The sequence below is a fragment of the Adiantum capillus-veneris genome, chromosome 6 (genome assembly GCF_014529385.1).
Source record: "Adiantum capillus-veneris isolate H3 chromosome 6, ASM1452938v2, whole genome shotgun sequence".
NCBI lineage: Eukaryota > Viridiplantae > Streptophyta > Polypodiopsida > Polypodiales > Pteridaceae > Adiantum > Adiantum capillus-veneris.
This window is the reverse complement of record NC_140936.1, coordinates 72238384-72310472: the sequence shown is the minus strand read 5'-3', so window position 1 is coordinate 72310472 and position 72089 is coordinate 72238384. Positions and strand designations below refer to the sequence as shown.

At 41.1% G+C, this 72089-nt stretch overlaps 1 pseudogene; it reads left to right on the top strand.

The window, feature by feature from the left end:
* The first annotated feature begins 56446 nt into the window (after positions 1-56446).
* On the top strand, positions 56447-56768 carry LOC147455678 (uncharacterized; annotated as a pseudogene).
* Positions 56769-72089: the final 15321 nt, after the last annotated feature.

Here is a 72089-nt window from a genome sequence, read left to right as displayed (position 1 = left end):
CCCTTCTCTTTCTCCTACTTTCATGGTTCTCCTCTGTGCCGGCTGTGTGGAAGTGTGTACCCCCCCGGACCGACGGTGTGTTGTGTTGAGTGAGAGAGTGAGATTGAGTGGTTGTGTGCGTGTGTAAGGGTGGAGACAGGCAGTGGTAGTAGGTGCACCTTGTATGGTGGTTCTATACAGTGTGTGAGTTGTGGCAATTGAGGAGGCGGTGGTCTGCTAGTGTTAAGTGTTTCTTTGAAGGTGTTTTCTGAGAGGATAGGGGTGCTGTGAATACCCTGAGCTATAGAGAGGCCCTTTTTTTTGTGATGGGTGTGTTCCCCCATTCCCCCTCTGCAACGTAAGACACTATCCATGAGTGTTATAAATGTAGCTGGAGCATTGGTTAGACCAAAAGGCATAACAAAAAATTGAAAATACCCGAACCGTGTTTTAAAGGTAGTTTTGGAGATATCTTGCAGTAGGATACATACTTGGTGGTATCCTGAACGAAGATATATCTTTGTATAGTATCTTGCCCCGTGGAGTTGATCAAACAACTCATCCACTCGAGACAGAGGATACTTGTTCTTGATGGTTATCACATTTAATCCGTGATAATCTACACACATGCACATAGTACCATCTTTCTTTTTTACGAATAGAATTGGTGATACCCAAGGCAAAGTGCTAGGTGTAATGAAACCACGAGCAAGGTAGTCATCCAACTGACTCTCAACCTCCTTGGCTTCTTTAGCACTCATACAAAAAGGTGGTTTACTCACCTGTTTAGTGTCTGGCAAGTTATCTATGCCATGATGCACATCACGTGTAGGGGGTAAAACCAGTGGTAAATCACTTGAGAACACATCACTATACTCCGTGAGTAAGTGAGTCAGATTTTTCCGTGCACAAGGAGAAAGTAAACTAGAGTTATGCTAGGATGGAGAATCTTGTAATTCCTGTAATGTTTGTTTTACAACAGTTGCATGTTGCTCTATAGAATTAAAACTGAGAGCACTTTGCTTGTTAGATTTGTTAACACTTTGTTTATGTCAGTAGAATTCATTGCACTTTGCATACCATTACTAGAATTCATTGCACTTTTCATACCATTATTAGAATTCACCGCACTTTGCTCTTGAGAATTCACAAGACTTGGAGACAAGCAGTAACACAAAAAGACTTCATCTATTAGATTTTCTTTCTGCAAAATAGAAAGCTCGACTGTAGATATAAGAGGTGAAGATGGTATATTTTTCTGACCAAGCAAAAGCACATGTTTACCATTGGCCATAAATGATAAGGAGTTGTGTTCATAACTAGTGTGCAATGTGTTTCCTAAACCATGCAGCCACTCTTGTCCTAAAACTACATCAACACGGTCCATGTTCATAACTTGGAAGTCAAGGGTCATCGTATGATCTTGAACAATAATCTCAACCCCTTGAACTACCGTGTCCCATACTTCTTTATTATTCGCAGACATCTGCTCCACCACATACTTGTGAGAGTAGGGAGTTTGTGTAAGCTTCAATTTCTTGACTAGCTTATAGTTCAAGAAGTTATGAGTTGCACCATCATCCAATAAAATACGAACATGTTGTCCGTTAATAGTGCCATGCATGCGAATCAAATCATGGGGGCCAAAGGTGGGCGGCCACATTGAAGCAGTCACACAACACTTGTGCTTTTCTTCCATATGAAGAACCTCTATAGCACAATATTTAGGAGATGAATATAATGCGAGGTGTTGCACCGTGTGCATGGCCTTTTCTTTGCCTTGCAAAAGATGACAATCTTTCTTGCTATGTTGGTCCAAAAGACATCTAAAACACAAATTGTGTTTCTTTGCATGCTTAAAATCAGCAGTGCTGAGAGACCCACGCGGAGTATCTTGTGATTGCTTAGGCTTCTTAGCCTCTTGTGGGCGTGGAGAGGTAGATTGTCTCTTATTCCTCTTGGAACATGTGGGAGATCTACCTTGCCATTGGCTCTTAGCCACATTGCTCTTAGCAAAAGTATTCTTAGAGTAGGGAACATTTCCTTTCCTCTCTTAGTCATCATCATATCTTTGCGCATGACTAATGGCGTCTTCTAAAGTTTTTGGATGTTGGATCTTGACATGAAGACGGTAGTCTTTGTCAAGACCCCTATTAAAACCCCGTTGCTTTTGGAATTTTTCTAGACCTTCTAGTTTTAATATGATTTCTCGATACTTCCAAAGGTATTGTGTGAGAGAGAGGCTAGACATGTGGCATGCATCCCATACTAACCAATTCTTATCTTCTTCATTGGAGTCCAAAAATTGCCTTTAAAAGATAGACTTGTTTCCAGATCCGTCTTTATATCCGGGGTGTGTCTCAATCTATGAATATCACTCCATTTGTGTAAGAACGTATTGACGGCATCCTTGTTGCGATCACTCTCTTCCCTGTGAAACTCAGGAATGGGGATATTCTCAAGTAATGCATTGCTACCTTCTGCATCTTCTGCAGCACGTATCTCTTGGACTCCTTGTGTCGTGCGAGCTTGGTTCCCTTGAACCGTGAGTGGAATTTTGAGTCGTCTGTGTATTCATATATTTCACAAGTAACTCCGTAAGATTGGTAACATTTACATTGAGTGTAGAGAGGTTGCTTTCAAGTATGCTTTGGTGATGTTCCAAAGTCTTGAAAGAAGTCATATCTACAACGCCATGATCTCCTAGATTATCATCATCATGCGTATTAGTGTCAGCAGCCCTGGTGCCCGGATTTTGATCTACGTGCTCAAAATCAAACGTATGTGTAGGTGGGATATCTTCACTGGCCATGGTAAACACACACTAATGCAAAGAGAGAAAAAAAAATGACAACTTATACCTTGATAAATTGAAGTCTTTGTGTTTTGTATGCTACGCAATTTGCGTTGCATGCGAACTTCACCTTGCAAGAATTTGAGCGCTTCAGTTGTCATTTGTTGTAAGAACACCTTTGATGAGTCTTCACAAAAACTCATCATTTTTGTGAAGGCTTTTCTTCACTTTGAAGCCACCTCCTTGAGGAAAAAAGAATTTTTGGAGGAAAACTTACCTTCCTCCAAGGAGTGAAAAGGAAGGGTGAAGCTACTTCCTTGAAGTTTGAAGCTTTCCCTTTCCTTCTAGTTTTCCTTTCAACACGTAGACTATCTTTCCTTGTTATACACAACAAGGGCCAATAGTTTGATGATAAAGTATTGGCCTCTTACCCTCATGGGGTGGGTTCAACCGTTCTTCATGCAAGGGTTAAGCAGGCCTTCCTATGCGTGTAGCCAACAGCGCCAACGAAAGCCTTCAAAGCCTCGGTGCCGTCAAGTTTTCGATCGAGTTTGCCTTGGTCGCCCGCCTTAGTCGCTCGATATGGAGGGCATAGGTGGGGCGGCCGCGGTCGGTTGTCGTTGTCTATCTACGCACTACTCACACAGAAAACTATGCCTACCGTCTTTGTTGCACAACGGAGACGTCACTGTCTGCGGAACATGGGAGAGAAGTAGGACGTCGCACGCACATGCAAACCGCTTTTAGCCTCCTCGCAAAAATAGCTCAGATACCAGTGAAAGGGCGGTGGTAGTGCGTGTGCTAGTCTCCACCCATCCGTGCTATCTTATGGCCTCCCCCTAACGTACACACTGTCCGGTAGCCTTGCCCATAGGACCCATGTCCTTACATGACTGATGGCTTCTTTCAAAGTTTTTGGATGTGGGTCTTGACATGAATAAGATAGTCTTTGTCAAGACCCCTATTAAAACCCTATTTCGTTTGAAATTCATCTAGACCTTCTAGTTTTAATATGATTTCTTGATACTTCCAATGGTACTTTGTGAGAGAGAGGCCATACATGCGGCATGCATCCCATGCTAACCAATTCTTATCTTCTTCGTTGAATTCCAAAAACCTTTTGGACAAAGAAGCTTGATACACAACCAAAGACGGAGGATGAGCATCTATTGGAAATGTTATCCACCACTTATAGGCCTTGCCTTTAAGACATAGACTTGTTTCCACAGCCGTCTTTATATTCGGGGTGTGTCTCAATCTATGAATATCACTCCATTTGTGTAAGAACGTATTGACCGCATCCTTGTTGCCATCACGCTCTTCCCCATGAAACTTAGGAATGGTGATATTCTTAAGTAATGCATTGCTACCTTTTTCATCTTCTGCAACACTTGTCTCTTGGACTCCTTGTGTCGTGCAAGCTTGGTTTCCTTGAACCGTGCGTGGCTCCTTGAGTCGTCTGTGTATTCATAAATTTCACAAGTAACTCTGTAAGATTGGTAACATTTGAATTGAGTGTAGAGAGGTTGCGTTTAAGTAAGCTTTGGTGACGTTCCAAAGTCTTGAAAGCATCCATGCCTACAAGCCCATGATCTCTTATATCATCATTGTCATGCATATTAATGTCAGCAGCACCAGTGGTGCCTTGATTTTGATCTATGTGCTCAAAATCAAAAGTGTGTGTAGGTGGGATATCCTCACTGGCCATGGTAAACACACACTAATGTAAAGAGAGAAAAATATCAACTTGTACCTTGTGAAATTAAAGTCTTTGTGTTTTGTATGCTTTGCAATTTGCGTTGCATGCCAACCTCGCCTTGCGGGAATTGTAGCACTTCACGTATCGTTCATCGTAAGAACACCTTTGTTGAATCTTCACAAAAACTTGTTGTTTTTGTGAAGGCTTTTGTTCACTTTGAAGCTACCTCCTTGAGGAAAAAAGAAATTTTGGAGGAAAAACTTGCCTTCCTCCAAGAAGTGAAAAGAAAGGGTACTTCCTTGAAGTTTGCAGCTTTCCCTTTCCTTCTAGCTTTCCTTTCAACACAAGCATGCTATCTTTCCTTGTTATACACAACAAGGGTCAATAGATTGATGGTAAAGTGTTGGCATCTTACCCTCATGGGGTGGGTTCAACCCTCCTTCATGCAAGGGTTAAGCAGGCCTTCCTACGCATACAACCAACGGTGCCAACGGAAGCCTTCGGAGCCTCGGTGGTATCAAGTTGCTGGTCAAGTTTGCATTGGTCACCCATTGTGGAGGGCATAGGTGAGGTGGCCACGGTCGGTTGTCGGTCCACCCACATGAAACTATGCTTGCCTTCTTTTGCTACATAACGGAGACGTCGCTGTCTACAAAACGTGGGAGAGAAGTAGCGCGTTGCATGCACATGTAACCCGCTTTTCCCCGCCTCCCAAAAATAGCTCGGATACCAATGAAATGGCGGTGGTAATGCGTGTGTTAGTCTCCACCCAATCGTGCTATCTTATAGCCTCCCCATAGCATACACACTGTCCAACCTTGCCCGTATGACCCATGTCCTTACAGATTCAACCTGTTCCAATGAACAAAGTCAAAGAATACTACGAAGGGGAAGAAGGAAACAAAACCATTTTTGTGAGATATAATGATATAGAAACCATGGCAATACTGGATAGTAGGGCAGGCATGGCCATAGCCACAAAAGTAGTATGGGAATCCTGTGGATAACCAGCCAATACACAAACTCAAATGGAATTGTAATTAGCTGATGGACACATCAAAAGACCCTTAGGACTGCTTGAAAAAGTGATAGTTAATTCCTATGGGATTGATATCAACACACTTTTTCCATAGTAGACTTTGGAAAGAAACTTAATTACGAAATCATCTTGGGAAGACCTTTCATGCAACAAGTACAACTCATCCATGATTGGGGAAACAATTATCTGTGCTTGAAGCAAGTGGGATCAATAACAATGGTTAATCTAAAAGATCACACTTATAGAGATGTCATGAAAACACCCATACAACAATTCAATTCACTCTCAAGGATGTTGATCCAAAAAAATTTCAACGTATCATATCCCCGAGAGATGATGCGAAACCAAGTAGACAAAGACCATACACATATAATGAGACATTTGCTAGGAAGATCAAAGAAGAGATTGAAAAGCTAAAGGAAGACGAATTCATTTATGAAATTGAACACACAGATTGGGTGTCTCCAATTGTGGTAGTACCCAAAAAATAGAAAATTAAGAGTGTCTGTCAATCTCAAGAAAGTGAATGCCACTACCATTAGAGAAAACTTTTCTCTTCCAATCAATGAGCATGTTTTAGAATAAGTTGCAAAAAAAGAAGCTTACAACTTTTTAGATGGATTTTTGGGATACAATCAACTTTTTGTTGACCCCAAGGATCAGCATCAAACTGCCTTTGCAACTGAATGGGGTATTCTTGCCTATCGGGTTATGCCTTTTGGGTTAACTAATGCTCCTGCCACCTTTCAAAGACTGATGAGTCATTCTTTTAAAGAATATCTTCTAAAACTCTTGAAAGTATATATGGATGATCTATGTGTATATTCATCAATCTGAGCTGACCATTTTGAACACCTCAAAAGGGCATTTGAAAAATGTAGACTTTATAAGATTTTCTTAAATCCTCAAAAATGCACATTTATGGATAGAGAAAGAAAAATTCTTGGACATATAGTGTCTAAAAATGGCATAGCTACTGATATGGATAAAATCCATGTCATTGATGATTTGCCTAGATCAAAAATAGTCAAAGGGGTTCAAACCTTCATGAGACATTGTGGATATTACAGACGATTCCTTTACATGTACGCTATAATTACAAAACCCATGTACAACTTGATTACACACTTTGAATGGACTAATGAGTGTGAAGAATCCTTCATGAAGCTTAAGCAAGCTCTCACTTCAACTCCAATATTGAAAGCACTAGATTGTAATAAGATATTCCACATACATATAGATGCTTCTAATTTCACCATTGGGTGGATACTAGCTCAACCAGGAGATGGGAAAATTAATTTTCCTATTTCTTATGCTAGCCGACAGTTGAATATGGCAGAGAAAAAATATACCACTATTGAAAGGGAAGGACTAGGAATGATCTATGCCATCAAAAAGTATAGACATTACCTATTAGCAAACAAATTTGTGTTCTTTGTGGACCACGAAGCCTTATTGTACTTGGTCAACAATCCATGCAACAATGGAAGAATAGTGAGATGGTTTATCATTCTTTTGAAATTTGATTTCACTGTCGTTGTGAAAAAGGGCACCACTCATCAAAGAGCAGATCATTTGTCAAGGATTGTTTTAGGAGAACCACCTAAAGGAATAGACAATGATCTACCAAATGCATACTTGTTCTCCATGGAAATGATACCTCGATGGTCGAAAAACATGGTTCCCTTAATTAACACTAGAATGGTAACCTAACAAGACATAAAAGTGTCCTTTCAGGGTTTTGGAAAAAAAATCCAAAACCATATTAGATCCACTCATTTTGAAAAATCCTTTCATGAGCTTATAGTTCAATAACTACTACATATGGAAAAAATGAGAAACTTGTAATTTTTCTCATCCCTTAGTCACTACAACCCTCCATAGTTGATGAACCAGTGCATTTTGCCCAAAACAACAATTTCTTACGGTTGATTGCATATAAATCATAGTGGAGATTTTTGTAGGACATGAGATAAAATGCCCCGTTAACTTCAATGGGTTGGTGACCAAAACATATGGTTGCTTTTACCTCACTAATTTTTTTTTGGGCAAAAAAAAAGGTACAAAAAAGTTGCATTTTTTCCATTCTGCGGATCAGCAGGATTTTCTGTGATGTGAACTTTGACAAGCTGAAGTTGCTTATCCTCGAGCATTTCCCTGATGAAATGATACTTCACATCCACATGCTTTGTCTTTGAGTGATAAACTAGATTGCGAGCCAATTGTATAGCACTTTGACTATCACAATATAACACAGGCATCTCTTCTTTGATTCCCAAATCTGTTACTAGTCGATTAAGCCAAATTGATTCTTTGCATGCCTCTGATGCTGCAACATATTCAGCCTCTGTAGTAGACTGAGTAACAAAATCTTGTAATCTAGAACGCCATGATACTGCTCCACCAGCCAATGTAAAGACATATCCTAACGTAGACCTTCGGTTGTCTAAGTCGCCTGCATAATCTGAGTCTGTTAAACCCTTTACACTTAGCTCCTGACTCCCATAGCATATACGCATACTCTTTGTAGCTTTCAGGTATCTCAATATTCCTTTCACTGCCTCCCAATGTTTCTTGCCTGGGTTTGACATGTACCGACTTACTACTCCCACTGCAAATGCAATGTCTGGGCGAGTAGCAATCATTGCATACATCAAACTACCCACTGCAGATGCATATGGAATCTTATCCAATTCAGCCTGTTCTTCCTCAGACACAGGACAATCTTGTTTGCTAAGTTTCACATATGGTGGCAATGGAACACTTAGTGCCTTTCCCTTCTCCATATTGAAACGTCGCAAAACCTTGTCAATATACTCTGTTTGAGATAACCAAATCAACTTCTTTGATCTGTCTCTCTCAATGCGCATACCAAGTATTTGACTTACCTCACCCATGTCTTTCATGTCAACGATTTTGCCATCTTTGACTTCAAAGCTGAAATTTCTTCCAAGTGCTTGCTAGCAATCAACATGTCATCCACATACAAAATAAGGATTAGCCAACTACCACCCTTAGCCTTCTTTGTATATAGACAGTGATCGAACTCACTACGTTTGTAGCCTTGAGAAAGCATAAACTTGTGGAATTTATGGTACCATGCCCTCGGTGATTGTTTTAAGCCATAAAGACTCTTTAACAACTGGCATACCCAATCTTCCTTGCCTTTCTCAACAAACCCTTCTGGCTGCTGCATGTAAATTTCCACATCTAAATCACCATGCAGGAACGCTGTTTTGACATCCATTTGGTGCAACACCAAATCTAATATGGCAACCAATGCAAGAAAGTATCTCAATGTAGTCATCTTGACCACCTGAGAGAAGACTTCATCAAAGTCAATGCCTTGTTCTTGCTTAAAGCCCTTGGCAACAAGCCTTGATTTGTACTTTGGCTGACTATCATGAACGGTGATCTTATACCTATAAACCCATTTACAAGGTAGAGCCTTTTTTCCCTGTGGTAATTTAACTAGCTTCCATGTCTTGTTTTTATGCAGAGCTGTCATCTCTGACTGCATGGCGAATTGCCAATTCCCGGAGTCCTTCATTTGCACTGCTTCCTTGTAACATCAAGGCTCATTGCAATCAGTCAACATGACATAGTTCATAGATGGAACAAACCTATCAGGAGGTCGCGTGACACGTCCAGATCTACGCACAATAGGTGGCTCAGGCTCAGCCACAACCTGTGGTTCCACTTTGTCCTGTCCTTGCTCCTCTTGAGCCCTGACATTTTGTCTTGCAGGTGCAGGTCCATCTTCTTGGAAGACAACTCTTCTAATCTCCTCAACCCTCTCTGGTTTAGAATGATATTTGGATTCATTAAAGTGAACATCATTGGTGCGGACAACCTTTCTGGATTTGGGATCCCAAAGTTTGTACCCCATCTCACCAGAATTACCATAGCCTAGAAAGATGCACTTTCTACTCTTTGGCTCAAGTTTGTTCCTAAATTCCTTTGGAACGTGAGTATATGCCTCATAGCGAAAGACTCTGAGATGCTTGTATGAGGGCATTTTGCCTGACCATACCATCTCTGGCACTGAATCCTTCTGCAAAACCTTGCTAGGAGATCTATTTACAAGATGAACAGCTGATGATACAGCTTTAGCCCAAAACCCATTTGGCAGCTGTGCATTAGAAAACATACTTCTGACCTTCTCTTGTATGGTCCTATTCATCCTCTCAGCAACACCATTTTGAGGAGGATTGTAAGGAGCAGTAAGTTCACGTTTTATACCTTTTGACTCACAAAAGTCCTGAAAGGCCTTTGAAACATACTCTCCACCATTGTCAGTGCGTAAGCATTTAAGCTTCTTGCCACTCTGATTCTCCACAAGTGTCACAAACGTTTTGAAACACTAAACGCTTCATCCTTGTGCTTGAGAAAGTAAACCCATACTTTCCTCGAGTAATCATCTATAAATGCCATAAAGTAAGAAGCTCCCCCTAGAGATAGGTTAGGCATAGGTCCACACAAATCACTATGAGCAAGTGCCAACTGTGTATCTCTTCTACTGCTTCTATGCTTATGTGACTGCTGTGTTTGCTTACCATACAGACAATGTTCACAGAATTCAAAATCATTAAATGAAAAGCCAGGCAAATAACCAGAACGAGACAATATTTCCATTCAATTCTTGGACATATGTCCTAACCGGCTATGCCACAAAAAAAAGTTCGGCTGCTCGGTTACATTGATTACATTTTTAGAGACATTTGATACATAAATCATGTAAAGTCCTCCGGACGTTACTCCATGTGCTACTGTCATAGAACCCTTGGATATCTTCCACATGTTCTGTCCAAAAGTGGTGATGTAGCCAACATCATCAAGTAAACCTGTGATGATCAAGCTCTTTGTAATTGCGAGAACATGTCTCACATTCTTCAGCGTGAAAGAAGAGCCATTCTAAAACTTCAATTGAACATCTCCAACACCTAAGATCTCACATGTCTGCCCATTGCCTAGCCGAACATGATCTTTAGTGGTCACATAAGAGGTAAACCACTCCTTGTTTGGAGAAACATATTGAAGTGATGCCCCTGAGTCTATAATCCAGTCACTCAGTGCATTTCCATCAGATGCTGTAAGAAGAGCTGAGTCCATTGTATTCTTCAAGAAGTAGATGTCTCCTGACACTATACTGTCATCCTCTCCAACAGTGTTTGTCACATTTATTTCTTGAATCTTCACTGAGGACTTGTTCTTCTCACCATGGTCTTCAGCTTTCTCTTTGCCTTTTTCTGCTTTCCATTCTCTGCAGTCTCTTTTCATGTGACCCTTCTTGCCACAATGGTAGCATTCTATGTCACTCTTGCCTTTAGCACTGCGGGACTTGCTACGAGACTGATTCCTCTTTCCACCTTTGTAATTTTCTTTGGTCCTTCCTCTGAAAACTAAGGCTGTTCTTTGCCTTTGTCCATTGTCTTTCTATTGGTTCCTTCTACACATGCTATGTTCAAACCATCTGGAGATGCAGAATTAATCAAAGCTGTGCGAAAAGTGTCCCAACTTTCCGGCAATGTGATTAACAGGAACATAGCTCTAACAGGTTCATCAAACTTGACACCTTGAGCTGACAACTGACTATAGATTGTGTTGAATTCATTCAGATGATTGGACATAGGTGTCCCTTCTTTCATCTTCAAGTCAACAAGCTTTTTAAGCCAGTATACCTGTGAAGCTGCACTCTGCTTCTCATAAAGATCACTTAGCTTTAACCATGCTTGATAAGCTAACATCTCCTCTGCTACATTGAAGTAAACGCTTTCTGCCAAAGTCAGCATAATGGTAGAAAGTGCCAATTCATCCATTTCGCTTCATTCATCTTCGTCCATGTCTTCTGGTTTTATCCCCTTGAGCTTTATAGGTTTTATCTGCTTCTTTTGTACCAACACGTGCCAAATCTGCTGCTTCCACAATGGGAAATTGGTTCCATCCAGCTTCTTGATATTGTAAAGAGCAGTGTCCTGTGATCCATCCATAGCTACGCTTCACAGTGGTTTACTTTCCTGGGAAAAATTCGGCAGAGTTTCCCCTGTAAACTGACCTCTGAACCAATATCAACCTGTCAAATGAACCAAGAAAGCTTCAGATTTTGCATAAATTTCTGTAGAGTCTCCTTTGTAAAATGGCTATGGTGTACTCAAAAACAGACCAAAAAACAGCTCAAAAAACACTGTCTCTCTGACACTGTAAGCTTCGGGTAAACCTATCCTGCACCTGTACTATCTCTGACTGTCCTGTCACTGTCCTGTAAGCATAGACTGCGAAAATGCCTCAACGGCAGTAAAGCAAAGATGCAATCCCAACTGTCTAACTCACAGTCAATACATCCTAGCTGCCTATCTAAGGGTGCTCGAGGGATCGCTCCAAGACCTGTATCACCGAAAGGATCTCAACATTCAAGAATCCCCCAGCTCAATAAAACCTCACTCGACCCTCAACAAAGGCTGCAGTAGATCTGACAGTACATAGACTTCCCATAAAGTCATACATCCACAAATTTCCCACTGTATGTTGTAACCGCTGCGGCGGTTGTTTGTTGCGTGACTCACAGCCAGCAAACCCTCAACAGACATACATCATCTCTGACAATACATCCCATGTGGAAGTACCTGCAATGTCAGGATGAAATTTGGAATATCAAGCAACAAACACAAGCTACCTGATGAACTAGTGGATGTCGCCTACAGTCTGTGTGTAGATACGCCCGTGTCGTATGTGACACGCCTCCAAGAACTGTGAGCCGTCCTTCGATGTGTAGGCAGCCACAAATCAACACTCTGGGAGTGTCGATATCCTCAGCACCTGCAGTCGTAGGACGAAAACCCCAAATTTGCAGAGTCGGATCTGCACCCGTCGAGACCACGTAGTCGAAAATGGCCTGCGCGAACCTTTGTCGAAGCCGAACGATGGCCGAGATGACCTCAGAATGAAATTCTGACAACACCAAGACCTTTGGGCTTGCCCACGAGATTTGGGGCCGTGTCTTCGCCTGTCGAATTTCACTCCAATCTGAGCTGGTGACTCTAGCCTCCTACAGTGCTGCCCTGAGTCTCGATCTGAGCTCTGATACCAGTTGAAGGAGTACGAGCGGAAGTGCGATGCGAGAGAGAGTGCGAAAAGAAGAGCACGACGATATGGTGAACTCGCTCTACTGTAATGTGTAGAGCATAGTGAGTTCTTATTAGGTTTTTACAAAAGAATATGTGTACATACCTGGCGGCCCGCCCACTTACCTGGGCGACCACATTGGGCTTTATACCCCAACACATATTAGGTCCCCCAAAACTCAAGGAAGATTAGCTTTATGTTATATATTACACTTACACAATCAAAATTGAATTTGGATATCAAGAAAGCCCCCAAAAAAATCATAAAAGTACTAATTTTGGCCAAAAAAACAAGATTATACAATTCTTGTAAACTGGTCATAACTTTCAATTTTAACACTTAGCTCTCCCTACAAGCATCAAAACATGTTGAGAACTATGAAGGCCTAACCTCTAGCCATATAAACCTCACAAACATGAAGTTTAGAGTGGTATAGTTGCCAAAAATTGAAAAAAAAGCCAAAAACAAGACCCGTTTTTTCACACAGTTAGGTTCAAAAATGTTGTGCAAGAGTAAGGTTAATGGTGATATCGATAGTCCAAAAAAAATGCGTAGTTTTTTTCAGCTCATAAGGCAACTTTGTGGATATATATAGCACCTAGAAATCCATTCTCATACTCTTCAAATAATTCAAGCAAAATGGTCACTTAGCAGGACACAAAAGTGTCCAAGGACATAAAAGTGTCTTGTTACCATTCTAGTGTTAATGACCACAACTCAAGAGGATTTGTAAATAGCACTTCCTATTACAATTGGATTAACTGAGCAATTGGCTATGTATCAATTACTATTTGGAAGGTTGTACAAAAGAAATCAAGATGGAATATTGCTCTTGTGCATTAACCCTGAGGAGAAAACCCAATACCTAAGTCAAGCACATGTTACCATAGTAGGACTTCACTTTGCAGAAGACCAAACTATGCGGAAAATCTTGAGACTTGGAGTATTTTGGTCAACTATGAGGAGAGATGTTCATTCATTTGTAAAAAATTGTCCTCAATGTCAAAAACAAACACCCATACCTCATGTGACATTGTTCCAAATATCACTTGTTCCTAAGTGGAGTAACTATCTAGTTACTTACTTATCAAGCCGAACATTTCCTAAGGATATGAGTAAATGCCATCAGAGAGAAATTGAAACGGAAGCAAAAGACTATGCTCTTATTGGAAACCAATTGTATCGGAGAGGTAAGGATCAACATTTGCGTCTTTGTGCAAATGAAGAAGACGAATATATTCCCATTATAGAACAAGCACATGCTGGATTAGCTGGACGTCACTTTTCTAGTGAGACCACCGCAAGAGAAATCTTAATGGCAGGCATATGTTGGCCAACACTTTTTGCTGATGCCAAAGAATATGTTCAAAGATGTAATGCATGTCAGCACGCAAAAGCCAACCCGTGTAGGGAGCATGCCCTTAAGAGCAATGATGGGGGCAAGAGCTTTTGAAAAATGGGGTATAGATTTTGTTGGGCCAATACAACCACCTGCTTATAGAACCCAAGCTCAATATCTCATTGTAGCTACAGACTATTTGACCAAGTGGGCCGAGGCTAAAGCAACTAAAAGAATGATGCCACAACCACAGCCACATTCTTGTATGAGTATGTGTTCACAAGATATAGACTCCAATAGAAATTGTCAATGATAGGGGAACCCATTTCCCCAATGAGGTAATTGAGTATATGCTTAATGAATTTATGGTCATCCATAACAAATTAGCTCCCTATCACCCACAAGCAAATGGACAAGTTGAGCAGATGAATAAAATTCTGAGCTCGGTATTGACTAAAGCGGTTAGTTCAGGAAGGACAAATTGGACAATGAATCTCCATGCTGCTCTATGGGCTTATAGAGTTTCATTCAAAACAGCTTTAAATGCTACACCCTTTAACACTAGAATGGTAACCTAACAGGACATAAAAGTGTCCTTTTAGGGTTTTGGGAAAAAATTCCAAAACCATAGTAGATCCACTCATTTTGAAAAATCCTTTCATGAGCTTATAGTTCAATAACTACTACATATGGAAAAAATGAGAAACTTGTAATTTTTCTCATCCTTTGGTCACTACAAGCCTCCAAAGTTGATGGACCAGTTCATTTTGCCCAAAACAGCAATTTCTTACGGTTGATTGCATATAAATAAGAGTGGGGATTTTTGTAGGACATGAGATAAAATGCTCCGTTAACTTCAATGGGTTGGTGACCAAAAAATATGGTTGCTTTTACCTCACTAATTTTTTTTGGGTTAAAAAAAAAAGGTACAAAAAAGTTGTATTTTTGCCATTCTGCAGACCTATCATCAAAGTTTCTATAGTCACGCTCAACACAGATACTATATACATGTTTTCTTAGTTCCCTTTGGGCATTTGGATTCAAAAGGAGCCATGGAGCATGTCAAAAGGTGTAAGGTCTCTGACCCGATCACACGAGCACCCTTGTACCATGAAATGAATACAATGGAATAAGTTACTAGCAGTTTTCCAGATTCTGTCAATGCCATGATGTTTAGAATGTTATAAAGCTTCAAAATGTGAATTAAAATAATTTTTGTGAAAAATTTCCAAAAATAGTAAGTTTTTGGTCACTCGAACCGTCCAGTCTCGACTGTCTCGAAAATCTGCACCCGTACCCCGAATTTGAAAAAAATACATTTTCGGACCCTGGGGGCTGCTAAATATGGCAGGTGGGCCAATACGCCTTAGTTAGAGCTTCGTATGGCAATTTACAGCATCAAAATCCGATTTGTATGACCCGTTTTAGCCTAGAACCAAATTTCCTAAAAATTGTCCGGGGAGGCACCGGGGGCGCGGGACTGTGGGAACAGGTCCCAGGCCACTCCAGATCAGCTTTAGTAGCTAGGGGGCGCCCTCTTGCTTTGTGGGAGTCTTGGGAAAGCTTCCAAGCCTGCAACTCAGTCTCAGAACCAGTTAACCAAGCCAACCTGACACTCGGTGGGCAGAGAACTGGACTTGCCATGCTTAACTGGAGAAGCTCCCAGATGCATTTAGCAACCCAGATCGATTTTCAGCCTGTAGGAGCCTATTTAAAGACCTGCATACACACACACACACACACACACACACTTATGATCACACACACACACAGTGCATACACACACACCCACATACATTGGGGAGGTGCTGCCGAATCACACACCTATTGAAGAAGAAGCTAGGAGGGAGGTGCTGCCGAATTTTCATCTCAAGAAGCTTGATTAGATCAGAAAATCGAGAAGATTACCAGCTCTTAATCACGGTAACGACAGTTTAATTAATGCCATCTAAAATCCCTTTCTCTACCACCAAAAATTTCTCGTACATTATGCCTATTCCTAGCCGAAAATCTCTAGGACTACTCTCTAAATTCTCCTTATTCGTACTCTATTATGTAATCATCATTCCATAGCTGAACTATCAGCCATTCTTCACTGTCGATTAATGATTAGAGCATAATTATCAGAATCTTCTCTCTCTAGATAGCATAGTAATTAATCGGTAAGCTAGAATTTGTGCAGATTGAAGAGAATCACTATTGTAATCACTCATTAACATTGTAGCTTAATTGAATTCATTTCTCTTATGAATTAAGAAGTAATTAAGGAGAAATTAATCCGTCAATAAGTCTCTAAGAATTGGTTTTTCCTCACACATATGCATAGGGTAAATCTGCATCATCTAATTGCTGGGAAATAGTTTAATCATACTTAATCCAATTCTCTGGTAATTCCAATAGTGAAATCCTAATTATTCTTGATCATGTAAGCCGAATAATTATCTTAGAGCCGGTTCCCATAGGATTATGTGCCATCCTTAATGATTGGTTTATGAAAGAAATCTAGACTCTCATATAGGAGGGATTAATTGATGTCACTAATCTACCCATTGGACTGTTATAATGCTTGTGAACCTTAGCTCTTTCTCCAAGCTAATCATTTAAAGTAGTGAGAAATGGCCCCGGTTAAGAGGACGCGCTTTGGTGGTGCCCATGATCGCGAAGCAGGAACGAGCAATGTCAACGGGAAGGGGAAGGCTCCCATGGACGAGCAAATACCGGCCATCTCACAGGCTATTGACGAAGAAATGGAAGAGGTAGGTCCCAATTTCTATTCAAGTTGTTTAATTAACATTGCATACGATTAGTTAGGAATGAACATATCCCTGAACATGTTGGAGAAATCCGACAGAAACCTCGACATTGAATGCATAGTACATTTAAGTATAAAGTAGGAAAGAAATGATTGATGGGTATGCTGTTTGCAAGAGGAAAGAATGTTTGCTAGGGAAAATTTAGCTCGACATGTTCATTTTATTTCCAATGTTGAATCAATCCTGACCCCCCTACTGATCACAGGGGGCAGAGTTCCTCGTTGGGGCTCTTGAATCCACGACTTACTTTCTATGCGGTGGATACCCACGACTTGCTTTCTATGCGGTGGGAACCCACGACTTGCTTTCTATGCGGTGGGAGTGTCCACGACGTGCTTTCTATGCGGTGGACATACCTAGTTGTATGGGCAGCTAGGCGACAACGGGAGGAGTGAACTGTGCGCTCCTTGCCGCACTGTCGAAGCAAGGGACTTGCCAATACACCGTATGCGAGCCACAAACGGCTCCAAGCACACAACAAGCCTAAACTAGCAAGCTCAAGAAAACAAAGGGTGTGTCACTCACCGCTCTACGCTCGCCTTCGTGGTGGATTCCTCGCCGCGATGAAGAAGAAGCTGCAGTCGTGCCGCGCTCAACCGCTTCGCCGCCATCGTGCCTTCGTAATGCTCGATCGCACACACACTCTCCCTCTCTCTCTCTCTCTCACACACACACACAAGGAGGTGAAGAAGAAGAAGATGGAGATGGAGCAAGAGCACTCTTCAATTGCACAAATGAGAGAATGAGTAAAAATTAGGTTTAGTTGGCTTTTATAGGAGCTCACCCCATTCACACTTGGGCGCCCATGCTTAACCAACTAACCCTAGCATGTTCAAGTTAAAGTGCGCCTCTCATCGGCGATCACTCTACCTTTCCCTATTGGTCCGACAAGCCCGGTACCTGACTCTACCAAATACATAATACGCGTCCATCGTAGGTGATGGGTGTCCGTGAGCCGTGAGGGTTAACATGCCCCCCTTCCTGATGTAGATTCCGTCCTCGGAAGCTATTGAGTTGAAGCTGGTTCGTCGAGGTGGAAGAGCATTTGAGATGAATGTCCTTAGCCTTCTTCAGTCACTGCAAAATCAAACAACATTGGCACAGTAATGGCATTCTCTTAAAAAGCATATGCAGTTTTAGGGAGAAAAATTGATTGGTCAAAGAATTTCAAACAATTTGGTAGCAATGAACATTAAATTGCAATGTAATCAAATGCATAAACAAATGTAAAGGCAAAAAATTAAACAAGTCTGGGGTCACTAATTTGACGGTCGAAAAGCACTAGAGATCGAATATTAATACCATGGATAAGCTTCTTAATTTTCTGTGGTCAATTAAGTTGTTTAATCGCGAAAGCCAAGTATTCATGTTCAAGGGCTGACTAGAGGCTATATCTAGAAAACCTTGTAGTTAAGCTACCATAAAAGGAATTTCTCATGAAATCATCGCCTGACTGATTACTTTTTCTTTGACCCCCCAAGGTCTTTTCACACTGATTCAATTTTGATGTGTGTGCTTATTTTGTATGCCTTGGGTTTTTTGCTTTTCAAGGAAAAGCGCCCACACTGGGAACCTCTAGGGCTCTAGTACCATAGGCCATACATGTGAGTGAAGTACCAAATCAAGCTGAGATTTCTCTTCCAGCTTAAAATTTTACATTGTGGCACTTTGATTTTTTGTTTGTTCATTTTCAGCATTTTAATTTTGTAACTTTGGGGGGTCATATAACATTGATACACTCCCCAGGCTCATCACATTAGTAAACTCCCTTTATAATACTTAAGCTAAAGGTCGATAGGGTTAAGCCCACTAGAAAGCCCTAGTACATTTCATACAACGCTGCCTAAATCGGATTAAGAACCTAAGTAACCATTGTTTATTAGGAAGGCATTCCCCATGGTATTAAGAGAAGATTTCTAATACCTAGCTTGGTCAAACTAGCTTAGTCGGACTGCTTGATTTTTAAACCTAGACAAGTGATTATGACAAAAGATTACATTGAATTAAATGTTTGATACTAAGCCAATGCGCTGAATAGTATGCTACCAATCACAATCAAAGCAGACAAACATGGATGCAAAAAGATAAAGGCAATGCTAATGGATAAGAAACACCTGTTTGTGTTGATGGTCGTGCTTGATTTGAAGTGTGAACAAGAGAAAGGTTCCATGAAGGTCCAAATCCTATCAATAGCAACACGCTCCTGTACACACTAGGAAACAAAAGGAATACCTCCAGGAGGCACATCAGTGGGAAAAATTAAAACTCCTAAAAAACAAACTCAAAACACAATCTAGACCCCTAACCTACCTATCTGTCACCCCTTTTAGAATCAAGGAAAGAGGATATTATATAAACCGGGTGGCCACCCTAAGGCTAGGCCTCTATCCTCATCATCTAGATAAATAAAATCGTTGTCCGTGAGGCCATAGTCTTCCTCGGTCTCTATTAGTTCCTCTTCATCATCCTCTTGTGCAAGCATGCTAATCAAGAACCTCGTGATGCGTGGATACTCATCTTGTGCAAAAGAATAAGCATGTGCCATTGGAGACACATTTGCTACTGGGTAGGGATCACTAGTTAGCCATAGATGTATCAGCCATTCTAACTCCTCAAAATTTCTCTCACATGCAAGGCTCTCTATCAAATCCCATTCGCAAGAAAGTATAGGGTAGCATACGTAGAACACTTGTTGAAAAGACAAGGGGTACCTTTCATCAAAAATAGAAGTGCATGCCTCTGGTGAAGTAGCCATTTCTGACAAGACAGATAGATTTGGTTAGGCCTTTAAAACATAAGAGTTTTTTTTGTGTGTTGCTTGACTTGACACGGTGAATTTGGACTTATATCTAAGATCTGATAAGGTGCTCTCTCATTGCTAGGCGCTCTTGCTCTTTACTATTTTTGTTTTTTTGTGAGTATAAGGCTATATATATACATTCCCTAAGATCGGAGATTGAGAGGTCAGGGAAAAAGGTTGAGAGGGAAACAAATGAATGAGGACTGTCCACAAACACTCCCCCCTTCCTTGGGTAGATCATACCGTTTGAAATGAGCTTGTCACCCTTTGAAACCAATTGTTCCAGTTGGTAATAGGTGAGGATTTTTGCCAGTAGTTTTCTATTACCCTAGGTGCCTCGTCAAGCTGCAAGGGTGGTAAGGTACTCTCCCAGGATTTTATTTGCAACGTTGTTGTAGGTGGTGAACTTACCCCGGAAGGTGCAAACTCTTTCGTGCTTGGATGGATATGTACAGTGGTAGGTGGAGGTTGTGTCGAAGCTTCTATTTGCGTATAGGAACTACATGAAGAGCAAGAAGCTTCATTTGATTTCCCTGTTCCTGAGCTAGGTGGGACAAATCGTTCTTTCTTTGGTACCCAAACTAGCTCTAGAACAGGTGTGTAACGTTCCATGATTTTTTCCTTTCCGCAATTTTCAATTTGTTTTGGAGCCACAGGATTGGGCTCACTTGGGTCAGGTGATAGGTAAGAGTACACTTTACGTTTGGGCACCCAGATTTGATCATTTCCTTGATAGTATCCTTGGGCTTCCAATAGTCGTTTAGGAATCCATCGCAACATTTTCTTACTTTTCTGGGAGTGAGTGGTACGGTTCTTACTAGGTTTCCGTTTTTTTGCATCAACCATGCTCACTACAGAGGTTTTAGGGACCCACTTGTATGTTTTCTCTGTTATATTAGGATGGTTCTTGTGTGTCTCAAGCTTTCTTTCAACTACATTAGTTGAAGCTCTAGAGAGTTGGGCTATGGGGACGTATGGTTCAACCTCCTAGACATGCAATGTCTTGGGTTTTATTTCCTTGGGCAATATCTCAGGGACTATGGCTTGAGTGGTAGGGCTAAGAGTTGGTTTTTGCGTTGTAACACCCCCAGTCCCCCAATCAATAGTGCATTTGGTGGCTATCATCCACGTGCGGCCTAGGTTTATATTACCCTCCATAGTTCCAGTAGGCATGACCAAAAAGTCTTGAGCTACCACCCCATTGTCATAACTGACAGAAGTGTGCCAGATTCCAAAAACCGCAGTTTTTTTCTTGTTGACACCCTTGACTTGGATAATACTCTCAGATAGAGGTGGCTTCCCTAACTGACACCACACCCCATAGGATAACAGATTGTATTTAGCACCCGTGTCCAATAAGGCGTTATATAGCACTTTTCCATAGGCACTATTTAACTCAATGGGGTATCGTAGAGGTGTGTCAAAGTCCAACCCATCCTCTTCGTGTGCTTCATTTGCATCAGGTTCCGAGCGCGTAGCTCTACCTAATGTTTCCATGAAACGGCTAAACATACTCGTACTAGGCTGTGGAGCTTCGGGAGGTGCATGGCCTTCTCTCTCAGTGTTTTGGTTAGGGTATGCTTCCATGATTTCTGAGTCGGAGGAGGAATCACTAGCGGCTATTTTAGGGTCTTGGGTGGTGCTACCTTGTGTCCCCGCTGAGGGTCTAGAGCTTATCGTGGATGGGTAATGGGTGTCCGTATGAACAGAGGCACCCTCAATATGCTCGTGTTCTAGCACCCGCCCAGAGCGTAAGTGCATGTGCTTCCGATACCCTAAGGTGTCAAAAAGCTGCTCTAGGAGGCCTTGTGACTAGTTTTTAGCGTGTTTTTTGTTTGTTTTTTTGCTAGATTTTTTAGAGCGTGTCGTGGAATGGGCCGTGTGATAACTCAAAACGAGCGTATCGGTCAGAGGGTCGTGCCGTGCTTTACAGCCCTCCGTTTGGTCACTCTATGCCCTCGGAATCCCTAAAACTGTCAATTTCCAGTAGGGAACTAGGCCCAAACTAGAAAGTCTAAGGATGCAAGTGGGAAGAGAAAGGAGGAGAGTGGAGGACTTGTCCCACATGCTCTCATTCTCTCTTGAGGGAGTAGGGTATATATATAAGAGTGAGTCTAGTATATATCATAGGACTGAGGCCTGGGCCTGGGCTTGGGCTTGGGCTTGGGCTTGGGCTTGGGAAAATGATCCCGATCCCGATCTATCTTTTATACAAACCAAACCGTCCGTTTTAAGAGTCACATTTTTTATTTCCGAAAAATTTCGCCACCCACTCGCTCGCGTTTTTAATTTCCGAATTTTTTTCCTTTTTTTTCCAAGTTTTTTTTTTATTAATGCAGAAAATACAGAAATTGAAAAAAATGCAGGAAAACGCAAAAATGCAGAAATTGCAGAAAATTGACAGGAAAACGCAGAAATTGCAGAAAATGCAGGAAAAACGTAGAAATTGCAGAAAATGCACAGAAATTGCTGAAAATGCAGAAAAAACGCAAAAACTGCAGAACTTGACAGAAATGCGGAAAATTGCAGAAATTGAAAACGCCGAACTTGAAAACGCAGAAATTGCAGAAATTGAAAAAACGCAGACAATAGCAGAAATTGAAACTTGACAGCAAATGCAGAAAAACGCGCAAAACAGAAATCTCCACACACTCCTTCCCCGCCTTTCCTATGATACAAATTGCACCACAAGGAAGCGTAAAGTGCTAACCGAGCTTAGTGTAGGGCATATCCCCGGCAGCGGCGCCAAAAATGTGCGCTCCTTGCCGCACTGTCGAAGCAAGGGACTTGCCAATACACCGTATGCGAGCCACAAACGGCTCCAAGCACACAACAAGCCTAAACTAGCAAGCTCAAGAAAACAAAGGGTGTGTCACTCACCGCTCTACGCTCGCCTTCGTGGTGGATTCCTCGCCGCGATGAAGAAGAAGCTGCAGTCGTGCCGCGCTCAACCGCTTCGCCGCCGTCGTGCCTTCGTAATGCTCGATCGCACACACACTCTCCCTCTCTCTCTCTCTCACACACACACACACAAGGAGGTGAAGAAGAAGAAGATGGAGATGGAGCAAGAGCACTCTTCAATTGCACAAATGAGAGAATGAGTAAAAATTAGGTTTAGTTGGCTTTTATAGGAGCTCACCCCATTCACACTTGGGCGCCCATGCTTAACCAACTAACCCTAGCATGTTCAAGTTAAAGTGCGCCTCTCATCGGCGATCACTCTACCTTTCCCTATTGGTCCGACAAGCCCGATACCTGACTCTACCAAATACATAATACGCGTCCATCGTAGGTGATGGGTGTCCGTGAGCCGTGAGGGTTAACATGCCCCCCGTCCTGATGTAGATTCCGTCCTCGGAAGCTATTGAGTTGAAGCTGGTTCGTCGAGGTGGAAGAGCATTTGAGATGAATGGCCTTAGCCTTCTTCAGTCACTGCAAAATCAAACAACATTGGCACAGTAATTGCATTCTCTTAAAAGGCAGATGCAGTTTTAGGTAGACACATTGATTAGTCAAAGAATTTCAAACAATTTGTCAGCAATGAACATTAAATTGCAATGTAATCAAATGCATAAACAGATGTAAAGGTAGAAAATTAAACAAGTCTGGGGTCGCTAATTTGACGGTCGAAAAGCACTAGAGATCGAATATTAATACCATGGATAAGCTTCTTAATTTTCAGTGGTCAATTAAGTTGTTTAATCGCGAGAGCCAAGTATTCATGTTCAAGGGCTGACTAGAGGCTATATCTAGAAAACCTTGTAGTTAAGCTACCATAAAAGGAATTTCTCATGAAATCATCGCCTGACTGATTACTTTTTCTTTGACCCCCCAAGGTCTTTTCACATTGATTCAATTATGATGTGTGTGCTTATTTTGTATGCCTTGGGTTTTTTGCTTTTCAAGGAAAAGCGCCCACACTGGGAACCTCTAGGGCTCTAGTACCATAGGCAATACATGTGAGTGAAGTACCAAATCAAGCTGAGATTTCTCTTCCAGCTTAAAATTTTACATTGTGGCACTTTGATTTTTTGCTTGTTCATTTTCAGCATTTTAATTTTGTAACTTTGGGGGGTCATATAACACTGATACACTCCCCAGGCTCATCACATTAGTAAACTCCCTTTATAATACTTAAGCTAAAGGTCAATAGGGTTAAGCCCACTAGAAAGCCCTAGTACATTTCATACAATGCTGCCTAAATCGGATTAAGAACCTAAGTAACCATTGATTATTAGGAAGGCATTCCCCATGGTATTAAGAGAAGATTTCTAATACCTAGCTTGGTCAAACTAGCTTAGTCGGACTGCTTGATTTTTACACCTAAACAAGTGATTATGACAAAAGATTGCATTGAATTAAATGTTGAATACTAAGCCAATGCGCTGAATAGTATGCTACCAATCACAATCAAAGCAGACAAACATGGATGCAAAAAAGATAAGGGCAATGCTAATGGACAAGAAACACCTGTTTGTGTTGATGGTCGCGCTTGATTTGAAGGTTCCATGAAGGTCCAAATCCTATCAATAGCAATACGCTCCTGTACACACTATGAAACAAAAACAATACCTCTAGGAGGAACATCAGTGGGAAAAGAGAACTTTGCTAATCTCTCAACTCTAAACAGAAACACTCCTATCGTACTAATCTTACCTACCCTCCATCACTCAAGTGATGAGGATCAAAGGTTTTTTATGGCATAGGTTTCTGTTTCACTGTACCAGATGTGACATGTGTAGGTCTGAGTCAATGTTTTGACTTTTATTGTGCATACTCGTTTGCTAATTGCTCTTGCTCTTTTTTTTTTGTTTTTGTGAGTATAAGGCTATATATATACATTCCCTAAGATTGGAGATTGAGAGGTCAGGGAAAAAGGTTGAGAGGGAAACAAATGAATGATGACTGTGAGCAAACACTCCCCCCTTCCTTGGGTAGATCATACCATTTGAAATGAGCTTGTCACCCTTTGAAACCAATTGTTCCAGTTGGTAATAGGTGAGGATTTTTGCCAGTAGTTTGTTATTACCCTAGGTGCCTCGTCAAGCTGCAAGGGTGGTAAGGTACTCTCCCAGGATCGAACTTGAAGTGGTTCATCATGTGATTCTTGAACACTGGGAGGTGTGGATTCTTTTGTAGCTTCATTCAGGTCCACTACTATAGATGGAGGCTGTGTAGAAGCTTTTACCTCTATGGATGTATTACATGATGAGCTAGAAGCTTCATGGGACTCCCCCCTTCCTGAGCTATGTGGAACAAATCGTTCTTTCTTTGGTACCCAAACTAGCTCGGGAGCGGGTGTGTAGCATTCTGTGATTTTTTTCTTTCCACGATCATTGATTCGTTTTGGAGCTACGGGATTGGGCTCACTTGCGTCAGGTGATAGGTAAGAGCACAATCTACGTTTTGGCACCCAGATTTGATCATTTCCTTGATAGTAGCCTTGGGCTTCCAATAGTCGTTTAGGGATCCATCGCAACATTTTCTTACTTTTCTTGGAGTGAGTGGTATGGTTCTTACAAGGCTTCTGTCTTTTTGCATCAACCATGCTCACTACAGAGGTTTTAGGGACCCACTTGTATGTTTTCTCTGTTATATTAGGATGGTTCTTGTGTGTCTCAAGCTTTCTTTCAACTACATTAGTTGAAGCTCTAGAGAGTTGGGCTATGGGGATGTATGGTTCAACCTCCTGGACATGCAATGTCTTGGGTTTTATTTCCTTGGGCAATATCTCAGGGACTATGGCTTGAGTGGTAGGGCTAAGAGTTGGTTTTTGCGTTGTAACACCCCCAGTCCCCCAATCAATAGTGCATTTGGTGGCTATCATCCACGTGCGGCCTAGGTTTATATTACCCTCCATAGTTCCAGTAGGCATGACCAAAAAGTCTTGAGCTACCACCCCATTGTCATAACTGACAGAAGTGTGCCAGATTCCAAAAACCGCAGTTTTTTTCTTGTTGACACCCTTGACTTGGATAATACTCTCAGATAGAGGTGGCTTCCCTAACTGACACCACACCCCATAGGATAACAGATTGTATTTAGCACCCGTGTCCAATAAGGCGTTATATAGCACTTTTCCATAGGCACTATTTAACTCAATGGGGTATCGTAGAGGTGTGTCAGAGTCCAACCCATCCTCTTTGTGTGCTTCATTTGCATCAGGTTCCGAGCGAGTAGCTCTACCTAATGTTTCCATGAAACGGCTAAACATACTAGTACTAGGCTGTGGAGCTTCGGGAGGTGCATGGCCTTCTCTCTCAGTGTTTTGGGTAGGGTATGCTTCCATGATTTCTGAGTCGGAGGAGGAATCACTAGCGGCTATTTTAGGGTCTTGGGTGGTGCTACCTTGTGTCTCCGCTGAGGGTCTAGAGCTTATCGTGGATGGGTAATGGGTGTCCGTATGAACAGAGGCACTCTCAATATGCTCGTGCTCTAGCACCCGCCCAGAGCGTAAGTGCATGTGCTTTTGATACCCTAAGGTGTCAAAAAGCTGCTCTAGGAGGCCTTGTGACTAGTTTTTAGCGTGTTTTTTGTTTGTTTTTTTGCTAGATTTTTTAGAGCGTGTCGTGGAATGGGCCGTGTGATAGCTCGAAACGAGCGTATCGGTCAGAGGGTCGTGCCGTGCTTTACAGCCCTCCGTTTGGTCACTCTATGCCCTCGGAATCCCTAAAACTGTCAATTTCCAGTAGGGAACTAGGCCCAAACTAGAAAGTCTAAGGGTGCAAGTGGGAAGAGAAAGGAGGAGAGTGGAGGACTTGTCCCACATGCTCTCATTCTCTCTTGAGGGAGTAGGGTATATATATAAGAGTGAGTCTAGTATATATCATAAGACTGAGGACTGAGGCCTGGGCCTGGGCTTGGGCTTGGGCTTGGGCTTGGGCTTGGGCTTAGGCCCGGCCGTTTTAAGAGTCACGTTTTTTATTTTTGAAAAATTTTGCCGCCCGCTCACTCGCGTTTTTAATTTCCGAGTTTTTTTTTTCTTTCAATTTTTTTTTTTTTTTTGGAGAAAAAATAAAAAACTTTTTTTTTTTTTTTTGTTGTGCAGAAATACAGAAATTGACAACGCAGGTATGCAGAAATTGCAGAAAAAACACAGAAAATGCAGAAAAAACACAGAAAATGCAGAAAATGCAGAGAAAACGCAGAAATTGCAGAAAATGCAGAAAAAACGCAGAAATTGCAGAAAAAACGCAGAAATGCAGAAAATTGCAGAAATTGAAAACGCCGAACTTGAAAACGCAGAAATTGCAGAAATTGAAAAAACGCAGACAATAGCAGAAATTGAAACTTGACAGCAAATGCAGAAAAACGCAAAAAACAGAAATCTCCACACACTCCTTCCCCGCCTTTCCTATGATAGAAATTGCACCACAAGGAAGCGTAAAGTGCTAACCGAGCTTAGTGTAGGGCATATCCCCGACAGCGGCGCCAAAAATGTGCGCTCCTTGCCGCACTGTCGAAGCAAGGGACTTGCCAATACACCGTATGCGAGCCACAAACGGCTCCAAGCACACAACAGCCTAAACTAGCAAGCTCAAGAAAACAAAGGGTGTGTCACTCACCGCTCTACGCTCGCCTTCGTGGTGGATTCCTCGCCGCGATGAAGAAGAAGCTGCAGTCGTGCCGCGCTCAACCGCTTCGCCGCCGTCGTGCCTTCGTAATGCTCGATCGCACACACACTCTCCCTCTCTCTCTCTCACACACACACACACACAAGGAGGTGAAGAAGAAGAAGATGGAGATGGAGCAAGAGCACTCTTCAATTGCACAAATGAGAGAATGAGTAAAAATTAGGTTTAGTTGGCTTTTATAGGAGCTCACCCCATTCACACTTGGGCGCCCATGCTTAACCAACTAACCCTAGCATGTTCAAGTTAAAGTGCGCCTCTCATCGGCGATCACTCTACCTTTCCCTATTGGTCCGACAAGCCCGGTACCTGACTCTACCAAATACATAATACGCGTCCATCGTAGGTGATGGGTGTCCGTGAGCCGTGAGGGTTAACATGAACTCTCGCTGGAGGGGGGATGTTGTACCTCCAGAACATTGGAACTTTTATGAATAAGTTTGAGTAGAATTTTTACTAGAATTCTATCTTGGTGTTGTTTGCAATACTCGTTGAAGGGCTGTTTTAACGAACCATGTGATTCGGAATTAAACAAGGAATATTTATGTTGAACAACCTTTGTGGTAGTAATTAGGTCACACGATGAAGTGTGAGTGTGGGGGTGGAAAGTGGGGGCTTGGCTCGGGTTGCCAATGCCTACGAGATGGGTGGTCCCGATTGGTCGGGAACTCTCTGTCCCCATAGTGCTTACTCGATATTGGTATTACTCATTGCCCCTAGAGCGGCGAATCCTCGAGAGTACGTGCCTCTGAAACATGGGAAAAAAGGCACTTGGGGTTTCTCTCCTCTTGGAAGGTGGGTCTTAGGATCGCTAGATAGTTAAGTACGCTTCCCCTGCGAGGTGGAGCTAGATCTCGTTGCTAGTAGGCTCGAACTCGACTCACTTTGTGATGAGAGATCGTCCGCTAGTTGAACCCTGAACCATTTTGTTTGCTTTCGCTATAGATCTAGTGGCCACCAGGTTTACCATCAGATCCGTTGTTTGATACTACGGGGTGGGGACCTCACAAAAGGATAATGGATCTCTTACAATTGGAACCTTGGGGGCAATGATAAAATGCTAAATATAGCAAACATGAAAAAACTTGGTTTAGCATTATGACCTGTAGAAACCCATAGAAACTACTCAATATCTAGCCAAGTTTGTAGTCTATGATTAGATATGGTTACTACCTACAAAATACATACAATTGGCCTAAGAAACTAGCAATATTGAGAAAGTTATACTTGCTACTCTAAAATGTATCGTATTCTTCAGCAATCAAAAAACTCAACCATCATCATATACTATGCTATATAGCATATTAGGTCCCCCAAAACTCAAGGAAGATTAGATTTGTTATACATTACACTTACACAATCAAAATTGAATTTGGATATCAAGAAAGCCAGCAAAAAAATCATAAAAGTGCTAATTTTGGCCAAAAAACAGGATTATGCAATTCTTGTAAATTGGTCATAAATTTCAATTTTAACACTTAGCTCTCCCTACAAGCATCAAAACATGTTGAGAACTATGAAGGCCTAACCTCTGGAAATCTAAACCTCACAAACATGAAGTTTAGAGTGGTATAGTTGTCAAGAATTGAAAAAAAAACCAAAAACAGGACCCGTTTTTTCACATAGTTTAGGTTCAAAAATATTGTGCAAGAGTAAGGTTAATGGTGAGATTGATACTCAAAAAGAAATGCTAAGTTTTTTTCAGCTCATAAGGCAACTTTGTGGATATATAGCACCTAGAAATTCATTTTCATACTCTTCAACTAATTCAAGAAAAATGTTCACTTAACACGACATAAAAGTGTCCAAGGACATAAAAGTGTCCGGTTACCATTCTAGTGTTAACCTTAGTTTTGGTCTTGATGCCATACTGCCAATAGAATTTCTATCGTCGACACTAAGGGTAGCTAAAAATCTTGAGTGGACTGGACATGAATTGTCAGAAAGACTTGAAGATTTAGAAAATCTTGATGAGCAAAGGCTAACTGCTGTAGCTCACATCTATGCACAAAAGCGGAAACATTTTTTTTGTTTGATTCCTATCTAATTACAAAAATATTCAAAAAAGGGGACTTAGTTTTAATCTATTCCCTTAAGCAACACATTTCCAAGTTTTAGAAAACGGAAAAACAGACCGTTTGTAATTGAAGATGTATCTCCAAGTGGAGCAGTTAAGTTTTCCACTCCAGATGGTGAACCAATGGCTAATTGGATTAGTGGATTTCGTTTAAAGAAGTACAATTTTCCACTAACAAGTGAATTGATAGAAAGGATGCATGCAGCTAAGCTTTTACCTGCCATTGGTATTTTGGTGTTTCTTGGTTAAATTGGTTTTTCCGCGTGATGTTATACATGTAGATAAATCTACGATACTAGCCACAATGTCCCATGAATTGTTGAACTTTCTTGAAACTCGTTGATTGCGGCATCTCAGCAATTGCTGCCACCTTTACCATACCAACATCATTTTTCAAGACAATATGTCAAATAATTTTGCCTTGTCAAACCATGAATACGTACTTCTTAGGAATTAAGAAAATCCTATATAGACTGCATTTCTCAAAGACGTACTTAAGGTGCTTAAAATGGTTTTATCTTTTTTCAAAATGCACACAAAGATCATCCATGTAAACTTTTAGGAATTTTTGCAAATATTCTTTGAATGCATCACTCAAGTAGAAATGCAGATAAACATATGTGGACACTGAAGTCCGTGCACAAAGATATTAAGACTAATCAAACCCAATGTTGGAGTAAATTCCTTATGGATTCCTTTGACTTTTGTTCTGTAGTGCTCCAATGGTTGGGTGGTTTTCTTTTTGTAGGTTGAGTAGTTTAGTACATTGAGCCAATCATCTATGTCTATGAGTGCTTTGACATGTTACTTTATTTTCATGTCCAATCCATCTAGCCATTCATCTTTGCTCTCCACTTCATCTTCTGTTGAAGGTGGATTAAAATGTTGAGGATGAATCTGAAGTGTATTGACTGGGAAAAATTTAGGGACTGGTCACATGGAATCTTTTCTCTTCAAGATTCAAATGCATGCTTCCTCTTGAGCTTCCTCAATCAGCTTTTGTTCCTTAGTTGTGTGCATTCCTTGCAAGAGATCATCAATCAATGGAAGATTGTACTTTCTTAAGCTACATCCACTTATCCAATTTTCCATTATTTCCCCATTTGAGGTGGTTAGTTTTAGTGTCTCACTTAGTGAAACACTTTTTATAACAAAGGACCATGTCCCTTTTTCTTGAATTTAGGGATGGTTTGCTTTAGCGAGTAACCAAGACCAAATATCTTGGATTAAAACCTTTAGTTAGAAAATGTGAATCAAAGAATTATTTTTGTTTTAGTTTTTGAGTATATATTTATGATATAGCGGCTAGTATCTACTCATCTAACCATTCCAAATCCTCTAGTCATTCTGATAACTCATGTCCTTTCCACATGCGAAACTCTAAGAGTTGACAAGCAACAAATCTCCACTGGCAATATAGCATCAAGTTTGTAGACCAAGTTGAACGGAGTGGAATTCAAGTTGTTTTGAATGAGACTCTATAAGCCCATAAAGCTGAATGAAGATTCATTTCCCAATCAATCCTTCCAGAGATTACAATCTTAGTAAGCATTGAGCTTAAGATCTTGTTCCTATGTTTTGATTGGCCATTTACCTGAGGATGATGGGGGCAGATTTGTTATGGATCACCATAAACTTCTTCAGTAAATTTTATGTCACCTCATTGAGAACCTTGATCACTCACAAGCATAATAGGAAGTCTGTAATGCATAATAATGTACTCATACAAAAATGCAACAATGGTTTGAGCATTGTTCTTCCTAGTGGATCTATCTCGTGCCCATTTAGTCAAATAGTATGTGGCCACAATAATATATTGTGTCTGAGTCTTGTATTGGAACAACAAAGTCTGTACCCCTCTTAGTGAAGGCTCTTGCTCCCATCATATATCTCAATGGCATACTATCAATTCTAGTCGGCATTTTTGCTTGTTTGATAAGAGTCACATCTTTGAACAAATTATTTTGCATTAGCAAACAGAGTCGGCCACCAAATTCCAATCATCAATATAGCTTTACCTGTAGTTTCATGGGAGAAATCACCACGTGCAAGTCTTGATCCAAGATAGAAAGGTCTCATCCTCATTGTCACACAGTCTAAGATGATGGTCTTTTCCTCATCTATAGAGTTGTTGATCAATCATCATATAATTGACTGCTTCTGTCTTGATTGCTCTTTGTCTTTTTTTTTCTCTCTTGACCATGAGATTGATAACTCAAATCTTGTAGTTTCTCTACCAAAAAAAGGTCGTTGTTGCGTTTATGCTGATCATAGATCTTTCATTTTTAAAATATTTGATGCTTACATAGCATACAAGGTAATCCCATCCAATAGTCTATAATTAATCTAACGACTACAAAAAAAATCAAAAAACAATAGTGAGTGTACATGTGTAGACTATTTATTAGTGCGTATAACATGAGTTCACATAAATTTGAACAAACGGCTGGCTAGCCCTAAGTGGACCACTAGCCAACCATAAATGTCTTTTCATGGCTTACCCTAAGTGGCCAAACACGACCAACCCTAATCGTCTAAACATTGGAGACCGAAATGGCCGAACTAAAGAATTTCTTAATTGGTTTAGAGAATCTTTATGCACGTATCCCTAAGTACCTTTACAAGGCCAAGTTTGAGTAGATAAAGAAAACATTGTGCTAACCCTAAGAGAAGTGAAACAACCCAACCACTTACCCTAAGCAAATTATGGAAATGGATAAGCTAATGCGACACTAATTTAGAGCAGCTAGATTGAAATCTGCTAACCTTGAGAAGCTAGCCATAAGTGTCGTGAAGAAACCAAATTTCAAAGAACTAAAACCTAAGCGGCTACCCCTAAGCTGCAAAACATGGACAACCCTAAGCAACCAAACACTGCATTCCAAAATGGCCGAACTAAATATTTCCTAAATTGTTTCAGAGTTTCTTCATATGGCCAGCCCGAAGTACCTTTACAAGAACAATTTTGAGCTATCAACAAAGCAAACGTCGCTTTACCCTAAGAGAAATAACATGCATCACCAACTACTAGCAGAAAAACCAAAAGCCGCTTTACCCTAAGTGATCTAACGTTGGACTGCCAACTATTAGCGGACAAAGTAGCGTGTATATGCATGGTCATATGTACAAAAATATTGAAATACATGAATTTGGGATATTTTCAAAGTGGTTTCAAGTTTTAAAAAAGATGCAACATGTACACATTGTGAATAGTCAGGTTTGTGTGCCGGTAGCCAAGCACACACGTACATGCCCTCGATAGGTTATCGAGGCCTTGGATATAGTTCCAAGTGGCTTCTTTTGGTTCTAGGGAATTTTTTTGATCTTTGAATAATGTAAATAATGCAATGTGGAGGTGTGGGCACCCTCAACCTTCCTGCGAAGTTTGACACATGCAATAATCGTCTATTTATAGTGCTTGATCTATGGCGATGCGTGCACCACCCTAGAAGTGGTCAAAACTAGAATGTGGAGATATAAAAAATTACTTGGGGTATCAAGGAACAAGCATACAAAATTTTGTGAATTTAAGAGTCCGTTTGGGGTTTTTCCCACGAAAAATGCATGTTTTGGGTCAAAATTGGCCAAACCTGGGCCAAAAAGGGTAAAAAAAATGGTGTGAAAAGGGGGTGAATTGCCACATCACTCACAATGCCATGAGTTTTCAAGCTGAGGGATAATTTTGGAAGCAAATTCTTGGCATTTCCACCTCTCTGTGTGTGGGGGAAGCAGGGGGTTCCTACAGGTGGTCTAGTGTAGTCCCGTTGGGTTCGTGTCCTATTTTCGAGTGTATGGAGGAGCTACCGTTATATTATAAAAATCATTGAATATACAAATGTTCATGAGGAGCTACATCACTCCTTTTACAATGAATATTTTATGAGGAGCTACATCACTCCTTTTACAATGAATGTTTTATGAAGAGTTACATTACTCCTATCCTATCAAATACAATAATGAATACAAAGGTTCAATAAAGAGGTGTAAAGGCTATCGATTAGCTTGTAATCAGAAGTGTCTCTATGAATCTGCTATGTAGCTTGTCATCACTATCGCATCACCAAACATATCTTCATGTTGTCATCAATATGGCATTACCAAACATGTCTTCATAAATCTTTTATTGTCACCAAGTTTGTCTTCGTGAAATCAATTCTTTGATCAATCCTAAGATCATAGACTCAAAAAAACATTGTCATGAAAATTATTAGCATTGTTAGTGAAATAATTACATTCACAATGCCATAAGAGATGGTTCGCAACGCCAGTCTTTTGACGACATATATACGCCGATAACATATAAGTATGAACGTAAAAGTACAAGATGTGTGATTACGTGATGCAAATAACATGTGTATATACTACATAAAACGACATTTATCAACATAGTGATATGAATGAGTATCATCAAAGTATTAATAAAATATTATCATTGTATCAATAAAAATGAATAAATCATCATGGTATCAATGAAAAGCATCATAGAATAACCATTGTATCAACGAAACAACGTCATGGAATCGCCGAGAATAACCATGGTATCAACGAAACAACATCATGATATCACTGAGAATAATCATTGTACCAACGAAACAATATCATGGTATCACCGAGAATAACCATGGTATCAACGAAAAGCATCATAGAATAATCATTGTATCAACAAAACAACATCATGGTATCACCGAGAATAACCCTGGTATCAACGAAACAACATCATGGTATCACCGAGAATAACCATGGTATCAACGAAACAACATCATGGTATCACCGAGAATAACCATGGAATCAACGAAATATCATCATGGCATCATCGAGAATAACCATGGTATCAACGAAATATCATCATGGACCACCATATTAGAGACTTTGAGACTTTAGAGCCAATTTGGGAATCACCAATGTTTTGAAGATTTGGCCATATGGACAAATTTCAAACTATTTTTTAAGGCCAAAGCGTTCAGATGGTAGTGCTTGAAAAACCCTTCCAAATCATGCTCTCAAAAAATTGGGTAAGATTTGGCCATGTGGTAAAATCTTAAGCTTGTTTTAAAAGTGGGAATTGAGAAACTCCCAACTTCACTAATATGGAGTTATGGTATCAACGAGAATCACCATAACCAAAGTACTAACAAAACATCATCATGGTACCATCAAAATCACTATGGTATCAACGAGAGATTATCAATAAAACGGTGTAAACTATATCTCTAGAAGAATAATTATACGAGAATCAATGAACGAGTATATCATTTAACAAAAGATCATGTACCAACAGTAGCTCGATAGAATTTGGACGATCATCAACGGCTCGACTGAATCGGAACGATATGTAATTGTCTTCTGCAGCAAAGTTACATTAGTAACAAATATATGATTGATGAAGAGAAAATATAATTGAGAAGTTTTCAATTATGAGAAAAATCAAAAGCAAAAAGTAAAATTTGCTTTTCAAACATATTTGTAGTACGAGAACGATAACCCAAAATCGGTGCAGAATTTAGAGAAACTTTCTTCTGCAAAGTTATACACCACATCATTTTTCTGCATAGTTTTTGCAAAATCATTTGCAATTAGTAGAAAAATCAAAAAATAAAAAACAAATGTTTCTTTTCAGGCATATACGGAGTCCATAAACGATAACTAAAAATCAATGCAGAATTTGAAAAAAAAACTTTCTTCTGCAAAGTTGTAGACCATATCGATTACAATGCCTCCGCAGGCTATTTGTGCAAAATTGCTCTCAATTAGGAGAAAAATCAAAAAAACAAAAACGAAAGTTGCTTTTTATGCATGTACGCAGTTTGTCAACGATAACTCAAAATCAATGAAGAATTACTCTAATCTCATTGGAGATTGGAACTTGCCTAAGGATCTGATCTCTATCGTTGCAGTACAAGGTACTGTTTATAAGGTGGTATCTTGTTTCCTTTTGGACAAGCATTGTTTCTGGCCCTTGGTATACTCTTGAAGACATTCTCCTGTATCTAAGAAGCTGATGATATTAGGAATAGAATCGCTACCTTGGAAGAGGGGTAGCCTCAGTTTGATTGCTCCTATGGGAACACCTTGTATTCTTTCTTTGGCTAGAGCATCTGCTTCTTGATGTTCTCCCTAGGGACATAAAATAAGTGCACCACTTGAAACTTTCTTTAAAGCTCCTTAACTCTGTATAATTGGCCAATAAAAACCAGATTTTTACAAATCCAAGTTCCATTTATCTGCTTTATCAAGAGCATGGCATTACGAAACACCTATAGATGTTGAACCCCTTGCAAAACACATTGTTCTAATCCAAGAATTAGGGCCAGGTAATCTACTTCATTGTTGGACTGCCCAATAAAGAAGATATTTTCCTTTTGCTCATTGAAAATGATGATGCCAGCTGCAGCTTGGTCCACTGTCCTTTTGTAAGCTCCATCAAATAAAAGAGAGCGATCTCTTTCTAACTTAGGAACTTCCACCATTGGTGTCACTCCTTTTCCTTACGTATTGACCTTTAACTTCTTCTCATAGTGATGATGAGTGAGAATACCTGCTAGACTAGCTCTAGTGGAGTTCTCCACTTGCATAGTGTAATCAAACTCTTGTAATCTAATGAGCCACTTAGAGATTCTAGGTGAGACATCCATGTGTTGCATTACATACAAAAAGACTTATTCCATTTTTAGAATTACAAAGGGTCTAGGCAATAGATAAGAGCGGAATTTTGTAGTGGTAACATCAATGCAAGCACCATGTGCTCTACCGTGGTGAATCCTTTTTTAGATGGGGTCATGACACGACTAGATAGGACGCATGAAAGAGGTTTGGGGGTCCTTCGGCATTAGTACAGCCCCAAGCGTATCACTTCCTACACTGGAGTTAACATAAAATAGCTCGTCCCATCTAGGGGATGCAATGGTGGGAAGTGAAATTGTTGCTCATTTTCTTCACTCCATAGGAAGACATCTCTATGGGTGACTTGTTGTAAAGGGGGAAACACTTGAGAGAGCAAGTGAATGAACGTGCTCAAATACCTCACCTTCTAAAGGAAAGAGACCAATTTCTTAGCTGTTGTGGGTGATGACAAAGATACTAAAACTTGAGCCTTGCTTGGGTCAGCCTCAATTCCTTTGGTTGAAACTACATGGCCGAGAAGAGTAACCTTGCTTCCACCGAAGGTTTGCAGCCTAGCCATGCCATCATAGATCTTGCTCAAATGGAGAGAGTGAGAGTGATAAATGCAAAACTTATCTATGAAAACCCATAGTATGGATGGAAGACAAAATTTACATAGCGTTGGAATGTGATATGAGCATTGGTGAGGCCAAAAGGCATCACTCTGTAAGGAAAACATCCCCATGGTGTTATGAAGGTTGTCTTTTTTTTGTCTTCTTTTGTGATGGTAATCTGGAAGTAGAATGAGAGCCATCACATATTGTGTAGTGCTCATGACCTGCTACCTCGTTGAGAATCCCATCTTGGAATGGGAGGGGAAAATGATCCCTCTTTGCTACTGCATTGAAAGGTTTGTAGTCTACACAAACCTCACTTAACATTCTTCTTTGGCGTGACCACCACTGAAGAGACCCACTCTGAGTCTTCAACAGGGAAAATTCCTTACCTCTTTGAGAAATGCCTCTTGTTGAACTACCCCAAGCCTTCTGAGATTTTGCACTTACTTATTTATTTGAGTCTTATGTAGTGCTGCACCACTGTGATGCGTGTGATCTTGTCATAGCTATCAATGAAAAGTGTGGTGAAGTTACCTAGCTTAGAAATGTACTTTTCTCTCTCTTCACTAGCTAACTCACTAGAGAGCATCCAATGTAACTTACTTGTGTCCACCAAGGGTTATTTACCTGATGGTCCCCCTTGGTTCTCTGGTAGTGCTTCAGACCGTTCAATCTCTTGGGATCTTTGAGGATGAATCCCATCACTTCGATGCTACTGTCGCTCTCCTCAGTTGTTGTTGTCTTTTCTCCCGAGGTGGTCAAAGAGACACTGGTGAGTTCATCCTCTGATGCCTCCCATATCATGATGCATTGCTTACCAGTCTTCATGTTGTAGAATGTGGGCTTTCCCTTAGCATCCTTCATCTAGATCATTCCAATACTCCAGTCTTGCTTAGCCTCCATATCCATGACCCATGGTTTTCCGAGAATGATAGGGTAGCTCTCCCCTTTGTGTGGCATGAAAAAAATATCCACCTCCACTTCCATGTTAACTACCCTCACCTTGACTGCATTCACAATGCCTATACACTTCACTTTGACGATATCTGCCATTTTAGCTCGGAAGGGTGCCGAATTATTTATCTCTAGGCCGTGATGGTGTATCCGTTTCTCACTCATGACACATATTTGTGTGCCACTAGATGTTTGAGATGTGTTGACCCTTGATTTGGGCATCCATGATAGGTAGGATGTTTTCTAGATTCCTCCCACAGATAGCCCCAGCTATCTTTGGTCTTGACTTTCTAGTACTTACCATCTTTGTCCGTTGTCTCCTCATTCTTGGTGCTAGAGAGTAGCTTGGGCCAGGTTATTTTTAGACCTTGCATCAAAACATCTTGAGCTAGGTCATATGGTTTAGCATACTCACCCAACAAAAAATCCACGATGTCGATCTTCCGCCGAGAAGTTAGATGCATGCTTGCTAGACTCTCCTTTTCCTTTCATCTTTTCCTCCCTCCTTTGAGAGGCCTCTTCGTGCCTAGCACACTTCACTTCCATGGCATCCAATTCTTCTACTTTTTCTTTACCTTTGTCCTTCTCTCTGACACACTCTTCTACCTTCACCTTTCACTTAGCTTCAAGATTGAAGTCTTGATTTTTTCTTCGCTGCCCTCTTCCTTGCTCTGGATTTTTGGTAGGTGCATGCCCTTGTTGCACGAGATGTACTGAAAGATTCCTTAATTGGTTGGTGATTTGGTTGAGTAGGTCTTGTTGATCTTTAACCGATTCATGTGGCTGATTCCTCTAGATAGGGTGCTCCAAGTGCGGCTAGGTGTGGTCGGTCCCTACCCGGTTCCTCTTCCTTGGTATTCTTGGCTTGTAGATGCAATTTATTATCTTTAAGTCGAGCTACTTCAACTGCTACATCATAAATATCAAGAACGTTCCCTTCCCCTTCTCTGTAAGGATTGGCCATAAACCAGCCACAAACCGGTCAAGGAAATGTTTGCCATTGCAAAACCAGATTTTCAAACTTTTTTTTTCTTAAACACAAGTAACGTAGCGACTTATAGTATCTCACTTACAAGTTTAGGTGGATAAATCAAAACAGGATGAAAATTGAACCATTAAAGGAGTGATGGTAATCCAACACTAGGAGGATAATGGCATTTGTGGAGCTAAGGATCTCCCCTAGTGCCACATCATCAAACAAGAACACAATCTTCTTCTGATAGAAGATCTTCCTATCTACATATATATGTACGTGCATGTGCTGTAGAAATCTAAACAAAAAAGAGGTTGGTCCGTTATCCATGATGCACAGAGTGTAGAGTATTCACTTATACCCTTACCATGCTGTTGTTGACAAGTTGGCACATCCACAGGATGTCATCACCCTTCATAGGCTCCATCTTCCCTTCATTGCTCAGCATCATGTATGGAGTGATGATGACGTATTTGACCAGTCCTAGTCTTTTAGCTAGCAATAGTTCCAAGTAGTTACCATAATCGGCTCATTGCATGAATTCCACACCATTTAATTATAGCTCACCTTCCGTCCACTAGGTTTCATCCATGGTAGACAATTTTTTTAGAATGATTTGTACGGGGAGAGAAGGAAGGCCCTCTACCTGCCTTCCAAAACAGCAATGACAGTAGCCAAACCACTCTTCTAGGGCATGGGAACCTCCTTATCACCTCCACTTTGGGGTTGTCGAAGTGAACTGGAAGTACTCGTATGTGCGTCATAAATCGATAGGCGAACTTCCATCACTTTACCTTGGATGACTTTCTTTTTGGCAACGTGGGCATAATTCGCTTTTCAGAGCCAAACTCAAAACACTTACGTGGCCAGGTATTTCTTCTTCCATGGGGGTCATGTGAATTAGGATTGGCCTAGCCCTCGTTTTCCCTTGGCATGAACAACCCCTTTTGGGACACTTAGGAGCCGAGGCTACACTTTTATTTTCAGATTCCTTGGGGAAGAGAGGCTTTACTAACCTCTTTCCTTCTTTAATATGGACGATTTTTTCATGGTGGATGTCGATGTAGAGGATCTCCACCTCTCATTTACTTCCATTGATGGAACTCTTTGATAGAGTGTAGTGGGTGACGACAATGAGAGTAGCTTGTTGCCCTCCCTCTTGTGGCTCTTGATTCATGGTTAGAATGAGAGATGGGAGATGGAGAACTTACTTGTTGGATGTTGATGATGGTGTATCCCAGCAGCAACACTTCGATGAAAGCTATTAGTGCTCCTTCAATTTCTTCCTCCTCCATTCTCTAATTAGAGAATTCCCACAGCAACTCGTCCATGGTCGACGACGTGCATAGTCTTCAACATTGTAAGCTGAAGGATTCCGAGAAGCCCTCCTCCGTGGAGGCACCAAATGACAAGCGCAAGTGCAAAAATGGACCACAACTGCCTCTATACCAGGCTCGTACACATAGAACTTGTCATAGAGAGTGAACACAAGGCACCACCTAGCTTTGAGCGGCTAGGGCCTAACATAGCACACCGGAGAGAGAGAGAGAGAGAGAGAGAGAGAGAGAGAGAGAGAGAGAGAGAGAGAGAGAGAGAGAGAGAAGTGGAGACATAGATGGAGGAGATGAAAACCCTTTGGAATGTGAGGGAAAACGTGACTCAAGATGTTCAGGGCGAGCTTTTTGAAATGGGACCTCTAAACCCAAACCAATGGGCCTACCCTCACAAAATGTTCGTAAAGAGGTACGCACACTACTTGGGGCACCACCTTCTTTTGGGAGTGGAGAAGGAAACCAATCAAAATAACACTTGCACTCACCCACTCAAGCAACACACTTTGAAAACCCCCTTACTCTATATACACTTTGGACACTTGAACACCATCAACGATTATGCAACCCAATCCCGTGCATCAAAATGAAATATGCAATTTGTGGAATAGCATTCACCTTCTCCCCATAAGAATACCCATAATACATCCAAACTCTTCCTCTCTCAAGCACTCATCAAAAAATCATGCGCACAAGACTTGCCTCTCAAACACACAAGAGAATCACTTACATCAAACTAACACACTTTGCATAGAGAGCTCATCTCCATCTATGCAATGACGTGACACAAATAAAATCACCATGAGAGGTAGCCACATGCCTATGTAATGAAGCAAAAGAGAGTTGGAGTGAGAAATTTCTTTAGACCAATTGAATAAGTGTGGAGAAACAAACCAATGGTAAATTGAGAATAGAACACTTACTTGATTTCTCGCACACCTTTTAAGGGGAGGACAGACACTGGGTAACCATCACGAATTGTGACACTTGAAAGTTTTGAAGATGATTTCATGATCATTAACATAACCATGAGAGATATCATGATGTATTTACAAGTTATTGAGGTGCTACAAATGATTTATTGGGTTGATGGAGTAAGAGATTGTAGAATGGAAAGAGTGGAGAATAGAGTTTGCACTTCCTCCAAAGAGGAGGGTTAGGAGGGAGGATTTGAAAGAGGGAGAGTTGGGGTTTTCTCTACTATTGATCAAGAAACAACATGAAGTTGAAAATATAGGTGTGTGTCCTTGAGTCTCTCCAAGGGGGGCTATTTATAGTTGTGTAGGAGTGGGATTATGCTACACTTAATTAGAGTAAGTGATTAGACCTAATCAAGTGTCCTTTGACCACTCATTGAATATTGGACATAAAAGGGACTATTTATTCACCAAAAATATCATTTTAGACCGTGAAGGCTCCATAGGGGTGCATAATGTAGGTGGGCCCCACCATGAGGCCCTACGGGTGGCTCCTGCGGGGTATCTCAACTTGTCTGTCTTGGCATTTTAGAAAGCATATTTAGGTTGGTCCCATCACATGCAAGTGACTTTGAACACTCATTTCTCTTCTAGAAGATGAGTAGGGGAAAAATAAGATCTCACCCTCTTGATTTACTTGATTTACAGCTCCCTTTTGCTGCGAATCTGACAGATTTACACTATTTTGACCATAACTTTTTACCTGTAGCTCGGAATGACATGCTTCTAAAGGAAAAATTGACCTTCTCAACATGTTTGATATGAATTTGGACTATTGTTCATGCCCATGCACCAAGGAATTCGGTTTGGAAGGTCCACACTAGGCTAGGGAACCTTTTGCTTCCAAGTCTTCTTGTATGGGCCCTTTGCTTGTATGCATCCAAGGGGAATCATGCTTTTTCAAAAGGCTATGATGCTTAAACAAATAGAGGAGGGCCCAATATTATTTGCTTGTGAAAAGAATATACAATTGGAGTCTTTTTGAAAGGAGAGAAACTATATGTATATTCTTAAGAGATAATTGTCCACCTATGTAGGGGGCATAGAAGACTTGTAGAGAGGGACCATAATCTTTGGTAAAGACAAGTGGAGAGTTGATTTCCATGGGAATTTATCTATATGGGGTGGAAGATGGATATATTATTTTTCTACTACTAATTCACAAGAGGTAAGAAAGTTTGGGGGTATATAGTTGGTTATTGTATGCTTATTCTATTTACAAAGCAAAAAAGAAAAGGGTGGTAATATAAATATATGACTAAGGTGACATTTTTGGGAAGAGTATAATGTATGTGTTGCCACAAAGGTTGAACGAAGAGGGGGGATTTACTCTAGATAACTTAATAGCGTAGAAAAATATATACACATATGAGGAAGAGGACGTTGAGTAGGTTGACAAATGTTGCAAAAAGATGGTTACTATTTTATGCCACTCATATTAGCCCTCCCCCAAGCCTAGAGATATTCATATCTTTAGGAGGACGGTGTTGCTTCTTTTTCTTCTTCTTTTTTTTCTCTTTTTTTTGGTCATTTTTCCTTTTCCACTTTTTTTTTTTTCAATAGGAGGAGTGTCATGCACTCTTTTACTCCATTAGACTTGCTTTTCATTACCTCAATCCCATAAATCGGAGATGGGAGGGTTGCCTTGGGTATGTTCAGATTCCAAGGCTGGTTCTTCTTTGCACATCAAAGCATTAAAAATAGGTGGAGCGTTTGCCAAGCCGAAGGGAGCCATGTCAATTTGGATCTTAGATGATGTAGGCAGATGACTGCCTATCAACGGATTGATACGTTGAAAGTAGGGCTTTAATCTTCATCCATTGACTCTGGTCTTGTGGAGTTTTCTTGATAAATCTGCTAATCTGTAACTACCATTCCCAAACTTTGTTTTTACCATGAAAGGTCCCTCCCATCTTTGCAAAAACTTTTTGTCAAGTCGAGTATCAAGTCGGTTATCATAGCGAAGAACCAACATACCTTCCTTCAATCCTTTCCCCTTGAGCTTCTTGTTGATTTTATCCCTTTGGCTTGTCGCTTTGGTGATGTAGTGATCAATGGACTCTTCTCTATCTAGCTCAAGTTGTTGGAGATCTAAGATCCTTTCATGTAGAACCTCTTTTGGTTTTTTTGCCACTCTAGAAAGAACGCGCAAGCTTGAGAGCTCTACCTCAATGGGGAGAAGTGCCTCCTGTCCATAAACTAGATGAAAAGGGGTGAATTGGGTAGATACCTTGAAAGATGTCCTATACGCCCAAAGAGCAGCAGTCAAATGGCGATCCCAATCATTAGGCCGGTCCACAACCTGCTTAGAAATGATCTTACATATCATTCCATTCACTTTTTCCACCAATCCATTGCATTGAGGATAGTAGGGTGTGGAATGCAGGTGTTTCACTTTTAACCTCCTCAAGAGATCATTCAGAAGGTCAGCCCTAAAACCTGGGCCTCGATCTCGATCTGATAAGATTTCTAGGGGTGTTCCAAACCTACTACAAATATGATAAAAAATAAACTTTGATACCTCTTCAGCTGTGATTCGGGTTGTGCTTGTTGCTTCTGCCCATCGTGTCATATAGTCAACACCCATGATGATGAAAACCTTTCCTGTAGAAGTACGAGGTAGGGGACCTATTGCATCCACACCCCACTTTTCAAAAGGGCCATAAGATATTATTGGGACTCGAGGCTCATATGTTAGTCGTCTATCCCCAGCAATTTGGCATGGCTTACATGCCTTACACCAATATTGGACATCACGATGTAAGCTCGGCCAAATAAACCCTGCTTGTAAAATCTTCCTACTTGTAATATCTTGAGAAAAGTGACCACCACAGACATCATCATGACATGAAAGAAGAATTTTCTCTATCTCTTGCACACCTGGTACTCTCCTCAAGACCAAATCTTTCCCTTTGTGATATAAATCATCCCCGATCAATTGGTAAGGTGTGGCCTTCTTAACTAGTCTATGTCTTTGCACCTTGTCTAAGTGTTTGGGACACTCACCTGCTTCTAGAAAGAAGATAATGTCTTTTAGCTCCTCTTGACCTTGATATTTGGGTTCATATAGTTTCACACCTCCTACCGCCATTTGAAGCTTTTCATTTGCGAGTAAGTCTGATTCCTTGTTATGAGTTCTCACAATGTGTTGTACCTGTGTTGCTTTAAAACCCTTCATCAAAGCTCTTACACTACTAAGCCACTCAAACAATGTACGATTGTTGCACCTCTAAGTCCCTTGGATTTGCCTGACCACTAGCAAAGAATCACCTTTTATAATAAGTCTTTGTATGCCTAATTCTTTGCATTCTTCTAACGCAAGGGTTAGAGCAGCATACTCAGCCTCATTGTTAGAGTGAACACTGGGTAGAGTGATACCTTTTCTAACCATTACCTCGTTTTGTGGGTTCAAAATGATGATTCCCCTTGCTGCTTTGTCTTGTTGGCGTTGATAAGCTCCGTCAAAGCATAAAGTATGGGCATTATCAATCTCCTTCACTTTGAACTGTTTTGAGCCTTCCTCTCTTTGTAGTCGTGATCCTTCCCTTTCTCTCACTTTGTAGGTGAGAATGTCTGCAAGTCCTGCTCTTGTGCTATCTTCTACAAGGAAAGTGTATTCAAATTCTTGGAGTTCAAGCACCCACTTTGCTATTCTAGATGAGAGGCTCATGTGTTGTACTACATATGGTAGATTGTGCTCTAAGGTGAGAAAAACAAATGGCACAGGGAGAAGATACGATCAAAATTTCCTTACCGCAAACAAGATTGCAAAGACCACTTTCTCCATTTCAGTGTATCCCTTCTCGGCCGGAGTCATCACCTTGCTTGCAAAATAGATCAGCCTCATGTATGATGTTTTAGAATCTTTTTGCATGAAAACAACACCAATTGCTTCGAAACCTACACTTGTAGTGACATAGTAGGTCTCCTTTGGATCTGGTGGCATTAGGATTGGGAGAGAGCTAAGAATGCCCTTCACTTCCTCAAAACATTTTGCATGTTCCCTCCCCCATTCAAATGTAGATTGGCTTGCCAACCTATGCAAAGGGGCGATGCCTTCTGCTAGGAGATGGATGAAGCGAGACATGTACCTCACTTTGTGGTTGAAGGTCATTAGCTCCTTAGTTGTTGTTGGTGGAGATAATGACAAAAGGGCCTCTACTTTAGAGGGATCCACTTGAATTCCTTGTGAAGAAACCACATGGCCTAGCAAAACCACCTGAGATTCACCGATATGACACTTCTCTGGGTTGAGTTGTCTCCCAAATTGATGGAGCCTCTTAAGCCCCTCTTCAACCTTTTGGCAATGAAGTGATCTACAACTATAAATACAGAAATCATCCATAAAGACTCTTATAGATTTTCAAAAGAATGGCTGAAATACAAATATTGTGAATCTCATGAAGGTGCTAGGAGCATTGGTGAGCCCAAAAGGCATTACTCTGAATGCAAAACATCCCCAAGGTGTGATGAAGGTGGTTTTCGGTTGGTCCTCTTCTGCTATTCTAATTTGAAAATATCCTGAATACCCATCACACACAGTGTAGCATTCGTGACCTTCTACTTCATTCAAAATTTCATCTTGGAAAGGGAGAGGGAAGTGGTCCCTCTTTGTCGCAGCGTTGAGGGGTTCGTAATCCACGCAGACCCTCTTCACTGGTTGATGCACTAGTTGATGCTTCCTCATCACTTGAGTAAGGACTCTGCTCCTCGCTCTCTTCATCTGCCGTGGTTTCATAGTTGATATCTAGTTGCTTTCCTTCTCGCCAATCATACACCACCGGTTGACCCTTCTTAAGAATCAAACAACCACTTCCCCATTTTTGATCTGCATTCATAGCAATGATCCAAGGCCTCCCTAGGATGATGGGATAGCCCTTCCCCTTAGCTGGCATGACATAAATATCCACTCGTGCATCTATGTTACATACAGAGACTTTTACATTTTCAATGATCCCCAAACACTTCACACTTGAATTGTTGGCTAGCCTAGCTTGACAATTAGAGGACTTTGTAATTTCAAGCCCTAACCTGTTCATTGATTTTTCCGTGATCACACACATTTGAGCTCCACCATCAACATATACATTAGACACCTTTTTACCCCTTATGTAAGCATCCACAATGGGTTCCACATCTTTTTGTAGCTTTGAGGCCACAACCTTAATGGAAAGATTTTCTTTCTTTTTTGATATTCTTGTACTTACCAACTTTGGCCATTGCCTTCTTACTTTTGCTGATAGGTGTAGAAGTTGAGGCCATGAAATGTTTGGCTTTTGGGTTTGTAAATCCTCCAGGATGTTGTAGGTCTCTAGCTCCTTTCCCAATGGGAAGTCGTTGATACCAATTTCCCTTTGCCTTGATCTTTTCTTCCTGCTACTTTCAGCTTCTTCCATCTTTGACTTCTTCTTCTTGTCCCTTTTGGCTGAATTTGTTCTTTCACTTCTCATGTCTTCATCCTTATCATGTGCTCTTGTGCGTTTTTCTGCCGGCATAACATCAAAGTTTAGAGTATGCTCATCTATTACCTCTTCTAGCTTGATGATGTTGACTCCTCTTTCTTCCTCCTCATGCGGGACGGGAGGTATATTTGTTGGTGGTGGTGGTCGACGAAGGATTTGTGGGCCTTGAGCTAGTTCTTGCTGCACAGTGAGAGGAGGCGGTCTGGGGGGATATATGTCTCCCGGAAGTCGCCTTGGATGTGGACAATTGTACATGCCATGGCCCATTTCATTGCAATTCCAACATCGCAACTCTTGAGCTTGTCTTCGTTGATTGCGATTCCCTTCTCTTGGTTGTCGTTGTTGAGGTAGGCCTTGTACTAGATTCAGAGTGAGGTTCTCAAGCTGTTGAGTTAGCCTTTGTAAAACCTCTTGTTAAGAGTTATCTCCTATTTGTGAAGATTGTGCAAGAGGGGCCCTAATTGGTGCTTCCATGGTTTGTGAAGACTCCCTCTCACTCACTTCATTCAAACCCCTTGCTCTATGTGCTTGGAAGTGTAGTTTTCTAAACTTGATGATGGCTACCTCACGTGCTTCTTCGAAGGTGGATGGGAATTTTAGCTCTACTTTAGCCTTTAAAAGTGGATACAAGCCAACCATGAATCTCTCTTGTTTTAGAAAGTTAGGTGCACCACCATGATTTTCTAATGTAGCCTCCCACCTACCCCATAGATTGACAAAGGTTGCTTCATAAGAGGGATAGTCTTCAAGTGATACCTGCTTATGTCCAATAAGACATTTCCATAGTCCTTCACAAGTATCACCTTGCCCGAACTTGGAGAGGAATCTTGCTCGCAGTCTCTCCCAAATGGACTTGATTTGGGGTTGCAAGGTCTCATACCATGCTTTAGCTTCTGCTTTTAGAACCAACGGGAAGTCTCATAGCTTTACTTCCTCTTCATCTCTCCCGGATATGAGATGTGCCATCTCCAAGTTGTCAAGAAACTCTTGCGCATCTTCCCCACTTCTTGCATAGAACATGGGAAAAGAAATTATCATTTTGTTTAGACTTTTTGAAATTTCTTTTTTTTAAAGAAACTTTTCTCTTACGGGCTGCGCAAGATTGTTGACACTATAAATTTGATTACATTAAAATGAAGATGTACACATCCATTGTTAATTCATACTTTATCATAGGTAGAATAAATGGATTAATTGAAGCATTGATTTCATTGAGGCGAGTGGATCCAAATATCCTCCTTATGATATATTGAATCCTAAACTTAGTTGCAATGATTATATGAATGGATTGTCGAGCAATAGGCCTAAAAGGTTCATTGTTTTGATCGTGATTTATGTGCTACTCCTCCTTGTTGGTTTGAAGACCTCGTTCCTTCATATGGCCCTTGAGCACCCCTTCACCACTCCTTGTTTCTGCCTTTAAAACAAAATGAAAACGTGAACATCAAAAGAAGTTTCATAATTAATGATTGGAATTATAATTGGATTGGGTGATGCTAGTATTTCTCTAAGTCTTTCTACACCAAACATAAAAACAATGCGTTGCTGGAAAAAGACTTTTCTATCTATGTGAACATTTACTCTAATGTGTTGTGAAAAATGAAATGGATAGATGGGAACTCCATTGTTCATTACTAAAAAATTTCAAGGTAACTTGGAAATATGTTTCTCCGTGGGGGCACCACTTTATGAGGGCTAGCTTTTTAAATGGGGCCTCTAAACCCAAACCAATGGGCCTACCCTCACAAAATGTTCGTAAAGAGGTACGCACACTACTTGGGGCACCACCTTCTTTTGGGAGTGGAGAAGGAAACCAATCAAAATAACACTTGCACTCACCCACTCAAGCAACACACTTTGAAAACCCCCTTACTCTATATACACTTTGGACACTTGAACACCATCAACGATTATGCAACCCAATCCCGTGCATCAAAATGAAATATGCAATTTGTGGAATAGCATTCACCTTCTCCCCATAAGAATACCCATAATACATCCAAACTCTTCCTCTCTCAAGCACTCATCAAAAAATCATGCGCACAAGACTTGCCTCTCAAACACACAAGAGAATCACTTACATCAAACTAACACACTTTGCATAGAGAGCTCATCTCCATCTATGCAATGCCGTGACACAAATAAAATCACCATGAGAGGTAGCCACATGCCTATGTAATGAAGCAAAAGAGAGTTGGAGTGATAAATTTCTTTAGACCAATTGAATAAGTGTGGAGAAACAAACCAATGGTAAATTGAGAATAGAACACTTACTTGATTTCTCACACACCTTTTAAGGGGAGGACAGACACTGGGTAACCATCACGAATTGCGACACTTGAAAGTTTTGAAGATGATTTCATGATCATTAACATAACCATGAGAGAGATCATTATGTATTTACAAGTTATTGAGGTGCTACAAATGATTTATTGGGTTGATGGAGTAAGAGATTGTAGAATGGAAAGAGTGGAGAATAGAGTTTGCACTTCCTCCAAAGAGGAGGGTTAGGAGGGAGGATTTGAAAGAGGGAGAGTTGGGGTTTTCTCTACTATTGATCAAGAAACAACATGAAGTTGAAAATATAGGTGTGTGTCCTTGAGTCTCTCCAAGGGGGGCTATTTATAGTTGTGTAGGAGTGGGATTATGCTACACTTAATTAGAGTAAGTGATTAGACCTAATCAAGTGTCCTTTGACCACTCATTGAATATTGGACATAAAAGGGACTATTTATTCACCAAAAATATCATTTTAGACCGTGAAGGCTCCATAGGGGTGCATAATGTAGGTGGGCCCCACCATGAGGCCCTACGGGTGGCTCCTGCGGGGAATCTCAACTTGTCTGTCTTGGCATTTTAGAAAGCATCTTTAGGTTGGTCCCATCACATGCAAGTGACCTTGAACACTCATTGCTCTTCTAGAAGATGAGTAGGGGAAAAATAAGATCTCACCCTCTTGATTTACTTGATTTACAGTTCCCTTTTGCTGCGAATCTGACAGATTTACACTATTTTGACCATAACTTTTTACTTGTAGCTTGGAATGACATGCTTCAAAAGGAAAAATTGACCTTCTCAACATGTTGATATGCATTTGGACTATTCTTCACGCCCATGCACCAAGGAATTCGGTTTGGAAGGTCCACACTAGGCTAGGGAACCTTTTGCTTCCAAGTCTTCTTGTATGGGTCCTTTGCTTGTATGCATCCAAGGGGAATCCTGCTTTTTCAAAAGGCTATGATGCTTAAACAAATAGAGGAGGGCCCAATATTATTTGCTTGTGAAAAGAATATACAATTGGAGTCTTTTTGAAAGGAGAGAAACTATATGTATATTCTTAAGAGATATTGGGCCACCTATGTAGGGGGCATAGAAGACTTGTAGAGAGGGACCATAATCTTTGGTAAAGACAAGTGGAGAGTTGATTTCCATGGGAATTTATCTATATGGGGTGGAAGATGGATATATTATTTTTCTACTACTAATTCACAAGAGGTAAGAAAGTTTGGGGGTATATAGTTGGTTATTGTATGCTTATTCTATTTACAAAGCAAAAAAGAAAAGGGTGGTAATATAAATATATGACTAAGGTGACATTTTTGGGAAGAGTATAATGTATGTGTCGCCACAAAGGTTGAACGAAGAGGGGGAATGTACTCTAGATAACTTAATAACGCAGAAAAATATATACACATATGAGGAAGAGGACGTTGAGTAGGCTGACAAATGTTGCAAAAAGATGGTTACCATTTTATGCCACTCAATGGTATTTACAAAACCCTTCATTTCGGCGAGATGGAAACTGTGGGGAGAGAGAGAGAGAGAGAGAGAGAGAGAGAGAGAGAGAGAGAGAGAGACTATAGTGCATTCTCTAAGGAAATTTCATGTGTGCGGAGATCCTGCTCCTTTGCATAGTGACCCTTGGAGTTACTGTGTGTGCATGACTTCTCTTCAAGTGCTGACTGTCCATGATAGTGACCTCTTAGTGCTCTTTTATAGGTGCAAGTTGCTTAGTTTATATAAAGGAGTTAGATTTAGGGCCCTAAGCTGGAGAGACAAAGCAAGCAGCCGACGGTTGACCGGTGCTTTGTTTTTGGGGAAATAAGAAAATTATATTCTCCTAGGTGGGCCTTTGTGACCATCACCTAGAGAGAGGTGGAATATACAAATGTTTTTGTTTACAAAGTCTGGCTTGGAAAATGGAAAATGAATTACCCTATGGATGTACTGAGAAAGTGCATCGTGAATGAGATGTCGGAAAGTCTTAGGCTTGTTTTGGTGTAGCACGCTCGTCAATTTCGGTGCTGATTGCGGCATGCCTTTGGCATCATTCTTTGATTTGCTGTCATCATCGCGTGTTTTTGGTCCTTTGTTTGGCGATGCATTGATGTCCATTTTGTTTGCTTCTTTCTTCTTGTGTGTGCTGTGTGTGTGCATTGCTAGTGCATATGTGATGATGTGCATGTGCTTATGCATGTAGTGTATGTGTGTGTGTATACATGTGCTTGTGAGTGTGTGTGTGTTTGTGTGTGTGTGTGTGTGTGTGTGTGTGTGTGTGTGTAAAGAGAGAGTTGAATTTATTTTCCTCCTTGCTGTCGACACCATAGGAGAGAGAGAGAGAGGGAGATAGAAAGAGAGCTGAACAAGATGGTGTGTGTCCTATGTGTGCATGGAAAAAGAGAGAGAGAGAGAGAGAGAGAGAGAGAGAGAGAGAGAGCTTTGCCTTCTTACTGTTCACACACACACACACACACACACATAGCTTTGCCTTCTACTGTTGACACACACACACACACACACACACAGAGCGCGCGCGCGAGAGAGAGAGAGAGAGAGAGAGAGAGAGAGAGAGAGAGAGAGAGAGAGAGAGAGAGAGAGAGAGAGAGAGAGAGAGAGAGAGATTTTCCTTCTTACTATTCACACACACACACACACATGCACTTATGATAATGGATGAGAGAGAGAGAGGGACATAGATCTTTGCTTTCTTGCTACCGACATAGAGAGAGAGAGAGAGAGAGAGAGATAGAGAGAGATAGACTTTATTATCATCCTTGGAGTTCAAATAAGACCTATGGGACCAAAGTTACATGTGATGTAGTATGTGTATGGCTGATGAGTGACTCTCGATGCTCCAAAATTGTGGTAGCCCACACTTTGGCTGGGAGAGGAAAGTGTGTAGGTCTAAGTTATGGCTGAAAATGTGAGAGAAGCAAGTTCAAATGTGACCCTCAGCACTCTAGTAGTGTGTGGTACTCAGACTCTCGAACTTGCACTGAGCATAATGTGCACAGTCAGTTTGACTCTTCTCCATTGCCCCAATGCCCTATCTCGCATCGAAGGAAATGGGAGCTAAGCCGAATGGCTACGATAGTGTGTATCACCAACAAGGGGATAGGTTCAAGCATGTAAGTGTGAGTACGGTTTCCGCTTTCAGCAAAGAACATGGTTTTTTAGTTGGCGGCAATATGGGTGGTGTAGTGTGTCATAATAATCAATATCTAATTCTCCTAAATGATTTTCTCATGTTAAACTGATCATTTAATACGGGAAAGTGCCAGGGGAGAAAAAGCTAGAATATTGGTTAAGCTAGCAGACCGGCCACAATAGGGATCCAAAGGAGGGAAAATAGGGATCCAAAGGAGGGGACATCTGCAAAAGAGCCATGTGCAACAATGGGCTAAAAATACCCTAAGGTTCAGCCCATTAAGACTTCCAAAATGCTAAGGTTCCAAAATTCAAATGTTGTGTCCAAAGGGTTAAAGCTTAGGATGAATTGGGTGGTTTGTGTGCTCTCCAAAGTCAACACACATCCCTACACATGAGGGGGTGAGCCCTAAAGGTAGGGGATGAGAGAGAAAGCCACAGACACACACACAAGCCCCCTTTACACAAAGGGAATGAAGGACACATGTCAGATGCCTAAGCTAGTTGCTCCCAAAATGTGCTCAATTCCTATTGGATGACCCTTGAAGTGGACCAATGAGAATTAAACTAAAGTAAATTTAACCTAATTAATTTTAAAACACTTAATAAAAAGAACCAATGAAAATTAAGTCTCCTAGATGATTATTGGACAGCCCGTGAAGGGGTCTAATAGGAATTGAGCAGCCCAATGGGCTACTTAATTCCTATTGGTCAGAATGGGGAAAGGTCCAATGGGGATTTAATTCATTTAAATCAATTAAGTTTAATTGATTAGGCTCTCACAAAAGGGGAAAGGGGGACACATGTCAGAAGGCTATCACTTATGCTACTTAATAGCCATTGGCTTGACTTGGGGAGGTCCAATGGGGGAAAAGCAAGAGCAAATAGCAAGAGGGCTCGCCCAAGAGAGAGAGGGGGCTGATTTTTGCAGGGCATTATCACACACACACTCACACAATCTGATGTGTGAAGAAAGAGAAGACTATGTCTTCCCAAGCTTTAATGGAGAGCTCATCACCTACTCCAAGCTTGTGAGATAGAAGCCTACATCGACACACTCTTGGCATGTGGATGCAAATCCAACCAAGAGCCAAGCTTCAATGCATGCTCATCTCCTCTACCATGCTAATTACTAAGCTAAGCTATGCTAATATGAGTGATTATGTGAGGAGATGTACATCTTTCTCGTAAGATACTCCTTCTTCCTCTTAATCTACTCTCATACCCTGCTAGCTCTCACCATCTTCGAAGGTGTGTGAGGTCTTGGGTCTGAGAACGGGGATAATTCAAGTTGTGTTTGCTAAGTGTTTTGCTTAGTGCATGAAGCTTTCATCTTCATTGCACTAGCTAGTCTTGAAGGAACACAAAGAATTGTATTGTACAATGTCTCTCTTGATGGGAGAAACCATAATACAAAGCCTTTTGGAGGGGGGACCGGCTCCATGAAAATCCGGTCCTCAACTGTTGTCAATAGCTTAATTTCTCTCTCTTTTGAAAGTATTGTTGATGCTATCTAACTAGGTGTTATTCTTTTTGTTGGTCTCTCCACCCAAGCACTCTTGTAATTCTCATTAGGAATCTATTCTAATGAAATGCCCACTATGTTCATGCTAATTTCTGCTACACACAAGTTATTAGGCCATTAAATATTACATTGGTATGAAGCATGACCCATTGGATTTCTCCCAAGCCGTAATACATTGGCGTTGTAGAAAAGTTTCATTCACTTGGGAGTCAATTGAAACATCATGTAGCAAGTGTAATGCATCCCATATCCCAAACCACTTCTTTATGTCTTGCATTCATCCCGTGCTCAAGATCTTTCTTTTATGCGTCTTTTGAACTTTTTTTCTTGCTTCCCATGCAATTGTAGGAAGGGTTTTGACGCATCTTTATCATGCACTCCACAACCCCTTCCATGCCCGTAACCTCAATTGGAAGACATCCTCACTAAAGAAGTAGGAGCATATATGGTGTCTGTGTCTTCACTTGGAGAAAGTTTGTAAGAAAACACTTTTGGACATTCTCAAACTCTTTCCAAGTAGACTTTGAGATGCTCCCTCCTCACACTTCAACTCCATAAAGAAGAACCGGTGTCACCAATGCATCAAAGATATACTTCTTGAGAACCCAACACTTGATGTTTCCCGCATTACACATGTTCTCAAATGCATAATATGCTCTCTTTCCCGCTTCCAAATGATGCATAGCACATTCATGCCACTTGTGATTGGACATAACTGCAAGGCCAAGGTACTTAAAGCTCTCAACAACTTCAAGTTTTTTATTGTTTTACACAATGCATGACTTCTCCTTATGGTTGGTTTGCACAAGCATAACCTTTGTTTTGGATTCATTCACAATCAGCCCACTATGCAAGAAAAAATTATCAAGGACAACCATAAGCTTTTGTGCAACTTCTAAGCACTACATCATCCGCATGCAACAAAAGCATGATTACCGCATTGCAAATAGTGACCTCTTCAATGCCTTCTTCTTGCATAAAGTCAAGTACCATTTGTTCCAATTGATCGATGTATAGACCAAAGAGAGTTGGTGACAACGGACACCCTTGTTTAACCCCAATAGTGCTTACAAAAATTTCTGAAATTTCTCTTCCCATGTGCAATTGACAAATCACCTTCTCATAGATTCAAGAAGCCGTAAGGATAAACTCACTCGGCACTTGGAATTCTTTCATCCTTCTCCACAAATTGTTACGTGGAACCATCTTTCTTAAAGTCTACAAAACAACAATATAATCGCTTGCCTTTCAACATATTTTCCTCCATGAGAACACGAAGAGTGACAAGATGATCAATGGTGCTATAGCATCGACGAAAACCCGCTTGTCCCTTTGCACGCTTGTCATTATCTTCAGCTCAATCACTGAATTTCATCTCCATTATGCACCCAAACAACTTTGCCATAAGAGACCCTATCATTACAGTCCAATAGTTGTTTACAATCTTTACATCCCCTACTTTATGCAAAGGCTTAACCCAATTAGTACTCCAATCATAAGGCATACCATGTTGAAGTGCAACATTGAACATATCACACATCCACTCATGGATAAAATCTCCCGTCCATTTGATCATCTCTGGCTTGATACCTTGAAGGTCTCCCGCTTTGCGAGCGCCCAATTTTTCAAGCCCACCGCATGTATCCTCAATAGTAAAAAAAAGAGGTCATACATGGGCGTGAACCATAAAATGGAATTTTTTTAGCATTTTCTTGCTCATATAATTGCCTACAATGTGTGTACATCTCCACAAGACTCAAATTACCAAAATTTTCAACCCGCTTGCCCCTCAAGTTTTCCAAAATCTTCCACATGCATGTGCCTTTTCTTGGACTTGAAAAAGTTGTTGCTTTACTTCTCATATTCTTCTCTTCTTTTGAATCAATGTCTTGTATGTATGCAAATGACATTGATAGTTGTCTTTGTCCATAGTTGCATCAAGCTTTGTCAAGGACTTTCGAGCATCTTGACATTCTTTATCAAACCACCTTTTGCGTGATCTATCTTTGATACCATAGAGATGCTTTATAACAAACCATTTTTTGACACAAGAACAAATAACTTTCTTGAGAGCTTCCCATTTAGTTTCCAATGGTGCATCATATTGAAGCTTCTTCATCCATAATTCTTGCTCAACCATTTCAATATACATTGGTGTCCGTTTGAAATCCATACATAGTGATAATTTCTCTTTCCTTTGGCTGAGATTATTATGCTTAGTTGCTTCTCCACATGAAAGGTCAATACATAAGGTGCGATGATCAAATTCCGGGGCCCATTGTCCAAACATAAAACTCTTGATGCGATACATGATGGCTTCAAAGAGTAGCATATAGTCAATCACATTGTCCCCATTATGTCTCCTACATATAAATCCATTGGTTTCACTCCACAAACATACACCATTGGAAATGAGCATACCTGTGCTATTACACATGTGTAAAAGTAACTTTCCATAGTGATCAAGTTCTTTCTCATCCATTGAAGAACGATCATACAAGTGAACTTCCTCCAACTCCCTTGAGATGTATGGCACATCAAATTATTAAGTATCATGTTGCAATGTTTTTGTGCAAGCATTCATATCCTCAAATACAATAACATCACCTTAACCTTTGAAATAAGCAATGTCCTCTTCTAAATCAAAAAGTGGATAATCTCTATCCATGCAAGCATAAAAAGGGAGAATCATGATGAGGAATGTAGCAACCGGCTACAAAAATGGGTGCTCTTTTTGGTGTCATAGTTTTCAGCCATACATAATGTTTGTAGTTTTCATCTTTCACAATTGATGCAAAAACTTGCAATCCTTTCTTAACCATAGCCTCTCGGCCCCTCTCAGCAACTGTTTGCAGCCCCGTCACAAACCAACGTCGATCTACCACTGCCCTGCAATCCGGCACAATATCATACACAAAATACAAAAGCAAGGCAAGATAGACCAGTTCAAATGTTTGTAAAAATAAATACAAACCTCTGCAAAAGTACTGCGAGTCAAACACAAAAGAATCGCAGCAGCGCCGGCGAATAAGAGCGCGGATTAGTCATCACCCTGTGGAAGCGGCGGTAAGCAAGGCGTGATCGGTGAGCAGAGAAACACGCAGACGTCGGCAGGTAAAGGCACAGCGGCTGATGCCGAAGCTAACATAAATGCTTGCACTACCTCTCGGCCCCTCTGAGCAACTGCTTGCAGCCCCGTCGCAACTAACCCACGTCGATCTACCACTGCCCTGCAATCCGGTACTGTTTCATACACATCATATGCAAGGCAAGATACATAAGTTCATATGTTTAAAGGTATACAAACCTCTGTAAAAGTGCTACGAGGCAAACATAGAACACTTGCAGCACCGCCGACGAATAACAGAACTGCAGCAACATGCCCGAACTCCATCACCCTGTGGAAGCGGCGGGAACCAAAGCCCAATGGGCGAGCCAGTGGAGTGGATGGTGGGAAAAGCAGCAGAGTCTGCAACGGATGTAGTCTATGTTGCTGAGAGCGAGATGCCAGGACTTATAGACAAGGCGGCATTGCAGCGCATTAGAGAGGTTGAGAAAGTTGAAGAAGATGTGGTGCAGCGCATCGGTACACTCCTGCCAAGCGATTAGAGAGGGGGGTGTGCACGAAATTTTCTCTGTTCTGATGGGCACAATAGCAAAACGCACCAAGGCTGATGCCGTGAAGATCTTCTTTTCCTACACTCTCCCTGGTTCCGTGAAACAGGACGATGGAGCATCAAGGAGCTTGCAGTGGCTTCGAGTGGCGTCTTGAAGATCTGATACAAGAAAAAACGAAATATGCCAAAGCACAGTGAGAGAGAGAGAGAAAAAGAGAGAGAGAGAGAGAGAGAGAGAGAGAGAGAGAGAGAGAGAGAGAGTGTGAGGAAGCCAACCTTCGAGCTCTGTGGGAGCAAGTGACTGCAGAACTTTGCCCAGCAGAGCACTCCGAGGCTCACTGCCTTGAAGTGAGCAACCCTGTCGAGCTCGCCATCCCTCAGGCCTCAGCGGCTGAGACTGCAGACGACGAAGAAATGCTCAATGGCCAAATGATGAGCTCCCCTTGAAAACCTAGACGGCGTACCTTATCACTCCCTTCAAAAATCATCATAACCCAATAAAAATCCTACACGTCGGCCTTACCTCTACCAACCACCTAGGATACCCATTCCCAACCACTTTAATCACAAGGGGTTTTAGATCTTTTCGCAGGTAAAAAAAGAAGGCGTTAATTCTAACAATCTCACTTTAAACTGGGAAAACTGGTTTTCGCGCCTCTTTTGACACTTTAAAGCGGAAAAAAAAAACGATTTGTGAATGTTTTGTGTTGAGCAATGACGACGCCGTCGTTGTGCAAAGTGACAAAACAAGAGTATTTATACTTTGAATGAATAATTTTTTGTACTATCTTGACTTTTTATACATAAATTTTTACCACGTGTCAAATTTTCACTACTTATTTTTCTCAACTTTCTTTTTCTCACTTTCCACGATATCGTCACTTCAAAGTGAGGAAGAAGGTTGAAAAAAGGGCCTTTTCCTCATGTTGAGAAAAACTCTAAAACTCATGCCACAAAGTGGTGCTTGATAAAAAAACCACAAAATAAACATAAAACAAATAAAAAACATTTTAGTCAGCGAAAAGAGAAGTGATCTCTATAGCCTTTGCCTTTGGGCAGGCCAAAAAGCGGGAGGAGGCGTCAACTCGAGGAGTAGCGCGAGGATAAAAGACTACGAGCAGGAGGGGGCTGCCATCTGGAAACGAGGCCGAGGTATCCCCAGGCATGGGCGGCGGCAACTGCAGCAGGCTGAGAGCGAGAGACAGGAGGAGGCTGCCATCTGAGCAAGGAAACGAGGCCGAGGTATCCCCAGGCATGGGCGGCGGTAACTGCAGCAGGCTGAGATCGAGAGACAGCGCTCCATAAATTGCAGCAAGAGCGAGGGCCGACGAGCCAGTTTACAGAGTTGTGGCAGGGTTTGACGAAGGTGCACAGAGGGAGGAGATTAAAAGCCGTGCCGAGCAGCTGTCGAGCAGAAGAAAAAGCAAGGCGCTGTGGAGAAGAAGAGCAGTGCTGCCTGTAGCGCAATCAAAAGATGTTGACGAGATTTTGGGCCAGCGTGAAGTCGGCTCTGAGGTCGTCATCGAGGGCCGGAGTGAGGAGGATTGTAGAGCTTCGAAGAGAAAGCCGGGCTGCCGTAACTGTAGCAGCGTAGTAAACAAACGGTCGAGCAAGGAGAACGAGAACGAGGCTAGCGAGGAGCTGGCAAGGAAGTCTGCAAGGGACGTGAAGTCGGCTGAGTTGCAGGGTAGTTTACAAAAATAAAGCAACAAGCAGCGTATTGTTTTAGGGGACGGAGCCACGATCAAAAGAGAGAGCAGTTGGTTTGATCGTAAGAGAGTTGCAAAGAGAAGTGAACTGCGGAGGGCCTAGACCAAGAATGAGTACATGCTTGGGTGCAAGGTGTATCCATCGAAGAGACCGAGGAGCCGGCACACGAGTCAACTGATCATAAAGAAGGGAATACCTTGGAGACGAAGTTATGACGTTGGAGACTCGGATTTTTTTTAGCAGTTTTTAGAGGTATGCTTGAGTTCAAAGAAGACCGAAGCAAGTGATGGTAAAGTGAGTGCACGTTGTCGGGGGATATGTGTTCGAAATATGAGCCGGTGCAGGCGCCGGGCTTTTGGCTGTGGGAGGTGCGAGAGACTAGATGCAAGACACAAAGCAAAAGACTAAGAAAACACCTTAAATGCTTAAAAATTGACAACCAAATTTTTTTAAGCTGCTAATGATTAGCCAAAGTGAAATTCGATTACAAATGTTTGTCGTTAACGGCATTGATGGTGTTAGGAAAGTTTAATGCTCTCAAATTAGACCACGATTGTACATTTTCCACTTATGCCTGCCTTTAGAGCCATTTGAAGTTGATTAGGACGTACATATATGGCAAAATTCCTTGCTTGATGCCCTTGTAATTCCCAATTATGGTAGAGAGGGGTTACTCTCTCCCCTTCTTGCCTTACCGCTCCCTTATCTTGCTGCTTAACCTCAGACTCTCTGAATGCTTCCCGATTACAACGTCTCAGCTTGCCTCTCTTTGCTTGCCGAGCTCCAACATCTGCTCTTGCCGATTTTCCCTCGCCTTATCTTTCCCTTGCTGAGATCTTCTTACTCTTGAGTGAGAGAGTTCCTAGCTTTTTCGATTCAATTGTGAGCTTGAAGCCGAGCCTCATTCCCTTTTGCCTCCTCTTGATTATGGCCGAGAGAGGGAGAGAACGTTGTGCTCTTCGAGTCTTGGCTTCCTCTTATGGTTCAAGGTCCTGAGAAAGAGAGAGCAAGAGACTTTCCTTGCCTTGGCTTCCTAGAGAGAGAGAGAGAGAGAGAGAGAGACCTTCTTGCTTCGGTTCTCAAGCCCGCCAAAGAGAGAGCGCAAGAAGCCCGTGCTTTTCAACTTCGTTCCACTCTCCTCAATGTTCTCCCAAAAATCTTCCTCTATTGCTCGTGCTGTCCCAAAAAAAAATAGGCCTCTCCAATTTTTGCCTCAGCCCATCATTCATGGCGCCGTGACTGATGTGGTGAGGGACGCGGCATGATGACGTGGTAGGCAGCGACTCGAGCGAGGTTGTTTCTGCCGTAGCTAGTACCAAATTCCATCGCCATGGCATGCCGAACATTTTTCATCTCAGACTCATCCGACCGCTCTACGGCCCGGCGCGAGCACCACCTTCTCAGGTTGCACCCCTGCGCGTCATCTGCTCGCCATGCCTTTCCTCTCCTTCCCTTTTCTTTCCCACAACACCCTTTGGGCCCTTATTGGGCGGGCGCCCTGCTTTTTAATTGTATTGGCCTCCTTAAGCTTCCACAGGCTTTTAAAACACAAGCAAAGGTAACTAACTATATCTGGGGAGAGTCCCTCAAATTGCATCCTATCAAAGCATTTCAATGCGGCTTCACCTTGGCCATCCCGAGCATACCCTTCAATAAGCACATTCCAAGTGAGTACATCCCGAACAGGAATCTTGTCAAGCACTTCTTGTGCTTTTCCAAGTACATTACATTTGGCATACATATAGGCACTTTATTTGGCATGCGGCATCAATCAAGGATTTGCTCTGCAAAAAAAAAAAAGGCATCATATTTGGTACACATGCCGGCCAAGGCAATGCCAAGCACGACATCGCTCTCAAGCAGTCCTTGACTAACAATATCTTCGTGAATTTTATTGTCCATACCAACATCTCGAATAATGCCAAAAATTACCCAGCTGATCAAGAGTGCCGACAACTGACATCGTCCTCTGCCTGACAAGCCGTAAATCCCTTTAGACTTCTCAAACTACATAAAATGCATACAAACCCTATCGAGGCTGTAGAATTCCCGGATGGCACACCGACCGAGTGGACTGGACTAGTGCGAAACCGGCTGTAGCATTAAATGGCCTAAAAACTTGTGTGTAGCGGAAATTAGCATGAACATAATGGGAATTTCATTAGAATAGATTCCTAATGAGAATTACAAGAGTGCTTGGGTGGAGAGAGCAACAAAAAGCATAACACCTAGTTAGATATATAATGAACAATACTTTCAAAAGAGAGAGAAATTAAGCTATCGACAAAAGTTGAGGACCAGATTTACATGGATCCGGTCCCCCTTCCAAAAGGCTTTGTATTATGGTTTCTCCCATCAAGAGAGACATTGTACAATACAATTCTTTGTGTTCCTTCAAGACTAGCTAGTGCAATGAAGATGAAAGCTTCATGCACTAAGCAAAACACTTATCAAACACAACATCAATTCTCTACGGTCTCAGACCCAAGACCTCACACACCTTCGAAGATGGTGAGAGCTAGCGGGGTATGAGAGTAGATTGAGAGGAAGGAGTAGTCTTCCGAGAAAGATGTACATCTCCTCACATAATCACTCATATTAGCATAGCTTAGATTAGTAATTAGCATGGTAGAGGAGATGAGCATGCATTGAAGCTTGGCTCTTGGTTGGATTTGCATCACAAAGCCAAGAGTTGTTGGTGTAGGCCTCCCTTCTCACAAGCTTGGAGTAGGTGGTGTCCCCCTTATGACGTGTGTCCCCCTTTCCCCTTTTGTGAGAGCTTTATGTAATTAATAAATGCAACTAAACTCTCATTGGACCCCTTTGCCTCCTGGCCAATAGGAATCAGGCAAGCCATTGGGCTGCTGAATGCTCATTGGACCCCTTGGGAGACTGTCCAATAGTCTTCTAGAGAGCTTTCTCTTTGGTTATTTTATTAAGTATTTTTAAATTAATTAAACTAGATTTACTCTAGCCTAATTCTCATTGGTCAACCTCCAAGGCCATCCAATAGGAATTGGGTACACCTTGTGGGCATCTGGGCTAGGGAGCTGACATTTGTCCCTCATTCCCTTTGTGTAAAGGGAGCTTGTGTGTGTGAGAGACAGTTTCTCTCTCATCCCCTACTCCCAAGGCTCGCCCCCTCCTATGTAGGGATTGATAAAGAGTTTTGGGACACACACAAAGCATCCAATTCCCCCCATGCTTGACCTTTGGACACAACCTTTGAATTTTGGAACCTTAGCATTTTGGAAGTCTTAATGGGCTGAACCTTAGGGTCTTTTAAGCCCATTGTTGCACATGGCTCTTTTGCAGATGGCCCCCCCTTTGGATCCCTATTTTCCCTCCTTTGGATCCCTACTGTCATTAGGAAAAATTTGGACTAAAAAATGGGCCTTGTAAGAATTGTTGATGTGGCATAGATTTCAAAATGTGGGGATCGGTAATTTTTTTGCAAATAAGATCCACACTTGTCGGAGGTTGGATATTTAGAATCTACTCTTCAAATGTTATCTATTGATATATAGCATGCATGTATCGGACATTGCCTTCATGTAGATCTAGAAAAAGGTGATTTTAGATTACCGTAACGGTAACAAAACCTGGCTGATTGAAAAAAAATGGCATAACTTTCATAGAAGTCATCCAAACGTTTCGGACCTTGAATCAATTTTTCAAGAACTTTCCAATGATAGGTCATATCATGGGGTTCTAAGAAATATTTAGAGGGGTCTACCGGGTTGCTTTCTTTTGTACAACTTTGATGATGTGGCACTTTTAAAAGGCTCAAAAATGAGTTCAAAATTTTCCTAATGTGGCTGGTCTGTTAGCTTAACCAATATTCTAGCTTTTTCTCCTCTGGAACTTCCCCATATTAAATGATCAATTTAACATGAGAAAATCATTTAGGAGAATTAGATATTGATTATTATGACATTACCTCTCTCTTGAAATCATAGTCGTCCTCGACTATGGGGTAGAGAAGATAAAGCATATTCATTAGTCCTTTTCTTAGCGGGTAGAGGATCCCTATGTTACCCTACAACATCATTCCACAATGGATGACTAGTCCATTTGGCGCTTGAGAGCCTGAGGTTGCCGCAAGCATGTCTGCACATTAGTCCTATCAATCTTCCATAGTAGAGTGACAAGCTCTACTTGGTGTTTGGGAGACGTCGTCTCCGCAAACTTGATCTAGGCATGCATACTACTTCATTTTTGTGCACAATAAAGAAAAAGAGAGTCTTATAAGACAATGACGTTGTTCATTTTTAACATTTTGTACATTTGCTTACTCTTGGGAAGCATTGAAAAGGTTTAGGTTATCCTTTAATTGTATGTCTTGCATCCATCTAGCATCTTCAAAAGGATAATTCTTAAACTTAATAAAATATCGTTGGATAGTCTTACTGCCTCTTAGTACCTTGTCTTCATGTCGGAGAATGGACTCGGGTTGTAGCACCTCTTCTTGGTCCTCGATCTCCGGTGGGTCTTCAGTAGTTAGTTCTTCAGGTGGCTCTCCTTTGTAAGGCTTTAATAGGCTCACATGGAAATCATTGTGTATGAGCCAATAATTGGGCAACTTGAGTTGATAGGCCATCTCATTGATTGGCCTAAGAATCTGGATGGGACCATAGTATCTTTTTGCTAGTTTAGCATAGTACTTTTGGTGTCCCGTAGGATTCTTGCCCGTTGTGTGCCGTAATCGAGCCTTGAGAAATTTTAATAAGATCCAATCATTTTCTTTAACACTAGGTTGGTAACCTAACAGGACATAAAAGTGTCCTTTCAGGGTTTTGAAAAAAACCTTCAAAACCATAGTAGATCCACTCATTTTGTAAAATCCTTTCATGAGGTTATAGTACAAGGCCTACTACACATGGAAAAAATAAGAAACTTGTAAAATTTCTCATCTTTTGGTCACACCAAGCCTCCAAAGTTGATGGACCAGTACATTTTCATCAAAACAGTCATTTCTTACGTTTTGTTGCATAAAAATAAGATTAGGGATTTTTGTAGGACTTGAGATAAATTCCCTAGTTAACTTCAATGGGTTGGTGATCAGAACATATGATTGCTTCTCACTCACTATTTTTTGTTTTGCCAAAAGAAATAGGTACGCAAAAGTTGATTTTTTACCATTCTACAAACCTATCATCAAAGTTTCTATAGCCACGCTCAATACAAATAATATATGCATGTTTTCTTAGTCCCCTATTGCCCTTTAGGTTCATAAGGAGCCATGGAGCATGTCAAAAGAATAATACATCTCTTACCAAGGGGAATCTTGGGGACAAAGATGAAGTGCTAAATACAGCAAACATGAAAAAACTGGGTTCAACATTATGAGTTGTATAATCCCATAGAAACTATTCAATATCTAGCCAAATTTGATCCTTATGACTAGATATGGTTACTACCTACAAAATGCATGTAGTTGTCACAAGAAAATAACAATATTGGAAAAGTTATACTTGATATACTAGAATGTTTCGTTTTCTTCTATAATTGAAAAAATCAATCATCGTTGTCTACTATGCAAAATAGGGTATTAGGTGCCCCAAAACTCAAGGAATAATAGCTTTATGTTACAATATGCGACATAGAAAATCTAAACTGCATTTGGATATCATGAAAGCCACCAAAAAAATCATAGAAGAGCTAAAATTGGCTAAAAAACAGGATTTGATAATTTTTGTAATTTGGTCATAACTTACAACTTTAACATTTATTTCTCCCTAGAAGCATCAGGACATGTTGAGGACTACTAAAGATAGTTCTTTAGCATTATAGACCTCACAAACATGAATTCTAGAGTGGTATAGTTGCAAAAAGTTGAAAAAAGCCAAAAACTGGACCCGTTTTTTCACACAGATTAGGTTGTGAAATGTTGTGCAAGGACAAGGTTAAAGATGGAATTGATATTCCAAAAAAATGTCGAGTTTTTTTCAGCTCATGAGACAACTTTCTAGAGTACAGATAGCACCTCAAAATCCATTTTGAAACGCTTGACATAATTCAAGGAAAATGGTCACTTAACAGGACATAAAAGTGTCCCATTACCAACCTAGTGTTAAAGGCTTGGGCTCTTCTGTGCTTGTCAACAACAACCTTTTGCCTTTGTTGTGAGATAGAGATAGCATCCTTAATATTTTGAAAAGATTCTTGTAGGTCTCGGCTATACTCATCCGCAGCGAAGATCTTCCCATGTACCTTAAGGAGGAAGCGACTTTTTTATCTTCCCTCAATTACCTGAAAAGGTGCTTTTTTCGTGGAAGTATGTACAGTGTTATTGTAAGCATACTCCACTAAGGGTAAGTACTTCTCCCATTGGGATTTTTGATCTACTTCCGTTACATAGGTTTTTAGTAGATCGAGAATTGTTAGGTTAGCTATTTCACTTTGGCCATCCGTTTGTGGATGATAGGCCAAAGAGAAGTTTATCCTTGTCCCTAAATTCTCAAAGAGACCCTTCCAGAAATTACTCGTCATTCTAGGATCTCTATCCAACACTATGGACATTGGCAAGCCATGGTACTTGAAAATTTGTGAAATGAAGAGGGTTGCCATTTGATGGGCTTTGATTGTCTTTTTGACAGGTATAAAATGAGCTTGTTTACTGAACCTGTCTACTATTGTCCATATTCCTGTACTCCCATGAATAGACTTAGGCAATCCAAAGATAAAATCCATGGATATGCTCTCCCATGGTGATTTAGGGATTGGCAAGGGTTGAAGCAATCCAGGTTGCTTCCCTCTATCAAATTTTGTCTTTTGGCATGCCACACATTTAGAAACATACTCTTGTATGTTCACTTTCATGGTAGGCCAATAGAAATATGCTTCAATTCCCTTTAAGGTAGACTAAATCCCTCTATGCCCCGCATAAGGAGGATCATGAGATTCATACATTACTTTCTCACGTAGTGAGTTAGTAACGCATAGTCTATTGCCATAGAGAAGATAATCATCTTGTAAAGTAAATGGTTCTTCTTTCTTCCCTAATGCAAGGGCTGAAATCACATCTCTAAAATCGGGATCAATAGCATACTCATCATAGATCATTGTGAGTTGCTATGGAAACCGCATTTACTCTCGGCCGTCTTGAGAGTGCATCTTCTACTTGATTATGCTTGCCAGCAATGTGAGCAATATGAAAATGAAATTGCGAAATGAAATAGCCCACCTCATTTGTTTGTCGGAGAGCTTAGTTTGCGTCATGACGTACTTAAGACTTTGGTGATCCGTTCGCAGAATGAAAGGAGTCCCCAATAAATAGTGTTTCCATGAGTCTAAGGCATGTAGAATGGCAAGGAGTTCCTTTTCATATATGCCAAACGTGGTGCGAAATGCGGTCTTTACAATGTCTTGATCAGCTATCCTTATTTGATGATAGCCACTTTTTAGGTCAATCCTACTGAAGTAGGTTGATCCTTGTAGCTTATCAAATAGGTCTTCTACCCGTGGAACGGGAAACCTATTCTTGATAGTGATCCTATTTAGTGCTCTATAGTCGACACACATGCGATATGTGCCGTCTTTCTTTTGCACTAATAGCACAGGTGAGAAAAATGGAGATGAGCTAGGCCTAACCATGCCCTTCTCAACTAAATCATGCACTTGCCGCATAATCTCCTCTTGTTGAGCTTGAGAAACTCTATAAGGAGGTTTGTTAGGCGGTGAACTTCCTGGAAGAAGTTCAATTGTATGGTCATCATTACCTCGTTTAGGAGGTAGCTCATGTTGACGAGGGAGAAATACCGAGACGAGAGAAGGGAGAGGGAGAGAGAGAGAGAGAGAGAGAGAGAGAGAGAGAGAGAGAGAGAGAGAGAGAGAGAGAGAGAGAGAGAGAGAGAGAGAGAGAGAGAGAGAGAGAGAGAGAGAGAGAGAGAAATGACTCCACAATCTGCAAGCCCCAACGTGTGTAGAATACTCACACAGATGATGTATATATAGAGGGGACCCAAGTGCTATATATGGAGCTTGTGCTATATATAGAGCTCAACACCCCCACTCAAATAAGGGTCCCTAACTGTGGATGAAAAAACCCTTGGGGGACTCAAGGGAAAAACCCACAGCTCTATATACACCCACCGTTATATTAAAAATATCATTGAATTTACAAGGAATGCTTATGAGGAGCTACATCACTCCTACCAAGTACAACAATGGCCTTAAAAGGCTCAAGATTTCAACCTTGATAGTTTTTTTCCACATTTCATAAGCATGTGGATGTTTTGAAGATGTCTGCTCATCAAAGTACTCTAGACGGTGCCTAAAGCAATCCATATGGCTAGGAGTACTTGGGAAACTCCAGCAGATTGGTCATCGCTCCCTTGACAAATAGGTGTTATAGAACATTGATGGGTGCAATTCATTTGAACCTTGGAGGTGCACCTCAAGGGCCTGCAGGCACCAGAAAAACAAAAACCGCGAAGGACCTTGTTAAGGTATGGATTGTAGAGTTGTGTCTTATGGACGGGGTCCTAGAAATTTGCTTCATTTTATGAGTTTCAATTTGTGCTACAGTATTTACATGCAGACACACTCAAGTATACACTATTTTATGTAAGGTCCTTGACTCATTAGGTTGCAGCCCGGATGTGATGGCTGAAGACATCATTGTGGATAGTTTATGTCTAAGGTCTTGATGGAGACTAAGATGTACATTGCAATTGGAATCAATACAAGATTAGAGACCCATAAGCATCTAGGACATTGACCAATGTAGTCTTTGAGTGATGTGATGCATGCTCTATGGTGGTAGCATTGTGTGTATGGATAATCAAAGAGCATGTTTGCACGATGTCAGTGTCTGTTTAGGTGATGTTAGCCCATGTTTTATTGAGTAAGTTGGTCTCTACTCTCACGAGAGTAACGTCTAGCTTCCATGGCTTTGACTTCAATGGTGATGAGGAATGTCATATTTGGTTTATTCATGAGTAAGTTGGTCTTGATACTGACTGTAGGCTCTGCGATAAGTTTGTGAGAAGAGGTTGCAGTTTGCAAATCATATAGTTTCTTTCATTATATTTTGATTGAGATTATAGATTGAGATTTGATTGAACAGGCCCTTGAAAATCATGTAGACAGAAAATTGTAGGGGTTACGTTCTTAAAACTCTCGTGTCATATGTGAGGCTTATATTTCTAGCTGGACTTTATGAATTTGTAAACCATAGATTTTCTTTCATTATATCTTCGATTGACATTGTAGAATTAGACTGACTGAATAGGCCCTTAAAATCATGTGGACAAAATTGTTGGGCCGGGTTATGTTCTTAGAGCTCTTATGACGTACATGAGGCTTATGTTTTTAAGTAGACTTCGTGTCATATTTAATTATTGAATTCATTCAACAGAGACAAATTTTATACAAACAGACTTTGATCCCATGGATTTTAATATTGGTGCTTCATATCATGAATTGCTAGACGATGTGTTGAATATTTTAACTTCAATTTATGATGCTCCAAGGATTTGAGTATTAGTGCTTGATATGATGGTCTACTAGACATTGTGTTGAATAGTTTAACTTCAATTTATGATGCTCATGTAGTATTACTGCTTGATATGATGGTCTACTAGACATTGTGTTGAATATTTTAACTTCAATTTATGATGCTCATGTAGTGACATGACCAATATTGGAGAGTTTGATGATCTGATACCATGTTGACGAGGGAGAAATACCGAGACGAGAGAAGAGAGAGAGAGAGAGAGAGAGAGAGAGAGAGAGAGAGAGAGAGAGAGAGAGAGAGAGAGAGAGAGAGAGAGAGAGAGAGAGAGAGAGAGAGAAATGACTCCATAATCTGCAAGCCCCAAAGTGTGTAGAATACTCACACAGATGATGTATATATAGACGGGACCCAAGTGCTATATATGGAGCTTGTGCTATATATAGAGCTCAACAGCTCACAAGGGATGTTGTCAATAAAGACATCTTGAAACCCCTTGAGAAAATTGGATAACTCTAATTCCTTTTGGTTGCTTTTATTTTCTTATGCTAAAGCATTAGGTTCATTTTGAGAATCTTTAACAAAAATCATGTACACGGAAATAGAGCTCTTTATTGACTTGTTGAAAGCTGGTGTATGTACAATGGGGATAGTGTCACCCATTTCCTTAGCATCTATATACATATCTTTTTCCCTGAACTTAAACGAGATTCTCCTTTCAGGGAATTTAACATTGGCAGCCAAGCGATCAAACCATGGTGCCCCTAGGATTACATCCTCATGCTTGAGAGGAGAGATAAAGAAGTCCTCTTTGTCCACATAGCTTTGGACATGAAGCCTCAATTTCCCGATTAAGGGAGTGACTGAAGCTTTTTTCCCCTTGAAAGCACTGTCTGCGGGTAAGACATCTCCCATCTCGTAGGCTTGTATGCCTAGCTTGGTGGCCAACTCTATAGATATAAAATTGTGAGTAGAACCAAGGTCAAAGAGAATAAAAGCATCATGTTCTCTTACCTTTCCCCAAGCATGGCATAGAGAAGATCCTTTGTGGTGAGTTTGGTGATTCTCCTCCTCTTGGATTTCAACCAAGGTAAGTCTAGGGGGACAAGCGCGGTACGCATGCCCTTGTTCGCCGCACTTGAAACACCGGTTATCCTTGCGATAACACTCAAGCTCTTTAGGAGAGAGTTTGTTTTTACCTTTGTAAACTCCCTTCTCTTTAGCTTTGTTGGAGTTGCCCTTAGGAGACTTTTGGACATTGTCCTTCCCCTTAGGCTCTTTGGAACCCTTGTTTTCCATGGGCTTATTATTTCTTTTAGCCCTTGTTTGGAAATTTATTCTAGAGGCCACCATAGTATGGTGTATTACTGCCGATATGGTACGTGGACTTTGGGAGTTGACATACTCCACCTTATCTTCGGTTAAGCCCGCACAAAATTGTTGCTTTTTCTCTCCAAAATCCAACTTTTTGAAGACAGTGGCTTTGAGTTGTAGGTCCCAAAACTTGTCTACATATTTGTGGATGGATTCATAAGGAGAGAGCTTTAAGCTTTGCCACTCGGTGAGTACTTTGTCTTTGGCATTGGTGGCCAAAAACTGATTCATAAGGGAAGCTCTTAAAGCTTTCCAGGTTCGTGGAGCTTCGCCGTTGGCTCGTAGGCTAGACCACCATTGCCTGGCAGACTTTTGAAAGTGCATAGCTACATGGTGTAGCTTAGAGGACTCCGTGAAGCCCTCATCTCCAAACGCTGCATCAAATTGCTGGATAAAGGCCAAGACTTTGTCCGTAGCACCAAAGGTGCCATCATAGGTAAGGAAAGAGATGCTCTTCCCTTCCTCTTTGAACTTCTTCAGCTTGGACGACCTCTTCCATGTGGCATAGGATTTCCTATGGCCTCTTCTTTTTGATGCTTCAAAGGTTGCACCATCACTTTCTTCAGAAGGTGAAGAATTTGAGGAAGGTGGAGAAGTGGGTGACCTATTTCTCACCTTTTTCTTGTCTTGATCTTCATCGTCTTCACCATCACTTTCATAAGAGGAAGAGGATGTAGAAGATGGAGAAGAGGGTTGTTGAAGATGATGAAACAGGAAACAGAAGGAAGACAACAACTCAGAGTAGGAAGAAGATGGAGAAGGAGAAGACACAGAGCTTGCGTACGAGATCTCTGTAGTCTCTCTCTTTGTATTAGAATAATAGAGTATACAAACTCAGAGCTACAAAGCTTATATGAAACCCTAAGAGATAAGGTGTCCTTTCACACCGGATGTCCAGGGGGAAAAACCCAGTGGGAGAAAAGTGCCCCAAGTGAAGCGCGTATACACACTAACACTACTACATGTCTACAAATCCCCCCTGTAGTGATAGTGTGAATCCGTACAAGGTAGCAGATCATCATGTGTATGAGAGTAAGCCCAAAGCTTTTCGGAAAGCTTCAAATTTTTCTCGTGATAATGCATTCGTAAATAGATCTGCAATGTTATCCTGTGTAGGACAGTAAGTTAGTGTGATCTCCCCTGCATGTAGCCTTTCCCTGACATAGTGGTAGTGAACCTCTATGTGCTTTGTTCTTGCATGAAATACTGGATTCCTTGCAACTGCCATAGCACTCTGACTGTCAGTGAAAATGGTAGTGGGTGCCTGTTGACACTCACAAAGATCTGCCAATAACCTGCGTATCCATACAGAATCAACTGTTGCCGTGAAAGCTGCCCTGTACTCAGCTTCACAAGTTGATGTAGCCACTGTGGGTTGCTTCTTGCTTAGCCAAGATATACATGCATTTCCCAAGAAAAAACAATTGCCACTTGTGGAATGTCGTGTGTCAAAATCACCAGCCCAATCTGAATCGCTGTAACCAAGAAGCTGCATAGAACTGTGCTTTCCATACATATCCCCCCTTGGAAAGAACATGGCAAGATTAGGGGTACCTGAAAGGTAACGAAATATGCGCTTCACAGCCTGCCAATGATGCATACCTGGGCTGTGCATAAATCTGCTTGCTTGTGAAACCCCAAATTGAATGTCTGGACGAGTGTTGCCTGCAACCAACCGCTGCTCCATAAGTATGTACATCAAAAGGTTCTCCAGCATCGTGCATGCTCAACTTTGATCCAGTTTCTACGGGTGTAGAGATTGGCTTACAATTTTGCATACCAAACTTGTCCAAAATTTTATGCAAATATTTTGCCTGCAACATGTATATGCCATCCTCTGATTGCACAAACTGAATACCCAAGTAATAATGTAGCAAACCAAGATCAGACATCTCAAAGGTTTTTCTCAAAGCATCTTTAAACGCTTCAATTTCATTTGCATTATTGCCTGTAAGAAGCATATCATCCACATAAAGTGTTAGCATAATGAGAACTCCATCTCTCTTTTTGACATACAAAGTACTTTATGTTGGACTATTCTGAAATCCCTGGCCAATCAAATAAGTATGTATCTTCTCATACCATGCTCTTGGAGCCTGTTTGAGACCATACAAAGCTTTACGCAATCTACATACCTTTTGCTCTTGACCTTTTACAACAATACCACTTGGTTGACTTACATAAACTTCTTCCTGCAAATCACCATTCAAAAAAGCAGTTTTGATATCCAACTGATGCACTTTCCAACCATGATGAGCAACAATTGCAACTAGTGATCTAACTGTGGACGCACGAGAAGTAGGAGCAAAGGTTTCATTATAATCTATGCCTTTCTGTTGCGCATAGACTTTTTCCACAAGCCTTGCTTTGTACCTGTCAACAATACCATCTTGTTTCCTTTTTACCTTAAAAACCCACTTTGTACCAATAGGTTTTTTACCTGTAGGCAAGTCCACTAGATCCCATGTATGATTCTTATGAATAGAATCAATTTCTTGCTGTATAGAATCTTTCCACTGAACACACTCTAAAGCTTGTTCAAATGAATCAGGCTCATCTGCATCACAAAGAGTGCTAAAGCAAGCCAAATCTACTTGCTCTCTACCAAAAGTAGTACCAACACGTGTTTTTCGTGGCAACGATGCATCCAACTTGCTATCCTGCAAAGTTTTCTGAACCCATTTAGGCAAGGTTCTTTCTTCCCTGAGAACTTCTTGCTCTTCACGCACAATTTCCTCTACATCATGAGGTGTCACATGCTAATCAAAATAT